Genomic DNA, 72089 nt, shown 5'->3' with positions numbered 1-72089 from the left:
GAGGGGGACGGTTTGTTAGATGATCGATGGTTGTTAGATAACATTTCTAAACAGATGGGGGATGGGATTTCTTCATTGTTCTGGAAGGTTCCTTGGTTGGATGGTGTTGCTTTAGATGTTAGATTTGCTAGGTTGTTTGACCTTGCTGTTAATAAATGTGTCACTTTCGCGGAAATATTCTCTTTGGGTTGGGTAATTAATGGTGAGGCGTGGAAGTGGAGAAGGAGACTGTTTGCGTGGGAGGATGGGTTGGTGAGGGAGTGTGTGGATCAGCTTTCGCTTGTAGTTTTGTAGGTTGGTGTGTCCGATAGGTGGATTTGGAAGCTTCATTTTTCCCACAGGTACACGGTCAAAAGTGCTTATAATCACTTGACTAGTTCGGATGTGGCAATTGATGACCCCTTGTTAGCCTGTATTTTCGGCAGGCTACAATAAATGCAGTCAATTAAGTTTGACTCAAGATTCAAAGGAATCTAAATAAGTTCCACGCTCAAGCTGGATCGAGTTTATGGACTTAGCGAGATTTCACCGTTCGATGGATAAGCTTCGACAAGCAAGCAAGATATCGAAGAGAAGTTGGTGCCAGATAGACAAGCCAAACAGCAGTTACTGTTGAAGAGATGTCATTTGAAATTCAAAAGATATTTAGGGTAGTTATTAGCGGTTTTGATATGACGGTTTCTTCATAGGCAGTTATAGTATAAATAAAAGTTTTTCATAGGAAAAATGGGTCACAATTCACACACAAACAAAACTTACACACTCAAACTATCCGCAATTAGGAGAAACGAGTAAACAAGTTGCAAATGTATGAATCTGTGTACCATTTTACATTCATTTATGCAATTTAAGTTTATCCTTAAAATTCCTTGCAATTTACCCTTTTCTTTTTAGCAATTTACTTCAACGGATTCAACGCGTGTTTGATTCTGACAGTTACATTCGCATTTTACATCAGGAACATTCATACTTTCTGCCAGACATAAATATAATATACCCCGAGATTTACTGGTTGATCTCTCAAGTTAACCGTTTTCGGAAACCAACGTTTGTTTACCAAAAACCAAGGTATACACCGCTGCAATCATATTTTGTGGCTTAAGCAAAGTTCGCTTAAGGTGCGCTTGAGGTGAATATTTTCATTTTACGTTTGTTCCGAATAGATTAGCAACCAAGATGAATCTATTTAGGAGAAATATCTTGGATTATAATGACACTTTTTGTTCGGCCGCATGCGGATTGGTTGAGGACCAAGATCATTTGGTCTTGGAGGATTTTCCAACAAGTCTTGTTTGCCTTTTAATATTATTTGGATTTCAACTCTTTTTACTATTTGGAAGGACCGCAACATGAGACATTTTCACAATAAATCAGAATAGTTGCTATCTTTATTGGAAAAGATTAAAATCCAAGCATTTTGGAGGTTTAAATCTTATTACGCTGTTTTTAATTTTGAGTATTCAGTTTGAAAGTTAAATCCTTTGTTATGTTTTCAAGTTGTAACGTAATTTTATTTTTTTTCGACTACTTTGATGGTAGCATGTGGATCGTCTTTTTGTAATCTTGCAATACTTCAACTTCCTTTGACACACCTTGTGCTAGAGGAGGTGTGTTGGATTTTTAAAAATATCATCTTTAACCATTTAAAAAAATAAAGATACAAGAAAATTTAAAAAAAAAAATATATATATAAATAATTAACAGTAGTGTAGGATCACTTAATAGTAGAAATCATTATCTACTTTTTTTTTTATATCTTTCATTCTTCATATGATTTTCTCAGAGAGGATCCTATACTGCACTTGGGCACTTGAAAAAATGGCACAGTGAGGAGTGAAATAAAGGCATCACATTTTGTGATGAATCACGTTTTAGAAAGAAAAAAAAAAAGACCGCACGCAACACAAGACAAGATACCAAGGAGTAAGGTGACATCACGTTTTGGAGATCAGCGAATTTTCAATAACAATACCTGAGAGAAAACAACAGTAGAAGATAAATTCCTTGAAAAAAAAAAACAGTAGAAGATAAATAAATTGACCAGTATTTTCTTCTCTCTCTGTTTTTTTTTTTTAAAAGGGTCTAAACTCACGAAAAGAGAAAACTAAAGAGAGATGATTTTAGGGGTTACTATCTCCATAACATCGGCTAATACCAGAAAACTTAACTTAGTTGGACACTGCTCATACCCACGCAACCCAAGCGCATGTTCACAACCCATGTTCACAAGAGCGTCTGCACACGAATTCGTCACGTGATAATTATTTTTCTTTTGAAGAATGATGTTTATACAACTAATTTTAAACAATTTGTTGGACAACATTTTTTTCCTCTTCTTATAGGACAAGAACAATAGAGAGAAAGATGGAGAGAGAGTAAATGTACAATGGAGTATGAGAGATTAAAAAGAGTTGTTTAAATATCATTTTTCTTTTCTTTTATTTTGATTGTTTGTTCCTTGATTAGCTAATTTTTCGTTGATTAGATTATTCTAATTTGAGATTAAAACATGTTGAAGATATAAATGGTGAAAAAGTTATATTACCAGCATGGATTGGCAACAATAAATTGATCATTCGGTAAACTATTGGAAACTGGTTGAATAATTTTATAGAGAATATACTAAAATAATGAAAGAGGAACATATATGTTCATTTGCACCACAATCAATAAGCCAAATTTATGGTTTTCCATTCAGTGAGCATGAGATAATAGTATTGATACTTGAGGTGGAGGCTTCATATGAACAACGAGTATGGAATCCAATGAAAAATTATTAGAGTAGGACCAAAAAAAGGAGATGATGAGGGAGCCAAATTTGATTAATGAACATATCTTTATTGAGTCATATCAGTGTGCCAAAATGAACACATCACGTTCATTTTTTATTTTACAATTAAGAATTCCTATGGCAACAACCAGCCAAATGACATGACGTCTCTTTATAAAACTTGACTGAAGGGAACATAATATGAACGTGATGCCCTATTTAAGTCGTGTTGGTTGAGTCCCCGTTGTGCCCACACGACTTACAGCTTTGCTTCATTCACTTCCCTCTAATATGCATAGAAACCCCGTTGTCCCCGTTGTTACCCTTTTGAGCACATGTTTCATTTTACTATGTTCCAGTAGCCATTCATCATTTGGTTGCATAGAACATGAGAGGCAAGCTCTTTTAGCACTCAAAGGAAGCTTTAATGATACATCATTAAGACTTTCCTCTTGGAAAGGAACTGACTGTTGTAAATGGAAAGGTATAAGTTGCAGCAACATCACAGGACATGTTGTCAAAATTGACCTTAGGAATCCATGCTACCCACAAAGAAGAAAACAGTATCAATCAAACTGTTCCTTCCCAAATTATGAGCTTAAAGCTCCAGAAATCCATCCATCTCTTTCAAATTTTAAACATCTTAGTGGAAACAATTTCAATTCAAGTCCAATACCAACTTTTATCCATTTTATGAATCAGTTACAATTCCTTTCGCTCTCTAATTCCCATTTGAGTGGCATGATCCCAAACAACCTTGGAAGCCTCACAAAATTGTCCTTTCTTGATCTCAGTTTCAATTCTTATTTACACTCTGATGATGTCTATTGGGTTTCAAAACTTTCATTGCTACAAAACCTTTACCTGAGTGATGTTTTTCTTGGGAGGGCACAAAATTTACTCAAGGTACTTACCATGCTTCCTTCTTTGCTAGAATTAGAATTGATGAACTGCAGCATTACCAAGATGCACAATCATGATCATCAACTTGTTAGTTACACAAACTTTTCTAGTATTAAGTCACTCAATCTTGCAGATAATGGACTTGATGGTCCAGATCTGAATGCTTTTAGAAACATGACTTCACTTGAAACTATTGACCTTTCTAACAATAATTTTAGTTCAGTTCCAATTTGGTTGAGTAATTGTGCCAAACTTGACTCTCTTTATCTTGGAAGCAATGCTCTTAACGGTTCAGTTCCATCAGCTCTTAGAAATTTGACTTCCTTGACATCTCTTGACCTTTCCCAAAACAAAATTGAATCTGTTCCATTATGGTTAGGTGGGTTAGAGAGTCTTTTGTACCTCAATATTTCATGGAATCATGTGAACCATATTGAGGGTTCTATACTAACAATGCTAGGAAATATGTGTCAGCTTCTGTCACTAGATTTGTCTGGAAACAGACTTCAAGGAGATGCACTCATCGATAATTTACAATCTGCAAGATGCAACGGATCTGCTTTAGAGGAACTTGATTTGACCAACAACAATTTCAATGATCAGCTGCCAACATGGTTGGGGCAACTTGGAAATATGGTAATCCTCACACTCCATTCAAGTTTTTTCCATGGTCCTATTCCAAATTTTTTGGGAAAATTGTCAAACTTGGAATATTTAATCCTTGCTAACAATCACTTGAATGGAACTATTCCAAACTCCCTAGGAAAACTGGGAAATCTAATTCACTTGGACCTATCAAATAACCACTTGTTTGGGGGTCTTCCTTGTAGTATAACAGCACTTGTCAATCTAAAGTATTTGATTCTGAACAATAATAATTTAACTGGATATCTTCCTAATTGTATTGGACAATTCATCAGTCTAAACACCTTGATTATTTCTTCTAATCATTTTTATGGTGTCATTCCTAGGAGTCTTGAGCAATTAGTCAGCCTAGAAAACCTTGATGTGTCAGAAAACTTTCTGAATGGTACAATCCCACAAAATATTGGTCAACTTTCAAATTTGCAAACCCTCTACCTTAGTCAAAATAATTTGCAGGGGAAATTTCCTGATAGTTTCGGTCAACTTTTGAACCTGCGCAATTTAGATTTGTCTCTCAACAATTTTAAATGCATGTTTTCTGAAATAAATTTTCCCAAGTCACTAGCCTATTTGAACCTCACCAATAACCAAATCACTGGGTCCCTTCCTGAAAATATTGCTCATAGATTACCCAATCTTACTCACTTGCTTCTTGGAGACAACCTCATAAATGATTCCATTCCAAATTCAATGTGCAAAATCAACTCTCTGTACAATCTTGACCTTTCAGGGAACAAGTTAGTTGGCAAAATTCCTGATTGCTGGAATTCAACTCAAAGATTGAATGAGATAAACCTTTCATCGAACAAATTATCAGGTGTTATTCCAAGCTCGTTCGGTCAGCTTTCAACTTTGGTATGGTTACATTTGAATAATAACAGTCTTCATGGGGACTTTCCAACATTGTTGAGGAATTTAAAGAAGCTGTTAATCTTAGATATCGGAGATAATCAATTGTCAGGGACTATACCTTCATGGATAGGTGACATTTTCTCCTTAATGCAGATTCTAAAGTTAAGACAAAACAAGTTCCAAGGTAGCATTCCATCACATCTTTGCAAACTTTCAGCTTTGCGAATCTTGGACCTGTCTAACAACATGTTGATGGGGTCAATCCCTCAATGCATTGGAAATCTAACAGCAATGGTTCAAGGAAGTAAACCATCCGTTTACTTAGCTCCTGGTGAGCCGAAGTATATTGAATGGTATGAACAAGATGTTAGCCAGGTCATTAAAGGAAGAGAAGATCACTATACAAGAAATCTGAAATTTGTGGCCAATTTGGATTTATCAAACAACAATTTGAGTGGACCTATTCCTAAAGAAATAACTCTTCTTACTGCTTTACGAGGCCTAAATCTGTCACATAATCATCTGTCGGGGGAAATTCCTACAACCATAGGGGACATGAAGTCACTTGAATCTTTGGACCTCTCTCATGATCAATTTTCAGGCTCAATTCCAAACACCATGTCTAGTTTAACTTTTCTAGCTCGCCTAAACTTGTCCTACAACAATCTTTCAGGACCAGTTCCACAAGGAAACCAATTTTTTACACTTAATATTGATCCATCGATATATGCTGGAAACAAATTTCTTTGTGGTGCACCATTGTCTAATCATTGTGATGCTGATGATAGAGATGAAAGTGGAGATGATGATGATGGTGATGGTAAACAAAATAGGAGTGAGAAATTTTGGTTTTACTTTGTGGTAGCACTTGGATTTGCTACTGGCTTTTGGGTTTTTATTGGAGTTTTGTTGTTGAAGAAGGGTTGGAGGTATGCTTACTTTAAATTCATTGAAGAGGCGGTGCACGGGATAAATGTGACATTCAGAAGAGAAACATGATTGTCTTTATACGAGTAGCTTGAATGCTCCTGTGAATATTTCAATAGTCATAAATGTCAGATATTGGATAGAATCAAGAAATGCATTGGTCCATCATTTTCCTACTCAGCAAATTATATAAAGCTAAGATTGTAATAAACACAAGGAAAAGGTAAAAGGATTACAATCTTCGTGAGTTGTGATCTTTAAGCTTGCCTTTTACCTTGTTTTCTGCATTGTTATAGTATAAACAACCCTATAAATGTTTATAAAAATCAATAATTTATAGTGCAGTTAAACGTAGTTTGTTTTTTGTATTGAAATTCAACTTCATTCATTAAGAAGACAGAACAGAAGCAAACAAGGACCATACCATAGGATTTTAGGTATTCCCCTCCCAAGTACGAGACCCCAATCTTTAGGCAGCCTGAGCAAGCTCATGCGCAGCCTCATTGCAGACACGACTAATGAAAAAAACAGACACATCAGCCATATTGCCATACAATTCGTGACAGTCCCGAATAAAAGGGGCGATACTAGATAAGACAGATAGACCTTTAAAGCAGTTAACCACCACCTGCGCATCCTGTTCGAAGATAACTTTGTTAAGATTTTGATCTGCTGCTACTTGGAGACCCCACCTAAAACCCAAAACTTCAGCAATAACCGACTCAGCCACCATATCAGTTTCCTTGGATGCCGCGAACACAACTTTATTCGGGAAGGAAACATTTTAACGTAAACTAGGTAGGGATCAAATCACACAACACTTAACAAAATAATAAGAATTGTGCAAACAATATTTTACTATTTAATAGAAAATTTACAATGATTTTTTTTATATATAAACAGTTTACAATGTTTATTACAGACAACTTTTTCTATTGACAGAATTCTATATAACATCAGAGTAAGTCTACACATAATTTTGTTCATAATATTACCATCGGACCACAAGGCTGAGCATGTGAGAATTCATTCTAATGAATGTTTGAATCGAAGAGATGAAGATGAGCTCCATAGGAGAAGTAGGCTTGATAGGTTGAAACATAGGAAAAACCCGTAGAATTCATATTGAATTATACTGAGAAAGGTATTAAAATGAGTACATACTAACCAATTGTGTAACTAACTCATAACTAATCCTAATTAACCAACTAATTCTAACTATTTACCATCCATCATTTTGAAACAAAACGTTATGATCCTTTCTCAATCGCGATGGCTGTCAATCGATAAAATTGAAACAAAGAATTCTATTTTAAAAAGAAGTTAACAAATGAAATGAATTCAGATAAATCCCACATTAAAACAGTGTACAGTGCCGCTTTTGGTATGCAGGCAAACAATAAAACAACAATCCGGATTCCTTTGTTATTTTGTGATCAGTTGATCTTGGGACGAAAATAAGAGTTTGGATCCCTCAGAAAACTTGAAACCATCTCTTCCTTGTCAGTGGAAAGATCTGAATTGAGCCTATATATATGGCTATTATGATCTACTACTACTACTACTAAATTGAAGAGTTTCTTTGTAGTAAAGACATTTACCGCATTTGCATCGTGGTTGTCAATGCCTGGGATGGATGTAACAAACTTTAATGTGAAAGTTCATTCCTTGCACCAACTGTGTGAGAACTGAAAGTAATTTTCATTCATTCTACTTCAAAATAAACTTCTGATACAATATATAGAAAAACAGAAAAAAGGGAACAGCAGGACAGCATAGTGACTGTCCCCAACTAAGCATACAAAGTCTTAAACTATTCAACAAGTATGGGATACCATACTTCTGCACAGGCTACTATAATAAAATAAGAGATGTTCCCATACTTCTAAAGAGACAACTTCCACTACCACATTAAAATAAAACATAAAATATCACAGCATGGTACATCTGAAATCTCAATGTCTCAACACTCCTCCTTGAGATTTTGGATGGACACTCCAAGCAATTCTCGAAACTTTTCAAACTTAGCTCTTGGAAGAGATTTAGTCAATATATCAGAAACTTGAGAGTCAGAACAGCAATGAATAAGCTTGATCTCTTGATTTTTGACAGCCTCGCGTATGGCATGGTACTTCACTTGAATATGCTTGGTCTTACCATGTTGAACTGGATTTTCAGCAATAGCAATTGCTGATTTACTATCACAATAAAGCACAGTTGCTTCCGGCTGTTGTATTCCCAAATCAAGGAGTATTTTCCTCAACCAAATAGCTTGGTTTGCTGCTGCAGCTGCGGCTACATACTCTGCTTCAGCCGTGGATTGAGCTACAATTTCTTGTTTCCTTGAGTTCCATGAGAACATGCCAGAGCCTAAAGAAAAAGCATAGCCTGTAGTACTCTTCATGTCATCAATATTTCCAGCCCAATCACTATCAACATAGCCTAACAAACTTCCATTTTCACTTGGCTTGTACCATATTCCGAATTGAGTAGTACCCTTAACATATCTAAGTACCCTCTTTGCTGCAACAAAATGTGTCTTGGTAGGACTCTGCATAAATCTTGAGAGTAAGCTTGCTGCATACATAAGATCAGGTCTGGATGAAGTTAGATAAAGTAGACTTCCAATCAAACTTCTATAATGAGAAGCATCAATTTTTTCAGCTTCATCTTCCTTTGAGAGTTTCAAATTCCATACCAAAGGAGTGGGAGCAGATTTGCAGCTTTCCATTTTAAACTTCTTTAAAACTTCATGAGCATACTTCTCTTGATTCAAAAAAATTCCACTCTCAGATTGATGCACTTCCAAGCCGAGAAAATAGTTCATTTCCCCTAAGCTAGACATCTCAAACTGGTTTTTCATCTCCTCCATAAGCTGTTGAACTTCTTGTTGATTATTGCTTGTTACTAGCAAGTCATCAACATACAAAGAGACAATTAAGGAACCACCATCCAGCAACCTTTTTACATAGAGAGTTGCATCATTTTCACTCCTTTTGAATCCTTGATTAAGAAAGTGACTATCAATTTTACTGTACCAAGCTCTAGGGGCCTGTTTCAGCCCATACAAAGCTTTATGAAGCTTATAGACCTTGTCTTCCTCCCCTTTTACCAAAAAACCAGCAGGTTGAGCCACATAAATTTCTTCATCAAGGTTTCCATTTAAGAATGCTGATTTGACATCTAAATGCCAAATTTTCCACTTCATTTGTGCTGCCAACGCTACGAGAATTCGAATAGTATCCATTCTTGCTACTGGTGCAAATGTTTCTGTGTAGTCAATTCCAGATTGTTGAACATAGCCCTTGACAACAAGCCTGGCCTTGTATTTGTTGATGGATCCGTCTGGGTTCATCTTTACCTTATAAACCCATTTCACTCCTATGACATTCTTGTCTCTAGGCTTGTCAACTAGCTGCCATGTCTTGTTCTTTTCAATGTTGTCCATCTCCTCTTTCATAGCCTGGTACCATTCCTCAACTTTACTAGCATCTTCAAAGTTGGTAGGTTCAAGGACAGCACTATTGCATCTTTGATAAATCTCTGAAAGAGGTCGGGTACCTCTTACAGCAAAGTCATCATCAACTTCTTCATCTTGATCTTCATTTGTATCCTCGAGAGAAGGCAAAGTTGAACCTCGATCAACTTGAGAGGTCTCCCAATTCCAATATGCATCTTCATCCACTTTAACATCTCGATTAATGAAAATTTTATTTGAATCAATTGCATAGACTTTATAGCCCTTAGACTTTGAGCTATAGCCTATTAAAATTCCCTTTTCAGCCTTTTCATCCAATTTGCTTCTTTTCACATCTGGTATGTGAGTGTAGCACAGAGAACCAAACACTCTTAGATGCTTGATAGACGGTTTGATGCCTCCCCAAGCCTCAATAGGTGTCATTCCTTCTACAGCCTTTGTTGGAAGTCGATTTTGGAGATAGACAGCAGTGTTTATTGCCTCTGCCCAGAAGGACTTCGGCAATTTCTTCTCAAAAATCATGCATCTAGCCATTTCAAGGACAGATCTGTTCTTTCTTTCAGAAACTCCGTTCTGTTGAGGCGAGTAGCTGACTGTAAGTTGACGTTCAACACCAAAATCATCACAAAATTTGTTGAATTCTGCAGAAGTATACTCCTTCCCGTTGTCAGTTCTGAGTTTCTTCAATAAGCAACCACTTTGATTTTCAACAAAGACCTTAAACTTCTTAAAAACAGAAAAAACTTCAGACTTCTGTTTCAGAAAATAAACCCAAGTCATCCTTGTAAGATCATCAATAAAAAGAATAAAATACTTGCTTCCATTCAGTGAAGTAGTATTCATAGGTCCACAAACATCTGAGTGAACCAATTCAAGTTTTTCACTTGCTCTCCATGTTGCTGAACTTGGAAAAGGCAACCTATGTTGCTTACAAAGTTGACAACCTTCACACACCTCTGAAAAAGTTTGAATATTGGGCAAGTCTTTGACTAACTCATGCTTTTGAGCAAACTGGATAGATTTCAAATTATAGTGGCCAAATCTTTTGTGCCAAAGCTTAGAATCAAGCTCAGCCTTACTCATTTTACATTCATGTTCAGAATTCCAGTTAACAGGAAAACTTCTTTTTCTCATATTTACTTCAAATAATTCATGACCATTAACATCAGTTACCACACAACTTCCTTCTTTAAATAACAAACAATAGCCTTTTTCAATCATTTGGCCCACACTCAATAGGTTTTGTTCAAGTTCAGGAACTAAAAGTACATTAGAAATGTATTTAGTACCTGTTGCAGTGTGAACTTTCACCGTTCCTCTACCTGTGATGGCAACTTTCTGTCCATTTCCAATCTTTACAGATCCTGCAGCGGGTTTGAGCTCTGAAAACAGTTCTGGTTTGCTAGTCATGTGTTGTGTGCAGCCACTATCAATAAACCATGTGTCTCCATCCTCCGAACTCCTTGTAGTATTGGCCATGAACAAGAGTTCTTCACCATCTTCAGTTTCAGTCACATTTGCCTTTTGAGAAGTATGATTTTGCTGATTTTGTTGCTGCTGTTTCAGCCTACAAAATCTCTCAATATGCCCAGTTTTATTGCAATATCTACATTGAAATGGTGGTGGTGTTTTTCCCTTGTACCAACAATCACTTTCCTTGTGGCTGGTTCTTTTGCAAATTCCACATTTTGGAAATCTTTCCTTCTTCTTTGTATCTTTCCCAGAATGCTCTCCAACAAACTTCTTTTCACCTTTGGCTTCTTTGGTTTTTCCTTTGTGCTTGACTAGTAAAGCTGTTTCTGATGCTTCTTCTTGTCTCAAAAGACTTCTCTGCTCTTGAGCTTGAAGAGCATTTATAAGCTCTGTCAAGGTTATCTTGGACAAATCTTTTGATTCTTCAAGTGCAGAAATCTTTGATTCGAATCTTTCAGGTAAAACCACCAAGACTTTTTCTACAATTCTGCTATCAAGGAATTGTTCTCCCAACAATCTGATTTGATTCACCACTTTCATAACTTTCGTCATGAAATCATTTATGTTTTCAGCCTCATTCATCTTTAAGGCTTCAAACTCTCTTTTGAGATTTAGAACCTGCATCTGCTTGGTTCTTTCATTCCCAAAAAACTCTTCTTCTAGCTTTTCCCAGACTTGTTTTGCTGTCTCCAAGTGTGAGATTCTCATGAATACATCATCATTCACAGCAGAGAGAAGGATGGTAAGAGCCTTAGCTCTCTTGGCAACTTGCTCACTGTGGTATCTCATTTGAGCAACAGTTGGATTTTCTTGCAGAGGTGGTGGTTCAGCAGCTGTTTCCACCACTTCCCAAAGATCATAGGCCATCAAATGAGTCTTCATCTTCACAGACCAGATTTCATATTTCTTTCCTGTAAATACAGGAGGTGCTGGAAGGGTAATATTGTTTGAAGCCATCAAGACAAAAATGGTTGGGTTTCAAGAAAGCAAAGGTTTTTAATCACAGGCCCTTTAAGAACAAAGAAGCTCTGTATACCAATTGTGAGAACTGAAAGTAATTTTCATTCATTCTACTTCAAAATAAACTTCTGATACAATATATAGAAAAACAGAAAAAAGGGAACAGCAGGACAGCATAGTGACTGTCCCCAACTAAGCATACAAAGTCTTAAACTATTCAACAAGTATGGGATACCATACTTCTGCACAGGCTACTATAATAAAATAAGAGATGTTCCCATACTTCTAAAGAGACAACTTCCACTACCACATTAAAATAAAACATAAAATATCACAGCATGGTACATCTGAAATCTCAATGTCTCAACAAACTGCTTCCTCTTCAAAACCATAACAAAGTTCATGTATCAATGTGCTAGTTTCACTTCAGCTAAATAGTATGAAATTTTATTATTAAATCAATGAGCTGACCTCAGCTTTCAATTTTTCTTCATTTCTATGCATACATAACATATCTAACATTAATCAATCAGAACAGAAATAACAAAACTTACTTGAAATATGACCGAGTAAATGAATCAACTTCCTCTTGTTTTGGGAGTATGATAACAACATAAAAGAATGAAAATTGATTCTTCAGTTTCTGAACTCTGCAACAGAAAATTCAAATCAGACATAAATACTACTTAAACATAACCCCTAGAATTAGAAATGATTCCAAAACAACAACCTAGTAACCTGTTGAATATTGGAGCCACATTGTTGTAGTCCCAGTTTGTCACAAAAATGAAGGCCACAGATAAACCGCCACAACTGAAATATAAAAGTTCTACAAAGAAAATCCTATTTTAGTGGTGAACCAGCATTTAAAAGGAACAAAAAATAATAGGGAAGGAAACAGGAAATTACCGGAGCAATTGGAATGAAATTAAGTCGAAAGGAATTAGCAGAGAGGAAAGTGGAGATAAAATGAATGAAGGATGGATGTTGATCTTCTTTCCATGCATTTCTTATCAAACAGACTTCATTTGTACCAACAATGGTCACATTCTCAACGGTTAAGATAAGAATGCATTTTTTCAACCATCAAAAGTTTACACCATCAAGTAGGCGAAACAAAATGTTGTCATTACTCATAAAATTGAGTAGAAAATGAAAATTAAAACAACATATCTAAGAAGCTAATGGATTAAGAGAAAGATAGAAGCATAATTGCAAGTTTCCACAATAAATGATAGCTTTAAGTTATTACAAATCCTTATATCATTCTGATGGGATGCAAGAGAATAGCTTTCTTTATAACAAATATATTATGGATTTGTTTGGATTTTCTTATTTGAGTTTATCTGGTAACATAAGCACTTGAGAGACTATATTTGCTCTACCGTTTGAAAAACAATATATTTGATCTTTGATTAATCAATATTTACAAAATGTATAGATGTATTTGTTTACCTGGTTGTGTGTTATTTTTTTTTTTATCAATAGCAAAATAAGAAAAAGGAAAAAGGAAAAAGGACTAAGCTATTCGCTGCCTAAACACCTTAGATGCAAGATAATATCCAATTGAGGGAGATGAGCAATCCAAATTTTCAAAAGGTTGATATTACTAGAAGTATCAACCTTAATCAACCAATCAACACATTCTACCCTTCTCTCAAGGTATGATTAAAGAAAACTATCCAAAAATGAGAAGTGAACTTCCTAATGAGAGAAAGTAAAGTTGTATGAGATGAAAGTCATTTTAATTAGTGTGATAAAAAATTAAATCCAAAGTTGTCTGAGACTTCTGAAGTTATTTTTGTTTGCCTACTACTCATAAAAATCCATTTATTTTTTTTGAAAAAATGAGTTTTAACTTGTACATGTGTTACCTCCTTGTATTCGAAAAAAAATAGATTTTGAGAAAAGTTAATCCTAATAGCTTTTCATTTTAGGGTCAAAATAAATTTTTTGATAAAATGATTTTTCTAAAAATCCTAAACAAACATATAAAAATGAAAAAAATGATTTTTTAAGGAAAAAAATAGATTTTTTTAAAAAAAACTCTGAAACAAACGGGTTCTTAAATTGCATGATGATAGATCTATAAACAAGATCCAAAGTCAATTGAAGACCTCTCCAAAATACACAAAGTTCAGCCAATAAATTAGAAGCTCCAAAAAATCCCGAAAAACCATAAATCCAATTACATTCATCATCTTTCAAAAGCCCTCCAAAACCTTCATCACCAGGATTGCCAAAAGAGGATCCATCCTCGTTGACTTTAATAAAGCCTTCAGAAAGTGGATGCCAGCAAACATGACGAATTACATGATGTTTATTTGAAAGCAAGGGCATCAAGCATGAAGGAATCATTGATATTCCATTATCTCTCAAATATTATTAATCTATTATAATAAGTTATTTGTGATCCACTAATACTATCATGTATTAGAATCTCAGTTGTCCATACATTGGTATAGGTAGCTCGTCCCTATATATAGACAGACACACCAAAGCTAGAACTACAGTCATATAAGAAGTTAGAAGGGTGTAAAGATGTCTTACTTATCCGTGCTAGCTTTTTTTCTTATAGTGATCAGTCTCAACAATATTACAGGAAATCCAAAGCATCAAATACATACGCAACCCAATAACAGAGTGATCGATTACCAGCCACCCCCTATTGATCCAGAAACACCTGTTGGTGATCTCAATCCCAGTATTGGACTGATCGATTACCAGCCACCCCCTGTTGATCAAGAAACACCTATTGGTCATCTCAATCCCAGTCCACCACACTTGCGTTCCTATAATAATAGACCTAGCATTGACGGCTATGAAAATATACCACACATAATACCTAGAAGGCCAGCTCGACCGCCAGCCTAAGATGTACCCCAATCCTGCTAATTAATGCAGCAGAGCAATCAGCTTATGGTTTTCTCATGTTGCCAAGATTTCATTTGTTGTAGGCTTAATCTTTTTGGTGGTGGCTGGGGTTTGTACCCCGAATCTTGCATATATTATGTCTTGTTTTGTATATTTGGTTCTCTTATGGTTTAGCACTGTATTTGTTTGCGGGTGCTATAGTCTCTTTTTAGTAAATTGACTTTGTTCATAAAATAAATCATCCAGCAGCAAAATAAAAGGTAGTATGAACCTTTGAAATATTTTTCACTGTTTGTTTGTCCTTAATATATGTTTGAATAAATCATCCAGCAGCAAAATAAAAGGTAGTATGAACCTTTGAAATATTTTTCACTGTTTGTTTGTCCTTAATATATGTTTGAAGATGTATATGTACTCTTATATATAAGATCACATGACCAAGAAATTGCAATTTGGTTACCACCAATTAAAACATGACACATCATCATACGCATAAAAGTAAAAAAATAAAGGGTTAATAGGTCTTTACTCCCTGTAATATAGGTCATTTCCGGTTTTCCCCCTGTAAAATTTTTTTAATTTACCCCCTGTAAAAAAAAAATTGTTTTGATTTACCCCCTAATAGGCCAAACAAAAACGAAAATTTCTTGAAAAATAAAATAAAATCGGTTTTTGTTTGGCCTATTAGGGGGTAAATCAAAACAATTTTTTTTACAGGGGGTAAATAAAATAAAAAAATTACAGGGGAAAACCCGAAAATGACCTATATTTCAGGGGTTAAAGACCTATTATCTCAAAAATAAATAGTTATAAGAAAGAAAGAGAAACTCAAAAGTTACTTTCCTCATTTCCCAACTTTCTCCTCCCGCCATTTATCAGTCATGCTTCACCTTTCATCTTCTCACTAATTTCAAGCATAATCAATTTCTAGGTTGTTTTCATGGGTAAGTTCATCTTCTTCATTTATTTTTTTATCAAACTGTGTTTCTATGGTGAGTAGAAAACTTGTTGTAGCTTATATGTGTGGATTGTGCTATGTAGTTTTCCTTATTTCTGTTGTAATATCTTTTTTTTTTTTTTTTTGGTTTTTAGCCCTTGTAACTTCCTGCTTTGGATTCCAGATTTGAAAGTTTATTGACTGTTTGTGATGGTTTTGTTTATGGTGTAGTATCACTTCTTATGTGATGTACTTTTCTTCACTTAGGCGACAATGGTCTTCGCCTTGCCCCCCTCTGATGTATCCTCGGAGCTTCCCTTCTTGTATGAGCTTCTCAATTTCCTTCTTAAGCTGCCAGCAGTTGTCACTTGTATGGCCCTGGATTCGGTGGTATTTACACCACGCCTTCAAGTCGTTACACATGCGATCAACTCGAGGCTCAGGGGGATCAGGGATGAGTCTTGATTGATAGACTTCTTTGTAGATTCTCTATGGTCTTGTGTTCAGTGGTGTGAAGTTGTCCAGATTGTACGTTCTTTCTTGCCTTTTAAAAATGCCTCTGTCTCTTGTCGGCGGTGGATAATAGTTCCTCATGTCTCTTCCGGTGCTTCCTCGCTTCACCCTTGATGTAACACTCGGTTCTCGACATGATTTCATCCATGGAATCTACTGGTTTTTGAGCTAAGGATTCGTTGAACAGCCCTACTCGTAGTCCATTTTGGAAAGCGGCCACAAATAGCTCCCGGTTGGGATGTACTACCTTAATTGTGGTTTTGTTGTAGTGAGTGAGATAGCTTCTCAAAGATTCGTTTGACTCTTGCCGAACATTAAATGGCTTATGGTTGAGACCTTGCGATGGCGACTCACCGAGAATTGGTGGATAAGCTTCCTCGTCATGTCTGGGTAGCTGATCATAGAAAACCTAGGTTGGTTCATATACAAACGAAGGGCGGCGGCGCTCAAAGTTCCTGCTAGTAACTTGCACTTGAGAGAATCAGGGGCCATGAGTACGGCCATACGTGTGTTGAAAGAAGTGATATGCTCCACTGGATCGCCCTTGTTGTCGAAGGAAGATAAAGACGTCGATGGAGTGATATGCTCCACTGGATCGCCCTTATGCAGTAAGTAATAGGGGTATTTAGGTATTTTAGGCGCGTTCTAGAGGTTTCTAGAAGCGAGTAGAGGCGGCGCCCTGAGGAGGGCGCGCCTTTGGCTTCTGGGTCTTTCTAGAGGGCGCTGAGGCCTCTGAGAGGGTCTAAAAGCCCTTCTGGAGGTCTTTTAGGTCTTTAAGAATATATTGACAGTCCAATGCACTTCCAAATAAAAAAAGTCTTAAGAGTCATCTTAAGTTAAGGGGAAGAAGCAAAAGAGAAGAAAATAAGCAGCAAAGGATTATGGGAAAAAAATTAAGAAAAGAAGGAAAAAGGAAATCCCTCAAACGTATCAAATGGTTACTAGAAGCACGATAAGAAACCCCTTTAAATAAGCTCCGAGACTTCCGAATCAACGCTCCAGATGAAGGAAAACTTGAAAGTCGCGATCCAACGGTTGAAAAGAAGCCTCAGACAACAAAACACATTCAAGCAATACGCGCGTAAGAGCCATCACACCCAAAAAATCGAAGTTTGAAAATATTAAATGCCAACTACTCCCACTCACTTATCAAAGAAGCCACCGTCCCCAAGATGGAATGACAAGATAATCCTTCCAAAAGCAAAAAACTCTTGAAGGCACCAACATTCAAGGGCGTCCAATTGAACGCCACTTACAGTTAAGGTTGTTGCGTCATAAAGGCATCAACGGGTTGGGGGCAACTGTTCTGGACCAGTAAGAAGGCCAATCCCATACTGACACTTGGACTAAATGCCCACAGACTAAGGCACGTCGCCTGAAGGAACATGTCGGCTTCAGTGCATCGTACCACGTTAGAACACGCCTCCATGCGTTGATCACCATACACTTGTCCTCTAACTACTCCTTAATCATGCGCCGCATATCCCGGAGGCGGTTATTCTCGTACGTGCCTATTTAAGGGTGACTTAGCTTCACCCCCAAGGTATGATTTACTTTTCCTGCACTTTCTACACACTCTTTCTCAATTTCATTACTGACTTGAGCGTTGGAGTGCTAACGTGCCTGCCTGCAGGCACACTTCGTTCAACCGCGGTGACTCATCGACACCATACCAAAGCACTTTCCACCAGCGTTATCTCTAATCCATCCTTACCGGACAGATCAAATAGGATTCTCAATAAACCTAAGTGGAATGATTATGTAGTAAATGTCATTAAGCAGTGGCTACTCACTTCTAGAAGATTGGTGATTCACTTGTTTGTTATGAAAGGATATTATTGAGCCAATAAAAATCTATAATATTTTTGCCTATTTAAGAACTTATACTTCATCAATTACAATCATTAATGAAATTACAAATTAGTCAGTTTCTTCATTATATCTCAATTCTTAGGAAGCCATTTGTGTCTTTAACTCATAGAATCTTAATCACTAATGGTCACCTTCCTTGACAGAGACTGCAATCCAATTCCCAGATTTTTCTAGCGATGCAGGACAGCTAACACCATTCTAGAATTAAGCCGGGAGGGTCTTATTTGGGACGAGAACTCTGGCGAAAGTCTCGGACGAAGCGATTATGGTATGAATTCAATAAAGATTAATTTGTAGGGGCAATGTCTTGATATGCAAATCATGGAATGGAAATTCAATGATAGATGATACTCTGAATACACTACAAGAAAATGCAGCATTTGCTACCAATATTTTACTCATAATCAGAATCCCTAATCGATTGAATTTTTGTTTCTCATAATCAGATTCGTTCATCACTGAATCCTTAATGCTGTTCTAGTTCATCCCTGAATTCCTAATTGCTCATTCTCACTATGACTCACTGGTTCTCGATCTCAATCTGAATAATCAGAATCGATTTCACTGGTTCATTTCGCTTCTTCGCCGCACTTCGGCATTCGCCGCAGTCCAATGTATTGAATTTTCTCGTATTTTTGTGTTATTATGATATGACATGATGTTAAGTCCATTGTGATTAAGAAACTCAATTTCTTGATTTGAATTTTGCAATTTAATATATGTAGTTTGTTAGGTTTGTGTTTGATTTTGGTGAGAATGATATAAACTATAGATTATTTCTTGTTTTGTGTTTGATTTTGGATTTTCTTGTTAATATAGTATGCTTCTGCAAACTCATTCTTTACATTGCCTAATTACTTATTTCTAGATGAGATATGGAAAGGTTTTCTTAATTTAGAAATAAGATTCATAGGTTGAAATGGATGAACGCAACCTAAGATAGCAGCTACTAATATTAGAAAACCATTAGAAGGGAAATAATCTACTATCTTAGTGGTGTAAATTTAGCAGCTTGTATCTTAGATTGTAAACTACTAATATTTGAACTAGAAAATCAATGATTTAGTACCTGGGATATTGGTTGTAATATGCTTAGATTGAAGGTCGGTTTGTTGATATAGTAGTTGAAAGTGTCTGCAGCAGGAATCAAAATTGATGCAGGATTGGCGAAGAAATTTTTTAAATGAGAGAGAAGGATTTGGCGATTTGAAAAAGTTTTTGCTTGTTTAGATCGAAGGAAAAGCTTTCTCGCCAGAGTCTATTACCAGCTAAGCACAACGATTATCACTCTCTTCTAAGGTAAATATATGTCTATTTCTCTTTCTTTTTCTTTTCTAAGGCAAGTTTACTTGGACTTGGTTTTCTAACTGCATTAATTGCATTTGATGTCAAGGTAAGTATAGTAATGAGAGTTCATCTTCAAATTCTACTTTTAATCCTTCAAAATTTGGTAACTGCCACATTTCAGCTTAATTTATTGATTATGATATATCAATTTTTTTTTTTGCTTTTGTTATCTCATTGTAGTTGGTTGATGATAGATGACTGTGAGAGATTTTTACGTGTAATGTTAGGATTAATATTGTTAGTTGTCACTATAGTTGCGGTATTCCATGTAAAGACAGAATGTTCTCTATATTGCACAATTTTTATATTTATCTATTTACTTGAGGATTTAGTCCTTTTAATAAAATTAGTACTAAAGTAACTTTTAATTCTCTTTGATTTAATTCGATATCTAGGTTAAATTTATACTGTATTTGAATTCATATTGAGTATTTTGTTCTTTCAAATGAGATATAGATTGAAGAGATATTGAGCCAAGAGCTTCTTGAATCTTGACCCTCAAAAGCATTGGTTTGATGGGATTGATTTCTCTGGCTGTTTGCAATGGTGATAGGCATGTAATTGGGTGAGCCAAGAGTTTATTAAATCTTGATGTCCAAAACAATTATGCCAAGAGAGGTAATGTTAAGTTGCTTTGGAAGCATTTCATCACTCTTCAAAACAAATAAAAAAATGAAAAGAAAGAAAATGACCAAACAAAGTTAGCTTGTTTTAAGTAAATTTCAACCATACTTTTGTTATAACAATATCTGAGTTACACACTTATATTGTTGTGCATGATGAACTAGGTATTATGCTTATTTTTGATGAACTAGGTATGTTCTGTTTTGCGTGTCAAATTTATAATCTATGCTACCTGTTGCACTATGTCCTGACTCATACTAAAATTCAAGGTGCATATATTACTTGTTTTGTAGGAAACATTTATCTTGAAATTTTGATGATTTTGTTGGTCAAATTAGTATTTGGGTTAGGTATTTTGAACACTAATTTGACGAGTAAAATCACCTTTTCTTTTTCTCTTTTTCCCTGCCTTGATCTCAATTTTATATATCAGCTATTGAGATTCTCTCTGAGGGGTATGAGATTATAAGTTTCAGAGGTCGAGGTCAATAGGCACTCACTCTTGTCAGAACTGGTATGTTCCTCTAGCATTTTTTTTTTCGTTTTTGTTCACAATCTTCGATTTGCCTAAGCTACATATTAGATAGTTAGGACGTTATATTTTCTGTTATTTGTGTATGGAATTCTGAGATAGAATCATACGAGAGGAAATTATGAAAGAGTTGTATACCCAGAAAAGAATTAAAAAAACCAAGCTGTGTATTTAGATAGTTGGCATTGTTTAGTGTTAAATCTGTAATGTATGCTCAGAAATTAATTTGGAAATCCCAACTGATCAAGTGCAAACTCAACATGTGGCGTCTGAATTAAATTCTGAACTTAACTGTAGATGAGCACATATAAGTAGATTGACCACTTTTGAGAAAATTAGAAATGTATCACATTAACTGGACTTAACTGTGAGTAATGCTTGGTAAGCCTTTCATACCAATCCCGCGGAGCCTGGACAAGGCCATAAATGACTTAATTTGATTTTCATAACAACTGTTTAGAGATCACAACTCAATAAGATTAGAGATCACAACTCAATAAGATTGCAATCCTTTTACCTTATCTTTGTGTTTACAACCATCTGAATTTAATTTCATTTTGCTAGGCCTCTAAGCAAGATTTACATTATTGGTGACTAGTTAAACTTATTTCACACTTTATAAAGTGAGGGACTTCCCTTGCTCATAAGGCGAGGGACGTCCCTTGAAATATTCATGTTTCACTAATCAATACGGTTTCCCATACATCTTTTCTTTATCCTGCGCACTACCCTATCAATGAAATTAAAGTAAGCATCCCTCCGACCCTTCTTCAACAAGAAAACTCCAATAAAAACCCAAAAGCCTGTAGCAAATCCAATTGCTACAACAAAATAAAACCACAGTTTCTCAGCTCTATCATGCTTACCATCATCATCTTTACTTTCATCTCTATTATCAACATGGCAACGATTCAACAATGGTGCACCACAAAGATATTTGTTGCCAACATAAATAGATGGATCATTAAATGTTAAAAACTGGTTTCCTTGTGGAATTGGTCCTGAAAGGTTGTTGTAGGACAAGTTTAGTGCAGATAGAAAAGTTAAACTAGACATGGTGTGTGGAATTGAGCCTGAAAGTTGACCCTGAGAGAGGTCCAACGATTCAAGTGACTTCATGTCCCCTATGGCTGTAGGAATTTCACCTGACAAATGATTGTGTGACAAATTTAGGCCTCGTAAAGCAGTGAGAAGAGTTATTTCTCTAGGAATAGGACCACTCAAATTGTTGTTTGATAAATCCACATTGGCCACAAATTTCAAATTTCTTGTGTAATGATCTTCTCTTCCTTTAATGACCAGGCTGACATCTTGTTCATACCATTCAATATATGTCGACTCACTGGGTGCTAAGGAAACAGATGGTTTCCATCCTTGAATCATTGCTGTAAAATTCCCAACGCAGTGTGGGATTGACCCCATCAACATGTTGTTGGATAGATCCAAGATTTGCAAAGCTGAAAGTTTGCAAAGATGTGATGGAATGTTCCCTTGGAACTTGTTTTGTCTTAACCTTAGTGTCATACCCCAATTTTTGAACTAAGGATCCTACATTCATACACTGACACGTGCCCTTCGTCCCTGATCAATCTCTGATTTTTCAATCAAAAATTCAGCACCTGATCAATCTCTGATTTTTCAATCAAAAATTCAGCAGAGAGGTATTTTAAAATACCTCATATTTTTGTTCTGAGTCGGGCCCACTTCTCTTTCTTTTTTTAATCATTATTTCCATCTTTTATTTTGTTTAATTAATTTTGATTTTGATTTTTTTTGTTAGTCATTTTTATTTTAATTAGTCATTCATTTCTTTTAATTAATTAATTACTTTTTTTCTTCCTTTAAGATAAGTCCAACAAATAATGTAACAAATAATGTCCGTATAGTAATTTTTTTTTTTATTTTCATTTCTTTGTTATTTGTATTATTATATATTTTTTTTTCTTTTTAGTTGATAAGAATAAAAAAACTGTCACGCAAGCAATTCCAGTCCCAACACAGCCTGTCAAAAAGGTCCAGATACAAGGCAATGCGTTTCATCAATCCAAATCCAATCCTATGTTCTTCATCCCAATCCAAATCACAATTTTTTCTGCATCTTTAACAAACCCTAATCCAAGTTCATGACACTATAAATATAACCAGCATCACAACACACAAGGGGGCCGAGTTTTCAAGCACAACCTACAAATGAATCACGCCTAATTCATCTGTAGAACACAACAATTTCAACGCGCATAAACCTGCAAACAACCTCAATCATACTATCACAGAAAAATCCAGCCAACACATAAAATACACAAACAATTCTCAGAGACCGAAAACCTGCAAATTTTTAACACAGACAACACAAAAAAACAATCAACTAATCCAATACCGAAACGACGAACCCACAACCGCGCAAGTCCTCAACAATCAGAAGCTTCGCAAAGCCGAACCAACACGACAACTACCGATTCACAGCCGTACCGCGCACCAGGTCGCAAGCCTCACTCAACTCGACCCAAATCCGTACCGAAGGAACCAAACAGACCAGCAACCGCAGGAACGAAGTCCCTCACGTCCGTAAACAAGCACCACCGGATCCCAAACAAGAGTCAAAAAGGTAGTAACTTTCAATATCTTAGATTTAGGTTGATTTGATTTCGTTTTGATGAATTTGAGTTTAGAATAAAAGAAGAAGAAAAAGAAGGGATTTAAGAAAGAAAATCGTAAAAAAATAAAATAAGAAAAGAATGAAGAGAATGGCGAGAGAGAAGAACCGTGAAAAAGAAGAAGAAAGAGAAATGGGAGAAGGAAATGAGGAAAGAGAGAGAGGAATTAGAATTTATGATGGACCCTTTGATCCAACGCGCGTGGGTGTACGGTCTTACCATGCACCCACGTGCCTTTTCCCTTTGATTGCTGATCAGCAGTTTTTGACCTTCCACTCCATGTTCAAAATCAGGCCGTATGATCAATCAGACGGCCCATTTCGAATCCCTCAAGCCTATGACCCGCTCCAGGTACTAAACCGAACCATCCAGGGTCCTAACCCGACCCGTCCAGCCTGTTCCTAAGATCATTTTCACTTTTTTACTTACTGCATGCCTCTGGATACTGCCGCACCCCCCTTTACATGCATTTTTTTTTTTACTTATCTCGTTTCTAGTTTGTTTATTGTCCATGCATTTTAGTTTCATTGTATTTATTCCACTGCATCTCATTTTAATTCATGTTACATTCTTTTTTTATTTTTTTTTTAGCATCTTTAATTATCATCATTTATTTTATTAGCCGTTTATAATGTAACTAGGCTTTAGTATAATTTATTGCAGACCTTAGAATGTATAATAGGTTTAAATGTAAATAATTTATTTTTCTTATCATTTACTTTCTCGCAGACCATAGCATGTATAATAGGTTTTTTTGTAATAGCTTAGGTGCATGTGTGCGTGTGTGGGTGTATGCTTTATTTTTATGCTCCTAGTCTAGGTTAAAGGTTCTTGTAGTGATCCCACGTCACTACGAGATACCTACGTTTTATTTTCTTGCTCCGTTAGTTTCGATTCTAGTTTAATTATTATTCAAACACAACAAAAAAACATGCAAATATTCAAAAAACACAAAAATATTTTCTAAATAAACCTTGATCCTAAATCAAGTGACGTCTTTTTTTTTATTTTCTTTTCTTAATCAAATTTTAATCCATTTAATTTTACTTTGAGTAATTTTCTTTCAATATTAAAAAACACAAACAAATATCATTTGCCACTTTGGCTTTTCCATTTTAAAACCTTTTTTTCAAACTAATAAAAAACACACAACGAATCAAACGTCGGTTTTTTAACCCCGAACTACGAGGTTTTGATCCCTCACGGGTACGTAGGCAGAGGACACTCGTCCTTCCAAATCAATAAAATGTAGATAATTAGGTCTTTCTATTTAATCATTTAAATTCCATTTTTTCCAAAAAAAGTAAGCAAGTTATAGTACACTAATTAAATAAAACCAAGAGGTTCCCGTAGAGTACTACGGACATAAAGGGTGCTAATACCTTCCCTTTATGTAACTAACCCCCGAACCCTAAATCTTTTCAAATGTGGGGTGTTTGAACTTTTTTCCCTTTTCTTTAAAAATTAAATGTTCAGTCGTGAAATAATTAGTGAGTCAAAAAGCTAATCAAATAGCCTTGATCTCCGAAAAATGACGCGACAGAAATGGCGACTTCACTGGGGACCCCCTAAGAGGGTTGAGCCTAACTTGGTCTTATTTAAATTTTGTGCTATAACTTGCTTAAAAATCAAAAAAATAAAAGATGGAAATACCTGTATATATGTGTTCTCCCTTCTTCTTCTTTCTCCCTTCTTTTAACGTGAGTGGTGAGATAAGTCCTAACCCGGACTTGAGTGAAATATAAGATAGGAGTGGTAGACTCATAGTGGCATACCGAGAGTATTCTCGTGTCTTGTCACACGTGAGATAACCACACTTAGCGGAGGAGCTTGAAGTGATATATGTCGGCGGGTGTTGTCACGCTTAGACTTTATTACTCTTAAGTTTCCGTTGAACGCTAAGGACCTTTAGTAACCCTTAACCCATCTTGGCCTTTTTAGGACGTAGTGCGGTGGCTAACCGGGTGTTGTCTCGGTATTAGTCGACTGCGATACTACACTCGAACTAGACTTTCCTACGAACGATGTTGGACCGGGTGTTGTCTCGGTATCCGATAAAGTTCAAAGGCGGTCGGAATTCGGTAACTTGGTAGAACCTTTGTTACAAGTGCAAATGAAACCATAGTCCTTACCAAATGGCGTTGTTACCCTTGACTCCATCATCATGGACCTTAAACCTCACCATGTTTTCACCGTTTGTGTTGCATAAACATGCATACATGCATTCATTCATAAAAACTTTTCTCTTTAAACATTGAAGGACTTAGATAAATCTTTGTAAACATCAGAGGTATAGACCTTGTAAAGAGGGACACCAAGGAATACAATTTCAAAAGTCTCAAACTAGACCTTAGCTTTGTCAGGGACTTTGTCTTTGGCATTTCTTTTGAGGGAACTGTTTTCAACATTTCAAATTATCAAATGAAAAATATTTCTTATGATGTTTACAATTACTTTGACAAATCCTTCGAAAATGTGTGTCTATTTTTGCATAACATCATGCATCATCGTGCATTTCATGGTCTCAATTCTGAGTCTCACAAATTTTCCTTCTCCATAAAAGGTCAACCAATCTCAAAAGTGTCATGGCGTCCTCGTCCGAAACCAACTCGCATGTACAACACTCGAGCAATCATAAAGAGAAGATGGATTTTCTCGAGCAAGAAAATCAATTGCTCCGGGAGGAAATTGCAGCCATGCAGACCAAGATGGACGAAATGACTGAATTGATGAAGACACTGACAATTGCTCAAGCACGTCCCCCTGCTCCTCCTATCAGGACTCAAGCCGAAACTGTTTCTATTGGCCCTGAATGGATGTTTTGTGCCGATACTCCGGAGTACTCTGCTCCACAACGTTCCGTGCCCTGGTTCCCGCCTCTTACTGCTGGCGAAATACTCCGTCCCATTGCTTGTGAAGCTCAGATGCCTACCCATCAATATGTAGCTCATGTTCCTCCACCTCCTATGAGAGCTCCTCCAGTCACTATGACCTATTCAGCACTTGTGATGCATACCATTCCACAAGAAGAAGAGCCCATCTACCATTTAGGGGATATGGAAGCCTATGATAGAGTGAATGACTTGCAGCAAAAATATGATGAAATTCAGCGAGATGTGAGAGCCCTCCACAGGAAGAAAGTATTTGGGAAGACTGCTTATGATCTTTGTTTGGTGCCAAATGTTCAAATACCCCACAAGTTCAAGGTACCAGACTTCGAGAAGTATAAGGGAAAATCCTGTCCTGAGGAACATCTAACAATGTATGTGAGAAGAATGTCTGCCTATTCCAAGGATGATTCAGTCCTTATCTATTTCTTCCATGAAAGTTTGGCTAGTCCTGCCTCAAAATGGTACACGAATCTAGATAAAACAAATATCCAAACTTTTCAAGATCTTTGTGATGCTTTTGTGGAGCAATACAGTTACAATGTGGATATGGCCCCAGATCGAAGTGATCTACAAGCTATGACTCAGGGAGACAAAGAAACGTTCAAAGAGTATGCCCAGCGGTGGAGGGATACTGCTGCCCAAGTCAGCCCGCGCATAGAAGAGAAGGAGATGACCAAGCTCTTTTTTAAAACTCTCAGTCAGTTCTATTACGTGAATATGGTCGGAAGTACCCCCAGGGACTTTGCTGAGATGGTTGCTACGGGTGTACGACTAGAAGAAGGAGTCCGAGAAGGACGATTGATCAATGAAAGTGTCCCCGCTGGCAGTTCAAAGGAGAAAGACCAGGGAGTGAATATGGTGAAAGGTCAGCAAGTCGATCCACATCGCCAGGCTCAAAAAACGCCGCAGTATGACCCGATTCCTATAAAATATGCGGTTTTGCATCCACAGTTGCTCGAAAGGAATCTAGTCCAGACCAAGGCGCCTCCTCCGGTACCAACAAGATTGCCAGCAGGGTATAGACCTGACCTTTTCTGTACCTTCCATCAAGGGGCACCTGGCCATGATATTGAACATTGTAATGCAATGAAGAAGGCAGTTCAAAATTTGATCCGGACCAACCGCCTGACCTTCTAAGACTTAACACGAGGAGTGGTTAACTGTAATTGGGTCGCTGTTGACGTTCCTTCCGCTGTTCTTTTGTTCAAATAATGTTTGGTTGTTGCTTTTCGCTTTTCAAAAAAATATCCTTTCGTCCCGCCCGAGACGAAAGTGAACTTGTGTAGGGCTTTTGCTTCATATATTTTCCATCATTAATAAAAAGGTCGTTTTGATCCCGACTTTCATTTTATCTTGTGCTTTTTCTGGAAAAATGGCAATACAAAAAACCAAAAAATATAATCATTCTCAAATATCTGCACAATCATAACTTACACTTGTCAAAATCAATAATCAAATCATGCATTAATAAACCCGTTGAACACATTAACCATGTACTCTCTTCCAACTTTGAGTTCCCTGTGTCCGAAGCTGAAGAAGGGAATGAAGAGATTCCCGACGAGATCTCTCACATACTGGGGCATCTTAGCCATCGAAGCTGCAAACAAAATATCAAGGAAATTATCCAGAAGATGACATTCAATTACAAAGACTGGCTCGGGGTGCTACCATTCGCTTTGCTCAAATATCGTACTTCAGTACACATTTCAACAGGGGCAACCCCCCCTCCTTCCCCAATATGCAACATGGAGGTCGTGCTTTCCGTGAAGGTCGAAGTCCCGTTAATAGGAGTTCTGCTAAAGTCCAAGCCTAATCGAATTTAAATACATGACGACCTTTGTACAAATATATCAAAAGAGGTTTGAAACAAGCTTCTAACAAGAAGGCTCGTCCCCTTGAATTCAAGAAAGAGACTTTGTGCCCAACTTTGTACTACTTTCCAACCAGACTCCAGGGGCAAGTGGACGCCTAATTATGAAGACTTGTGAGCAATGACTCGTACAATCATGGATGGTGACAAACTCACATGTCCTATGAATGCCGGTGCAGTCAAGAAATACTTTGTCAAAATAAAAGCTCGATAAATCGCAAACCTGAAAAAGCGACTTAGGCAAAAATGAGCGTCTCGGTGGACTGAAAACCCGAAAGGGCAGTCCAGGCAAAAATTAGAGACAAAAAAGAAAATTAAAAAAATGATGGTTATCCTGATAGATTGAAAACCCGAAAAGGGCGATCTATGCAAAAGTTAAGGATCATGACAAGTAACTGCATCAGTCAGCACAGTCCACTTGGGGCATCCAGTCGTCAAAAGAACCTCCGATTCAAAGCATCTGCAAACCAAAGACTCAGAACTGGGGCATTCAAAGTTGTCAGGAAGTATAACAGTTATATGTGTTCAATGTACCTTCCCATATATTTACCATTTTCCAAATTTTTCAAAGATCCGTGGAGCCATGCCATTGGTAGGCCACCACTCAATTCATCAAATTCGAGCCTGTGCCCATTTATTTGGAACTCTCATTTATTCTATTTGCAAAATTTCTTCTATTTTTGATGGCAATACTTGAAGCAAAAAATTTTCAGAATACAAAAACTTTTTTTTACATCTTTTGAAAAGTATGAACAACAAACACACTCTCTTTGAACTTGTGAGTAGTCGAAGCGTACATCAGCATCCGCCTCGAGAACGGTTACATTCCGGAAAAGAAACATGTCTAAACACAATGGAGGGGACCTCTGCTTCAAGCAAGATGCTTTCACAGTCAAAAAAATATATACAAAAAATGATACAAAAAATCAATGCTCGCTAAGTCGAAAAACCTGAAAAGGCGGCTTAGGCAATAGAGAGCGTCCCGGTGGACTGAAAACCCGAAAGGGCGGTCCAGGCAAAAATTAGGGGCACAAAAAAGGAATATACTCCCGGTGGACTGAAAACCCGAAAGGGCGGTCCAGGCAAAAGTTAGGGATTTTCAAAAAAAATACAAAAAATGACTGTCGAAGCATGACAAGGAAAAAACATTCCGCACTGATTTACAAATGGCGACTTCTTCCAGGCTGTTGCTTAAACAATGGGCTTTCTCCCCAAGATTCATCAGTTGCTATTCATCAGTTGCAACCTTGTGTCGGGTTTTACACCGTCAACGGCTTGATTTGTTCACAATAACATCATCTCCAAGGAAGTTCGCTGAGTGTTTGTACTGCGATGTCAGTCCGACTCCCATCTTACCTGTCTTGTCTTGTTTCATCAAGTCATCTGTCATATACAGTCGTACAAGTTACATCCATACATTCATACATCCATTTATACAATCGCACATTCATACAGTAATACTTTCACACATTCATACACTCATGCCTACACAACATCAATTCATACATGATTGCATTAGTCACCAAAATCTTGTGTCGATCGTGTCTCTTCAGTTCGGTCTTTACTTATCATTGCGTCAAGCAGCAAGTTTCTACACATGAACATCTGACATTTACCTTCTTATCATCAGAAGTGTCATCCCCAGTGTGTCTGGTCCAGAGATGTCACTCATTATAAGCCCGGTGGATTCCGGCGAACTCTTACAAAGCCCAGTGGATTCTGGCAAACTTTTATCAAAAGCCGAGTGGATTCTCGCAAAAGCCCAGTGGATTCTGGCAAACTTTTATCAAAAGCCGAGTGGATTCTCGCAAAAGCCGAGTGGATTCTCGCAAAAGCCGAGTGGATTCTCGCAAAAGCCGAGTGGATTCTCGCAAAAAGCCGAGTGGATTCTCGCAAAAAGCCGAGTGGATTCTCGCAAATGTTTATCTTGTTTCAAGCTGCCAGTCCCAAACAACGGACCGCTTGAGTTTATCTTGTTTCAAGCTGCCAGTCCTAAACAACGGACCGCTTGAGTCTCTTTTATCTTGCTTCAAGCTGCCAGTCCTAAACAACGGACCGCTTGAGTCTCTTTTATCTTGTTTCAAGCTGCCAGTCCTAAACAACGGACCACTTGAGTTTACCTTTCGTCATGTTTCAGTTTGGAACATGTTATTTTCTTCAGTGTCATCCCCAGTTTAGCTGTTCAAGTGATATCGCTAAAGAGTGTTGTCTTCATTAAGCTATCGTCCCGAACCGATACGGTAGTAGACAATCTTTTCCCCAGTGAAACTACATTCCCCTAGCGGAGTCGGATCCATTTCTTCAACGAATTTGGGTATCCCGTTGTTGTTTCACGACTCACTCAAATCATCTTTGTCTTCCTGCATTCATACAAGCATTTCACGAGCATTCATAGCATCTTAGGTCCAAAATTGGTGTACTTTGTATTTAAGTCTCTTCGCTCCGATCGAATTAAAGATTCCATCTTCAAATCTCCGGGCGAAGAAACTTAAATAGGGGCATCTGTCATACCCCAATTTTTGACCTAAGGATCCTACATTCATACACTGACACGTGCCCTTCGTCCCTGATCAATCTCTGATTTTTCAATCAAAAATTCAGCACCTGATCAATCTCTGATTTTTCAATCAAAAATTCAGCAGAGAGGTATTTTAAAATACCTCATATTTTTGTTCTGAGTCGGGCCCACTTCTCTTTCTTTTTTTAATCATTATTTCCATCTTTTATTTTGTTTAATTAATTTTGATTTTGATTTTTTTTGTTAGTCATTTTTATTTTAATTAGTCATTCATTTCTTTTAATTAATTAATTACTTTTTTTTTCCTTTAAGATAAGTCCAACAAATAATGTAACAAATAATGTCCGTATAGTAATTTTTTTTTTATTTTCATTTCTTTGTTATTTGTATTATTATATATTTTTTTTTCTTTTTAGTTGATAAGAATAAAAAAACTGTCACGCAAGCAATTCCAGTCCCAACACAGCCTGTCAAAAAGGTCCAGATACAAGGCAATGCGTTTCATCAATCCAAATCCAATCCTATGTTCTTCATCCCAATCCAAATCACAATTTTTTCTGCATCTTTAACAAACCCTAATCCAAGTTCATGACACTATAAATATAACCAGCATCACAACACACAAGGGGGCCGAGTTTTCAAGCACAACCTACAAATGAATCACGCCTAATTCATCTGTAGAACACAACAATTTCAACGCGCATAAACCTGCAAACAACCTCAATCATACTATCACAGAAAAATCCAGCCAACACATAAAATACACAAACAATTCTCAGAGACCGAAAACCTGCAAATTTTTAACACAGACAACACAAAAAAACAATCAACTAATCCAATACCGAAACGACGAACCCACAACCGCGCAAGTCCTCAACAATCAGAAGCTTCGCAAAGCCGAACCAACACGACAACTACCGATTCACAGCCGTACCGCGCACCAGGTCGCAAGCCTCACTCAACTCGACCCAAATCCGTACCGAAGGAACCAAACAGACCAGCAACCGCAGGAACGAAGTCCCTCACGTCCGTAAACAAGCACCACCGGATCCCAAACAAGAGTCAAAAAGGTAGTAACTTTCAATATCTTAGATTTAGGTTGATTTGATTTCGTTTTGATGAATTTGAGTTTAGAATAAAAGAAGAAGAAAAAGAAGGGATTTAAGAAAGAAAATCGTAAAAAAATAAAATAAGAAAAGAATGAAGAGAATGGCGAGAGAGAAGAACCGTGAAAAAGAAGAAGAAAGAGAAATGGGAGAAGGAAATGAGGAAAGAGAGAGAGGAATTAGAATTTATGATGGACCCTTTGATCCAACGCGCGTGGGTGTACGGTCTTACCATGCACCCACGTGCCTTTTCCCTTTGATTGCTGATCAGCAGTTTTTGACCTTCCACTCCATGTTCAAAATCAGGCCGTATGATCAATCAGACGGCCCATTTCGAATCCCTCAAGCCTATGACCCGCTCCAGGTACTAAACCGAACCATCCAGGGTCCTAACCCGACCCGTCCAGCCTGTTCCTAAGATCATTTTCACTTTTTTACTTACTGCATGCCTCTGGATACTGCCGCACCCCCCTTTACATGCATTTTTTTTTTTACTTATCTCGTTTCTAGTTTGTTTATTGTCCATGCATTTTAGTTTCATTGTATTTATTCCACTGCATCTCATTTTAATTCATGTTACATTCTTTTTTTATTTTTTTTTAGCATCTTTAATTATCATCATTTATTTTATTAGCCGTTTATAATGTAACTAGGCTTTAGTATAATTTATTGCAGACCTTAGAATGTATAATAGGTTTAAATGTAAATAATTTATTTTTCTTATCATTTACTTTCTCGCAGACCATAGCATGTATAATAGGTTTTTTTGTAATAGCTTAGGTGCATGTGTGCGTGTGTGGGTGTATGCTTTATTTTTATGCTCCTAGTCTAGGTTAAAGGTTCTTGTAGTGATCCCACGTCACTACGAGATACCTACGTTTTATTTTCTTGCTCCGTTAGTTTCGATTCTAGTTTAATTATTATTCAAACACAACAAAAAAACATGCAAATATTCAAAAAACACAAAAATATTTTCTAAATAAACCTTGATCCTAAATCAAGTGACGTCTTTTTTTTATTTTCTTTTCTTAATCAAATTTTAATCCATTTAATTTTACTTTGAGTAATTTTCTTTCAATATTAAAAAACACAAACAAATATCATTTGCCACTTTGGCTTTTCCATTTTAAAACCTTTTTTTCAAACTAATAAAAAACACACAACGAATCAAACGTCGGTTTTTTAACCCCGAACTACGAGGTTTTGATCCCTCACGGGTACGTAGGCAGAGGACACTCGTCCTTCCAAATCAATAAAATGTAGATAATTAGGTCTTTCTATTTAATCATTTAAATTCCATTTTTTCCAAAAAAGGTAAGCAAGTTATAGCACACTAATTAAATAAAACCAAGAGGTTCCCGTAGAGTACTACGGACATAAAGGGTGCTAATACCTTCCCTTTATGTAACTAACCCCCGAACCCTAAATCTTTTCAAATGTGGGGTGTTTGAACTTTTTTCCCTTTTCTTTAAAAATTAAATGTTCAGTCGTGAAATAATTAGTGAGTCAAAAAGCTAATCAAATAGCCTTGATCTCCGAAAAATGACGCGACACTTAGAATCTGCATTAGGGAGAAAATGTCACCTATCCATGAAGGTATAGTTCCCGACATTTGATTATCTCCAATGTCTAAGATTAACAGTTGTTTTAAATTTCTCAAGAATGATGGAAACTCCCCATGAAGATTGTTATTATTCAAATGCAGCCATAGTAAAGTTGAAAGCTGACCGAACGAGCTTGGAATAACACCTGATAATTTGTTCGAAGAAAGATTTATCTCGTTCAATCTTTGAGTTGAATTCCAACAATCAGGAATGTTGCCAATTAATTTGTTCACTGAAAGGTCAAGATTGTACAAAGAGTTGATTTTGCAGATTGAATTTGGAATGGAGTCATTTATGGAGTTGTTTCCAAGAAGCAAGTGAGTAAGATTGGGCAATCTATGAGCAATATTTTCGGGAAGTGACCCAGTGATATGGTTATTGGTGAGATTCACATAGGCTAGTGAATTGGGAAATTTTATTTCAGAAAATATGCCTTCCAAATTGTTGAGAGACAAGTCTAAATTGCGCAGGTTCAAAAGTTGACCAAAACTATCAGGAAATTTCCCTTGCAATTTATTTTGACTAAGATAGAGGGTTTGCAAATTTGAAAGTCGACCAATATTTTGTGGGATTGTGCCATTCAGAGAGTTTTCTGACACATCAAGGTTTTCTAGGCTGACTAATTGCACAAGATTCCTAGGAATGACACCATAAAAATGATTTGAAGAAATAATCAAGGTGTTTAGATTGTTGAATTGTCCAATACAATTAGGAAGATATCCAGTTAAATTATTATTGTTCAGAATCAAATACTTTAGATTGACAAGTGTTGTTATACTACAAGGAAGACCCCCAAACAAGTGGTTATTAGATAGGTCCAACTGGATTAGATTTCCCAGTTTTCCTACTGAGTTTGGAATAGTTCCATTCAAGTAATTGTTACCAAGGGTTAAATATTTCAAATTTGACAATTTTCCCAAAAAATTTGGAATAGGACCATGGAAAAAACTTGAATGAAGTGTGAGGGTTACCATATTTTCAAGTTGCCCCAACCATGTCGGAAGCTGATCTTTGAAGTTGTTGTTGGTCATATCAAAGTCCACTAAACCAGATCCATTGCATCTTGCAGGTTGTAAATTACCGATAAGTGCATCTCCTTGAAGTCTGTTTCCAGACAAATCTAGTGACAGAAGCTGACACATATTTCCTAGCATTGTTGGTATCGAACCCTCAATATGGTTCACATGATTCCATGAAATATTGAGGTACAAAAGACTCTCTAACCCACCTAACCATAATGGAACAGATTCAATTTTGTTTTGGGAAAGGTCAAGCGATGTCAAGGAAGTCAAATTTCGAAGAGCTGATGGAACTGAACCGTTAAGAGCATTGCTTCCAAGATAAAGAGAGTCAAGTTTGGCACAATTACTCAACCAAATTGGAACTGAACTAAAACTATTGTTAGAAAGGTCAATAGTTTCAAGTGAAGTCATGTTTCTAAAAACATTCAGATCTGGACCATCAAGTCCATTATCTGCAAGATTGAGTGACTCAATACTAGAAAAATTTGTGAAACTATCAAGTTGTTGATCATGACTGTGCATCTTGGATATGCTGCAGTTTATCAATTCTAATTCTAGCAAAGAGGGAAGCATGGTAATTACCTTGAATAAATTTTGTGCTCTCCCAAGAAAAACATCACTCAGGTAAAGGTTTTGGAGCAATGAAAGTTTTGAAACCCAATTGACATCATCAGAGTGTAAATAAGAATTGAAACTGACATCAAGAAAGTACAATTTTGTGAGGTTTCCAAGGTTATTTGGGATGATACCACTCAAATGGGAATCAGAGATAGAAAGGAATTCTAACTGATTCATAAAATGGATAAAAGTTGGTATTGGACTTGAATTGAAATTGTTTCCACTAAGGTCTAAATAACTAAGATATATAAAAGTTGAAAGAGAAGGATGGATTTCTGGAGCTTCAAGCTTATTTTTTGAGAAGGAACAGTTTGGTTGATAATCTACTCCTCTTTGTGGGTAGCATGGATTCCTAAGGTCAATTTTGACAACATGTCCTGTAATGTTGCTGCAACTTATACCTTTCCATTTACAACAGTCATTTCCTTTCCAAGAGGAAAGTCTTAATGATGTATCATTAAAGCTTCCTTTGAGTGCTACAAGAGCTTGCCTCTCTTGTTCTATGCAACCAAATGATGAATGGCTACTAGAACATAGTAACATGAAACATGTGCTCAAAAGGGTAACAACAACAAAAGCAGAACAACTTTGGTTTCTATGCATATTTGAGGGAAGTGAATGAAGCAAAGCTGCAAGAAGGGTGGGGCGGTTGTGTTATTTTGCCAAGTTAGTTGTTTTTTTTATATATTTTTATTTTTGTTGCAATGAGCCATGTTCGTGTTCTATTTCTTCTTTAGTCAAGTTTGATAAAGACATGTCATGTCCTTTGGCTACTTGTTGCCTACCAAGTAGGACTTTTTAATTCCTTTTAAAAAAAAGGCTTAAGTGCAATTTTGCCCCCCCTATTTTGACTGAATCAGAATTTTACCCCTCCTATTTTAAAACTCGGAATAAACAAAAAAAATTCCATTAAAAATACATGGAAAAACAATATAAACGGAAAAAAATCCCATTAAAAATACATGAAAAAAAAACATAATACACCTGTAAATATTTGGATGATCATTAGCCAAATATACGAGTGCAATAATACACCTAATAATTGATCATCCAAATATTAGCCATGTATTTTAAATGGAATTTTCCATGTATTTTTTTTGGATTTTTTCGTTTATTCTGGTTTATTTCCTACATTTTATCTTTATTTTCTAGTATTTTTCTGCATTTTAAGGTATTTTTTAAAGTTTTTTTGATTTTTTAAAAAATTTATTTATTTTTTGTAATTCCTACATTTTATCTTTATTTTCTAGTATTTTTTAGAATTTTTTTCTGCATTTTAAGGTATTTTTTAAAGTGTTTTTCGATTTTTTTAGAAGTTGTTTATTTTTTGTAATTAAAAATTATTTAATTTAAATAATTAATTAGGTGGATAATAAGATAATGTGGTAGAGGGGGTAAAATTCCGAAAAACATTAAATTGGGGGGGGGGGGGGGGGGTAAAATTCTGAGTTTTAAAATAGGGGGGATAAAATTCCGAAAAACATTAAATTGGGGGGGGGGGGGGGGGGGGGGGGGGTAAAATTCTGATTCAGTCAAAAGGGGGGGGGGGGGGGGGGGGGGGGGGCAAAATTGCACTTAAGCCTAAAAAAATTAGGATTTCTAATTGTAAATTAAAAAAAATCGGGTGGGCACAATGGGGACTCAACTAACACTACTTAGGGCATCTTATTCTGCCAAGTTAGTGTTTTTTTTCCTTCCCTCTTTTGTGTGCCAATGAGCCATGTTCGTGTTCCCTTTGGTCAAGTTGTATAAAGACATGTCACGTCATTTTGCTGGTTGTTGCCTACCAAGTAAGACTTCTAAATTAATTTTTTTTAAAGTAAAAGAATTCAAATTCAAATGTAATAAATACACAATTTTTTTTGCTTTCAATAAGCACAACTTAGTTGATACTTTCAAGAAAAATATTATGCAGAAGTCGGGGTTTGATATTCTAGCTTAGAATTAAAAAATAATAATATAACGTATAATGTTAAATGTAATAAAATATTATGCAGGAATCTGAGTTCGATATTATAACTAAGGTCATATCCTCAAGATATAAGAGTTCGATATTCTAGCTTAGACCTAGTAAGACGTCGGTAAAGATTTGTAATAAACGAAGTAGTACGCTAAGACAATCCTCAATGGAGGTCCTAAACTTTTAAGACTTGGTATCAATTAGGTACCCTTACTTGGGAGAAATTTTTTTAGGGTCTTATAAGACTCAAGGTCTTACTTAAGACCTCAATCTTAAAGAGATCCAAACTTTTTTTCATATTGAAAAATTGAAATGCATGATATAATGTTATTGATAATTGATTAGTGAGCTTCATTTAAGAACTAGTACTTTTACCCGTGCTAACGCCCGGGACATTAACAATGGAGAAGTTGATATATTGCAATATGATCTATTACATCGAAAACAAAATGATTCAATATTTTATGTCCTTAGATCACACACCCGTGCGTCGTACGGGCGAGATATATGTAAAATATATTACTGTCATGAATTGATATAGATAAAATTATCGTTAAGAATTCAATTCAAAGACAATGTATGGCAAATAACACATAAAAACACTATTAAGATAACTAACATGATCCATAATTGGATAGAAGTTCAGATTGTGAAATCTCACTCTAAATTTGTATCTAATTGAGTATGAAGAGTTGGTAGGTTTAGATAGAAGCTAGCGTTAAGCCTTTTTGTTTTATAAAAAAATTGACTTTTTATCATCAAGTTATAGATCCAACTTTTAGAGTTATCTTGGTAGAGTGGATGTTGGATTCAAGAATATCAAATCCCAAAAATCATACACTTTAGAGATTTCTTATGAAGCTTTATGTTTACCTCATCCTTGCAACTATATCAGCTTGTTTGATTGTAAAAAATAATCAAGTTTGCATTCAAACGTGGCTATTTAATGAAAAATTAACATTACTAATGAAAGAAGCATGGAGACAGCATAATTGTGCCAACACTACCAATTACAATACTCATTACAACTTTTCACAAATTGCCATACTACAAACCTTTGTCATAGTAAATATCAACATAAGTCCCCTAAGCTGTTTTAACGATCATCAAATCTCTACCACTTCCATCAACATATGCCATAAAGTGTACTTTATTGTCTGTTGAAGTGTTTAGCGCTTCCAATTCCTTTATGCACATTCTTGGTTGAGATACCTGTAATTTTGAAGGCATGTTGGCACCACACCAGTCCGGGACGGATATAAATACACGCCACGTCTACCAAATCATGTGCAACAAAAGAATAGCTCTATCAACGATTCGATATACAAAATCAATCTAAATTAGCTACACAAAGTAATGCTCCTTGAAAAATCATAAAACCAAGCAAAGAAAGAACTTTCAAACAGTGGTTGATACCTTACAAATTGATCAAAATGGCCAAAATAGACTCAAAATCCCAATATTTACTTTTTACTTACAACTCAAAACAAACTGATATAGTTGCAACTTGCAATCAACATACATTTATAGCGCACTGCAGAATATGTGATCCTTGATTTTACAAAGACTTTAGTGTAGACTTTTAAAAACATAACACAATGATCTATATAATATATGTAAATCTGGTATCAGATAAAACAGAAATAAAAAACATCGTCTTTTATCATCTTATGTGGTTTGTTAATTGATCTTTCTCCAAGGTTATTACATAAGAAACAATTAAACAAAAGTCACCATGTTGTTCACAATTCAATTTCTACTATCTACCTTAGAACACAAAGAGGACTGTTGAAAACACAAATTATAGATTATTATTAACATTGACACAAAAACAGACCTCCTCCAGGAAATAACGCACCAAACCAAAATAATAAACAAAGACCACAACACTACCAAGAGCCTGCAGAATTCAGCAGGAAAAAAAAAAGCACAACTCTACAACAGAAGCTACACGAAAAAAGCATGCTACAAACAATATAAGGAACCCGCTTGATTCAGGGCTTTGAGTTTGCTTTACATATGCAAGGATAACATAAATGTCTTAACACAATTATTCTAGAATTGTATAACTAAGGAGAGAAGTTTTCCAACCAATTTTATCAATAATCAAACATAATAGTCAAAGAAACTTGTCATTAGGCGAAATTGAGCAAGACATAGAAACTAAGGAGAGAATCAAGTTTGTCAATGCAAAAATGATATCAAAGCCCATACATGTCAAGAAGACTATTAAGAATCCCCATTGAACTCAATAATTCACCAACCATGTCCATGCTCTAGATGATTTACAACTAATGAAAACGTGTGATTGCCTACATACATAACTTTTGTTATTTGATTTGGTTAGTAAATCTTCCAATATTATAGTAGAGTTTAAATCCTTCCTTTTAGGAATTGACGCAGTCTGTTGTAGTTCATATATGTGAATGAATGCTATGAACCTTCAACGGTAACTCAATTTTCATCTGGTAATTTCAAAAACTGTAGTAATCTTCAAAGCATGTCCTACAAAAAATTTAGGAAGTTGCTAAATATTAGCAAAATAATATGATTCAAATAACATCGTAAAAAATAACACACATCTACATTAATGATCATAGAATTGCAAGCAAATAAAAAGAAGTCAAAATAGATTAAAAAAATATATGAACTTTATCATAGAACACTTCTTGGATTGATAAAAAAAAAGGAGCACAAACCTGTTGTCATTGCGCCAACTCATGAGATCTTTGTAGTTTGTCACCTTTTATTTCATGAAAAATCAATTACTTTTCAAAATAGAACCAAAACTAAAAATGGACAGAAAAAATAGGAGAATTAGTGAAGAAAAACCTGTTGAAAGTAAAATCTAGCATCATGTAGAATCTGACAGAACCTTGGAGCGTTGAATTAAAAAGGAACAGAGAGTAAAAGAATAGCAAGCTATGTAAATTCTTGGTAACATGAGTTATCTTGGAAAGAGGGAATGAGCCTAGATAAGACCTTGGAGGCATGCGTACCATTCAAATTGATCAATTCCAATGTGCTGAATTAATTAATATACAATGGTGTTGATAGAATTTTGATAATGCATCAGATAAGTATTGAGCCGCACAAAGGGAGTCAATTTGGGAATTGGAGGATAATAATGAGTCAAAACCATAGGAAAATGAAGAGGAAGCGCGTTTCACAAAGCTTGATATAAAAGGATGGATCAATCCAAGGGCCATAATTAGTTGGCGCCTAAAACTTTAGGATTAGGGTTTTGGAGTGTAATTAGCAATGTTAACTAGGATTAGGAATAAAATAGATTTTCTGTGAAAAGCTGGGTTGGAGGACTTAATTGGTACTACAATTAAAAACTTATAAATGTGTGATGTGTACACATGTGACTCATTTACGTACTTAAAAATTAAAAATGGATGTCTACATTGTGGATGCTCTAAGAGTACATTAAAACCCTTTATTCAACTGATGGTCAATAAATAGGGTGCTCTACACACCAAAGTAAGATACACACTCTCGTTGAAACCTTACTAACTTGAGCGTTATAGTGTCTTTGTAAGTACACATTGGTGAAAGACAATTGTGGAACACCGCAACAACTGCTTTGCACCTGTTCTGACTAGTACTTTCGTTCCTTAACAAGACCATGATTTGATTTGATTTTTCTAAATATATGTCTTACCATGATTGTTTCTTTTCTACTTTTTAATAATACCAAATTAAAGGGGAGAGTTATGTTATTTGCATGTTTCAGGAAGAGTGATTTTTAAATTTTTGCATGTTTGTGGAGAGTGGATTTTAAAATTTTGCATACAGTGAGGGGGAGTGAAGTTTAAATTCATTTTAATCATCATATCTTTCAAATACCTCCAGTCAACCGAATCATAAGATTTCTCAAAATCGACCTTAAAAAGAATTAATTTTTTTTTATCTTTCGACCATCATCCACTAATTGATTAGCTATAAGAATATCTTTTAGGATTTGTCTACCTTAAACTAAAGCGGACCGAGGCTCTAGCACAACTTTACCATCCACTTTTCTAAATCTATTTGCAGCCACCTTTGAAAATATTTTATAAAGACTTTCAACCAAATATATAAAGCGAAAACTGACCAACCTCGGAGGTCTATCAATTCTAAGAATGAAAACAATAAATGTAATATTGATACCTTTAATTAACCTACAATTATGGCGATATTCAACATAAAATTTCAACACTTCCACCTTCAATAAGTCCCAAAAATATTTAGAGAGACGTATATTAATCCTTAAATATATACACTATTGATTGTTTTTTGAGGGAATACACTATTGATTGTAGTAGTGCTAGTATAGAAGAATTTAGCTTTGACTAGTACTCCCTCCGTCTCTAAATAATTATCGTTTAAGGTTTATGCACGATTATTAAGTAAATGATTGATTGTGTTGATTTTGATGGTAAAATTTGTTTCATTTACTAAAACACCCTTACTAATTATAGTTAGTGCAGTAGTTAAGTTAGATGAAATTCATTAAATAAGGGTATAATAATGGAAAAAAATAAAAAATGTTACATTGATATTCTAAAGTGACAATTATTTTAAAAAAAAAAATGATAAAGAGACAATTATTATGAGACGGAGGGAGTACTACTATAGTGATGAAAAAATGGGGATTCATAACAAAGTTTTCCAAGCTGATTTTCCAAGCATTTGCCATAAAAAAGCTTAATCCATGCGGCCAAAGACTTTGGGTCAACTTCTTTGAATAAAAAAAGAAACTAGATCTTCTACCCATGCTGCCGCACGGGTCATAAACATCTTTGCAAAATATTGTACTCTAATACAATCCATCACTTATACAACTAATTAATTGAAATAAAAAAAAACTATAAATCTCAAGATTATTTTATCACTTCAACGCTGGATGTCTAAACATTTTGAAAAAGCTCTTTATATACCACATTTGTTGTGGTAATGATGCAATCACCATTTTTATCAGTCAACAACATCTTAAGGTCCAATGGGGAACTGCAAGTTATATACACTCCATCTTGAGCACTGCACACATTAATATTATGGATGAATGTGCTCTCAAATGAGGGTGCCAAACACAATGTGTCAGTCAACCATGGACATTGGAAAACAGGTAAGTGTTTGGCTCAAGACACCTTTAGAGCACACTTATCTTGAGCGTCGCGAAGGGGACAACAATTACTTGCATTGTGCACGGTAAACATTCAATGACCCAAATGATTGTATATTTAGTTAACAATTTCCTAATATTCACCTTAAAGGCATGTAGGTCTTTGATATAAATCAAATAGCTTACATGCTAACATCTTTTTTATATAGTCGACATTGTAAAATTGCAAATTGCGACACACACACACACACACACACACACACACACACACACATATATATATATATTAGAATAGAGGAAGTAAATAGTTGACATTGTGAAATTGCAAAATTGCGACAAATCAATTAGAAAGGACGTGTAAATAGTTGACATTGTAAAATTGCGACATATATATATTTTTGAATTGAGGAAGTATAAAACTATTTAAGTAAGCCCACTCAAAGAACAAATAGAAGCGACTTAATCCATTCAAGAAAAAGAAGAGGAGAAAATGTTTAAGTGGAGTTTAGAAATGAATGGTAAAAACAGTATCCACATGACACTTTTCTTCATAGCTCTCCTACTCCTTGACTTTTCTTTACAGGTGACTAATTCATTGAGCTCCTTTTTAACAAAAATTACAACTTCACTGAGCAACCCAAACAAAACAAACTATATTGAACGATGAAATGGGAAATACAAATGATATGAAAAATAAACAAAACAAATAATGCCATATTTTTTGTCCCATGTTCAATTAATATATTGACCAACGTTTCTTGTGTAACTACTGTTTAATAGTGAAAGAACTCATTCAACATTCAAGCCTCGAATAACTTTTCAACTGGAAAGCAAAAGTAAAAAAAAAAAATCTTATCTATGATAAAGAGGATTAAATGATTCAAATGGATAATTGAATATGATAATGTATATTCAAAGGACAACAAAATCTTATCTCCAATTTCTCACAACTTATTAATTACAAACTAAAGAGTTGTCCACGTTTGTTGAGAATTGAGACCATCTTGGTCATCCAGATGAGACTTTGTTAACAGTGCAACCATGGAGAAGCAACATATCCCAACTTAATCCACACAAAAGTCACCACCTGTTAGCATAGTAGCCTGTCTAAAAATAAAAATTAGAGCTTTTCATGATGTATGCATATGTCAATTAAATGGACATCATAACTTACTAACTTAGCTGAGTATATGAATCAATAATGACTTGAAGCAAAAATACACATCTTACATAACTTCTTCCTCTCTATAGTGACCATTAATATATGAGATATTTTTCAATGTCCATGCAACATTATAGTTTCAGAATCAGTTTATGAGTATGAAGGAGCATAACTTCTTTAGCATCAATGAACGTTGTAGTTACAATTAGGAATCTCATGTTAGCAAATATAATGAAAATATATCTATTACTTTTGGCGCTCATGCTTTTTGTGTCCTGTTACTTAAATTATCAAGAGGTTTCTGATAATTCTTGGAATATATTTCAGCCCAACATTTAACTAAATCAGCATGACATGTAGTCCACTCTTTATGTTTTTGTTTCAACGTGAAAAAATGACCATGACATCTAGCCAAAAAGTTTTGATTACATTAAAAAAAACTCAGTGCTTCTCTATAATTAGTGCTTTAAAAATCAATACTTCTATGTAAATTCTTGTCAAAAGAATCAGAAGCAAATTTTAAAGGATACTAAATAAACTTATAACTAAAAAAAGGAACAATCAGTTTTAGAAAAGCATACTTTAGCTTGAAAAGAGAGCTACCTGAAGTTGTTGTTAAAGATCCATTGATTTCTAGCATTATTCTCGTGGAAAAAGTAAAAGTAATCATAAAAGGACCCTATAATTAGTAAAAGTAAAGTAATCATATATGCAGTTCTTAAAGAAATTGCACATGAATGTGAATGGAGACCGACAATTACCTTAGCGGCTAGATATTTAAGGACGGTTGAAAGGTAAGTAGGAGCACCATCCTTGATTGGCTCAACTTATTTATCGCCCTTAAGCCAACGATGATACCAGCAGGCAATATAGTTCTTGAACTTGATGCCACTATGCTTCTGATATTTCAATCTTCTCACGCATCTTGAGAGGAACAATGCAAGCATTGAGTTCAATAACTTTGTATCACCTAACACAAACAAAACATGTTCAACTTGAAACCTTGTAATAATATAACAACTTTTGTATTTAATTTAATTGAAAGAGGGGAGATTTAATCATGAACATGGAAGAAATGGAAGACTTATAACTGCCATCTCAAGAAGTTTTGGGAAAGAGGAGTAGAACGATGGAGTTTTGGGGAAGGAAGGCAAATTTGGAGGGGGTTGAGAAAGAGAGTTGATGTTGAGTAAAGGTGGATTTGGAAAATTGAGAAGGGGGAATTCGGCTATGGAAGGCAAAGTAGCGGTATAGGGGATTAGCCACCCATGACTGTCATTGACATTGCAGACGGGGATACCTTGAGCCACGCACAACAACAATTTTTTTGGTTTACTCATTAATTTATTATTACCGAGATAACATTGATTGGTTTATTCATGTATAGCACCTTGGTATTGCACCATTAGTTGTTTGACAGAGCATTTACATATGGGTGTGTTTTCATAGGCAGTGTAATAAATGATATTGCATTGGTAAACCACTACAATTAACGTGAGCAAGGGAGAGAAAAAATTAGGATGGGATTGGGGTCAAGGACAGCTTGACCATATAAACTTTAGTGTGCAATCAATTTGATTTGAAATCAACGGTTGAAATGCATTCCCGCCCAATTTAAGTAGATTTAGGGTTTGCAATTAGGGTAGCAATGTTAGCTAGGATTAGATATAAAGAAGACTTTGGGTCAACTTCTTTGAATATAAAAAGTAACGTTAGTCGTAAACGTTGAAAATGTTATGGCACCGCGCGTTTTTCTTTTTTGTGGGAAAAAAGTATGGAAAAGAAAAGTACATACTACGTGGTGGTGATTATATATATATATATATATATATATATATATATATATAGGTTTGCTAGAACACACCCACTAATTTTTATGTGGGAGTGTTTTAGCAAAGCTACACCTTAGGGTGTAATTAACCACTTTTTAGTTATTTACTTGCTAAAACACTTCCACATAAAAACCAGTGGGTGTGTTCTAGCAAATGCCTATAGGATTTGCTAGAACACACCCACTTGTTATTGTTAGAAGGTGTGTTATAGCAACATACACCTTAGGGTGTATTTAACCACTTTTTAGTTATTTACTTGCTAAAACACTCCCACATAAAAACTAGTGGGTGTGTTCTAGCAAACCCCATATATATATATATATATATATATATATATAGAGACACACACACATTACATAAACTCTAAAGAACAGTGGAAAGATGTCTTATTATTATCATGTATCGGTGCTAGTTTTGTTTCTTGCAATTATCTCTCTTACTAACATTGCAGGAAATCCAAAGTATCAAATGCATGCCATAACCGAGGGGCCAATCATTTACCAGCAACCAACAACTGACACATAGCGACCTATACACAGAAAACTAAGATTTAAGCTCTCAACACATAGGCCCCCAGAAATTGGCGTCCCAGTAGTAAAACACTTTTCGCCTAGAAGGCCAATTCACCCGCCTCCAAAGCATACTCCGGCTGTTTAAGCCTTATGATTTTCTCATGTTGCCAAGATTTCTTTGATGTATGCTTAGTTTCCTGTTTTGGGTGGAAATTCGTTCTTCATTTTCAGCAATAGAAAAAAAGGAATATAGACCCTTGAAATATTTCGAAATCGTTATTTTATCGTATATGTTTAAGTATGTTTATCTGAATTACATTTATTTTTATTTATTTTCTTTTGTAAACGAACTACTTTTTTTTTCTTTTTCAGAAAGTGTATCCATGAACTTCAAATTTATATTTGAGCAATCAAACCAATATAACCTAAATAAACGACTAAACAGCGAAAAAAAACTGAATAAAGATTTTAAATTAAATAATTATCCAACAAATAAAATAGAGGTTTACATTAGAACTCTAGCCCAAAAGATTTCGTTACTCATTGTAACTAAAAATAAATTACAAAAAGAAATAAATCATATGCTAGAAAAAGTTGGAGTGAGGAGAGAGAAAATCCTCCTTGGAAGCTCCTAGGGCTTGCTTTCATCTTAAACCGCTTCGTTCTAAATAAGAAATAATGAATGAGGAGGGTGGTATTTGTAGAAGAGTTTCCACCTCATCTTGTACTAAAATATCGGGCTTTCTTTACCACAAAAGTCATAAAACAACGCCTTGACCCGCAAAAAACAGGCGCCAGGTGCCTAGGACCATGCGTCAGGTGCATGTAAGTGATGATTCAAGCACTACGCGCCTCATTTCATGCGCCAGGTGCCCCAGTGTAGTGTTTCTTGGCGCCTGGCACCCCATTGTGTGCGTTGGGCGCATGTGAGTGTCGTCTGGTGTTGAAAACGCATGTTTCTTCGCTTCTTTAGGTGTTTGCTGTAACACCCTATTTCTAATAAGCGGTAAAACGCGCGAATACATCAGACATATTCTAGAAATAGATGTTACGTCTTCGAATAAACCACAAAACATACATGCATAAAGATCATGTTTACACAACATAGCAGCGGAACATATAATTCATAAACATCTCCAAACATCAACGTAATACAAAAGTATCCTCCAAATCTCAAATAACAAAATATCTCAACAGCTCCAAATACATAGTCAAATAAACAACATGCAAGGACTCTCCTAGATCAGAGCCCTAATCTAGACACTTGCATGAAAAAGAGGAACTCCACTCCTCGGCATCATCAAGCAACAAACTAAGCATCCTGCACTCCATCTACCCGTCCATACAGAAAGGTAGGTGGTAAACCACTGAGGGTTAGCATTACATCATCATAATTCAAAAAGGTTTAAATAAGAACATTGGAGATGAAAGAATATATTCAAGAATAACAATTCATACATGTATTCACAAGCATTCACAACATTCATATCGTTCATTATCATCACTCCAAGTTCACATCAACAAGTGTATCATACACATATCACAACCTCACCTTATCAATCAACAATTAACAATTCAATCCACAACTACAATTAGCAAAATCAACCACCAAACACATTTCAATGCAATTCAATTCACCAACAGTTTATGCAATGGCTCTAGACTCATCTAGGTGCATGTGGTACCAAAACACCTTAAGGTCGTCACCTTCGATGCAACAAAAACATCGTAATCACCTCAATTGGATATAAAATCCGCCACCATCAGTATGAATGCATGAACATATGACTCAACTACAATGCATATGTTCATACAAACAATAATCACCTCACCATCACCAATATTTGTATATATGCAATCAACAACAATTCACCACCAATTTAACATATATACGATCACCAACAACATCCAATAATCACACAACATGTAGTTGTCACATAAATACACCACCAATCATCTTCACATAACATATAACAATTCTCCATAAAGGATTCACAATCAATTGGTTCTCAAAAGTCATCTTTGGTCAAGTTCGTCTCTCAAAATCACAACATTAAATTAATTGAACATTTAAGTCAAAACCAAGTAAACAAGATCAATTGCCTATGCCATGTATTCTCACAAGTCACATATATGTGTAGTAGAGGTTACATAAGCATTTCATCGGCCAAATGCGACGAATTCATAAAAATCACAAAGTTCGTCTCATTTTCTCACTTTTCACAAAAATTCTCATTCTCAAAGCAAAACAAGTTCAAACTTGGTAAAACCAATCACAACCATTTTTAGAAATCATATAAACAATATACAACTCTAATCCCACTTCAATTTCCGGAGAAAACGTGTTTTTGGAAAAATTGACGTTTGGACCGTTTCGGTAAAAGTTAGACGATTTTCGTAAATTCGAGTCCAAACCAATTCAAATCATGTTCCAGTAGGATTAAAGGTGTAAACAGATATTAATTAAGTCCAAAGAAACATTTTAGAAGTATTGGATTGGTCCCCCAAAGCTCAAAACAATCAAAACAGAAAACTGATTCTGGGCAGTTTCGCTATTAGCGAAATCTGAGCTATTAGCGAAATTCTCAGACAATTTCGCTATTAGCGAAATTTTCGCCAAGCGAAATTTGTCCAGACAGTTTCGCTATTAGCGCCGTTCTTGCGAAATTATGCAGTAGTTACGGGTTTTCACACCATTTTCACCCAAAATCCCTTTTTTGAATCCCCAACTCCCAAACCAAGTTCTAGAAAGTGTTTATGGGTCAAAATAGGTTCAATACACTTAAACAAACATGATTCATGCATTAGAAACAACAATTTGGCTCATTTCATCAAAATCATGAAATTTTCTCAAAACACCAACATAACCACAAATCTCCTCATAAATCCATAAATAACGATTTCAGTTACACCAATTCAATTCTAACAGTTCAACAATCATCAACAACAACTAATGAACACAAATTCATGCACAATTCAACATCACAACTTCATTTTTCATCAATTTTGCTCAAGAACACAAAGCACCAACAACTATGCATTTAAACATGTTAATTCACATACTAACATGCAATTATCATATAAATCATGCTCTTAAACATAACAGCAACAAGTATGCACGAATTTTACAACAATTAGGTTCAATTCATCAATTTCACAAAAATGGGTAAAGAGAAAAAGATGTGAATTATGGTTGAAATCTAACCCTCTTACCTCTAGCACCAAGAATTACTAACCCAAGCTTCAATTTAGCTCCTAGATGATGAATCTCCTCTTTGCCTTCTAACCCTTGTTATTGTTCTTCTCTCTAGCCTCTATCTTTTCTCTTCTCAAATGAAATGAAATGTGAAAATGTTGTAAAACCTAACTTCACCAACAACTAGAGTTTATATACATGCTCTACTCAATTGGGCTTATCTCACAAACCTTAATGGGCCTAACCCATTTCTATTCTAACACCCAAAATGTCACTACTCCTTAATGGTAAATTATAACACTAACGGTCACTTAATGGTAATTAAAATAATTACTACACCCTCTCTAGTAACTTGGTAAAATAATACTCTTACTAAGCACTAAAAATAATCCTCATCCAAAATTACAAAATTACCCCTGCTCTCAAAATGACCAAAATGCCCCTAAGTCCAAAATGACTAAAATACCCTTCTACACCGAATTCTACAATTCCCAACCAAAAATACACACAGAGGCAAATAATCACATAAGAGCACATATAACACATATAAATAAATAATAAAATAAAACTAGCGAAAATCGGGCTGTTACAACTCTCCCCCACTAAAAAGAATTTTCGCCCTCGAAAATTACCTGAAGGAAACAACTCCGGGTACGCAACCCTCATCCTACTCTCTGATTCCCAAGTGGCACTCTCTCCAGTTGGTCCAACCCAAATCACTTTAACCAAAACAACCTCCTTGCCACGCAAACGCTTCACTTCAGCATCTTCAATCCTAACTGGCCAAGTCTCAACGGTCAAATTATCTCTTACTTCCAAATCATCCACTTGAATCACATGAGACACATCATACACATATTTCCTCAACTGAGACACATGAAACACATCATGTAGATACGACAAAGATGGCGGTAACGCAATCCGATACGCTACGACCCCAACCTTCTCAACAATCTCAAAAGGTCCAACAAAACGAGGAGTCAACTTCCGACACTTCAAGGCACGTCCAACACCAGTTACAGGATTCACTCTCAAAAACACATGATCACCAACCTGAAACTCAAGGTCTTTCCTCCTCTTATCGTGATAACTCTTCTGCCTACTCTGAGATGCTCTCATCTTCTCTTGAATCATCTTAACCTTTTACGTAGTTTCTTGCACAACTTCCGGTCCTAATAAAGCACTTTCACCTGACTCATACCAACACAAAGGAGTTCTACACCTCCGACCATACAAAGCTTCAAACGGTGCCATCCCGATACTAGAATGAAAACTGTTGTTGTAAGTAAACTCAATCAATGGTAGACATTCAATCCAACTGACACCTTGCTCCAACACACAAGCTCTCAACAAATCTTCCAAACTCTGAATAGTCCTCTCCGTCTGACCATCAGTCTGGGGATGATAAGCAGAGCTCAACCTCAACTTAGTTCCCAAAGCAGCTTGCAAACTCTCCCAAAACTTAGAAGTAAACCTCGGATCCCGATCTGACACAATACTAGAAGGAACACCATGCAAACAAACAATCTGTTCAATGTAGATCTCAGCCAACTTAGCCACAGACATACTGGTCTTAATAGGAACAAAATGTGCCGACTTCGTCAACCGATCCACAATCGCCCAAATAGAATCAAAGCCCTTAGCAGTCTTCGGCAACGCTCCAACAAAGTCCATAGAAATACTTTCCCACTTCCACTCTGGCACAAACAACGGTTGCATCAAACCTGACGGTCTCTGATGTTCAATCTTAGACTTCTGACAAACCAAACAAGCATACACAAACTCTGCGATCTCTTTCTTCATTCCAGGCCACCAAAACAACTTCTTCAAATCCTGATACATCTTAGTCGCTCCTAGATGAATACTCAAACTACTTCTGTGACCTTCTTCCAAAATCCTTCTCTTAAGCTCAAGAACACTTGGTACACAAACACGATCACGAAACATCAAAACACTGTTCTCACCCAATCTGAAGTCTCCACCCTTACCTTGATTAACCGACACCATACGATCAACAAATTCCAAATCTTCCTTCTGACCATTCTTGATCTCTTCCAAAATATTACTTGTTAGTTTCAACATTCCCAATCTTACACCATCTGGCGTCAACTCACTAACCAAACTCAAATCTCTAAACTGTTCAATCAACTCCAACTCCTTAACCATCAAAGCAGACATATGCAACGACTTCCTACTCAAAGCATCAGCAACAACATTAGCCTTCCCAGGGTGATAGCTCAACTGAAAGTCAAAATCCTTAAGATACTCCAACCATCTCCTCTGCCTCACATTCAACTCTTTCTGGTCAAACAAATACTTCAAACTCTTGTGATCACTGAACACCTCAAACATAGAACCATACAGATAATGCCTCCAAATCTTCAACACATACACAACGACTGCCAATTCCAAATCACGAGTCGGATAATTCTTCTCATGCATTTTCAACTGCCTCGAAGCATAAGCCACAACCTGACGATTCTGCATAAGCACACCACCAAGACCCATCTTAGAAGCATCACAATACACAACAAAAGATTCCTTCGAATTCGGCAAGATCAACACTGGAGCTGAAGTCAACCTCTTCTTCAACTCTTGGAAACTCTTCTCACACTTAGCATCCCAAACATAAGCTTGTCCTTTCCGAGTCAACTGCGTCAATGGCAACGCCAACTTAGAGAATCCCTCAATGAACCTCCGATAATAACCCGCCAATCCAAGAAAGCTTCTAACTTCAAAAACAGACTTAGGTGATTCCCACTGCAACACCGCATCCACCTTCGACGGATCCACAACAATACCACCTTTAGAAATCACATGACCAAGGAAACTCACTTCCCGCAACCAAAACTCACACTTCGACAACTTAGCAAACAACTTCTTCTCTTTCAAAACTCCCAGCACAATAAACAACTTCTTCTCTTTCAAAACTCCCAGCACAATCCTCAGATGCTCGACATGCTCTTCTTCAGACTTCAAATACACCAAAATATCATCTATAAACACCACTACAAAACGATCCAGAAAAGGATGAAATATTCTATTCATGTACTCCATGAAGACATCTGGCGCATTAGATACTCCAAATGGCATCACAGAATACTCATAGTGTCCATACCTCGTTCTAAACGCTGTTTTGGATATATCTTCCGCCTTTACTCTAATCTGATGATATCCTGATCTTAAATCAATCTTGCTGAACACTTTTGCACCAATCAACTGATCCATCAAATCATCAATCCTCGGAAGCGGATACCGATTCTTGATTGTCACCTTGTTCAACTGCCGATAATCCACACAACCTCATGCTTCCGTCTTTCTTCTTAACCAATAACACAGGAGCTCCCGACGGCGAAACACTTGGCCTGATAAACTGTTTTTCAAGCAACTCTTCCAACTGCTTCTTCAACTCACCCAACTCTAGTGCAGACATCCAATAAGGCGCAATTGAAATAGAACTCGTTCCTGGTACCAAATCAATTGCAAACTCAACTTCCCTCTCCGGCGGTAACTCGGTAATGTCGTTCGGAAAAACTTCTGGAAACTCTTGCACTACCGGCAAATCACCAACTCCCTTCTCACTACTTTCCTTCAAGGAAGCAAACATCATGAACACACTAGCTTCACCATCCAATGACTTCTTCACTTGCTCCGCGGTCAAGAACCTTCTACCTTCCTCAACTACTAGCTTAGAAAACGTTATACTCTTGGTCAAACAATTAATGTTAACACCAAAAGTCAACATCCAATCCATACCGAAAATCACGTCCATATGTTTCAACGGAAGACACCAAGATCCAAGTCAAAATCAACATTGCCAAGACTAACAGGACACTTAGCACACACTAAAGAAGTAGTCACGGAACCACTAGTTGGGGTATCGATAACCATCCCACGAGACAACGGAGTCACAACCAAACTCAAATGCTCAACACAACTAGTCGCGATAAAAGAATGAGTAACACCAGTATCAATAATTGCAATCAAAGGAGTACTATTGATAAAACACATACCTCAGATGAGATTATCCGGATGCTCCACCTCTTCCGCATTCAATGCAAACACCTTCCCCGCTGCCTTCTTTGGCTTGGTAAACTTAGTACTGATATGCCCCTTCTCACCACAATTGTAGCAAGTGATCTCCTTCTTGCACTCAAAAGCCTTGTGACCTGCTTCTCCACACTTGTAGCATTTCTCACTACCCTTGCAATCATTAGCAAAATGACCCAATGTGCCACACTTGTAGCACCTCACCTCAGCAACATTCACCTTAGAGCCTCCACCAGATTCTCTCTTCTTTCCTTTGTCCTTGCTATACGGCTTTCCAAATCCATGACCTTTTCCTTTCTTCTCATTCTGAGCCTTGTAGTGATTAACCTTAGCTCTTCCAGCATCATCAAACATACGACACTTATGCACCAAAGTATCAAAATCACGGATCTCCTAAATACACATGTACTGATAGATGTCGGGCCTCAAATCACTCTCGAATTTCACACACTTGGAAACCATAGCATCCTTCGCATTGATGTACGGACAAAACCTCGAAAGCTCTTCAAACTTCACCGCATATTCAGCCACTGAACGGTTCTCTTGCTTCAAGTTCAAGAATTTCACTTCCTTCTTAGTCCTCAAATCCTCAGGAAAGTACTTCCTCAAAAACTCGGTCTTGAACCTAGCCCAAGTCACAGCTCCACCAGCCTCTAGTCTTCCCTTAGCATTGGTCCACCAATACTCAGCCTCCTCCGCAAGCATGTGAGTAGCCAACCTGACCTTCTGATCCTCACTAGTCACTGTAACAGCCCGATTTTCGCTAGTTTTATTTTATTATTTATTTATGTGTGTTATATGTGCTCTTATGTGATTGTTTGCCTATGTGTGTATTTTTGATTGGGAATTGTATAATTCGGTGTAGAAGGGTATTTTAGTCATTTTGGACTTGGGGGCATTTTGGTCATTTTGAGAGTTGGGGTAATTTTGTAATTTTGGTTGAGGAGTATTTCTAGTACTTGGTGAGAGTTATTATTTTACTAAGTGTTAGGAAGTTGTAGTAATTATTTTTATTTACCAGTAATTGACTGTTAGTGATATAATTTACCATTAAGTGAGTAGCGACATTTTGGGTGTTAGAATAGAAATGGGTTAGGCCCATTAAGGTTGGTGAGATAAGCCCAATTGAGTAGAGGATATATAAACTCTAGTTGTTGATGAAAATTAGGTTTTACAAACATTTCACATTTCATTTCATTGGAGAAGAGAAGAGTTAGAGGCTAGAGAGAAGAACAACAACAAGGGTTAGAAGGCAAAGAGGGGATTCATCATCTAGGAGCTAAATTGAAGCTTGGGTTAGTAATTCTTGGTGCTAGAGGTAAGAGGGTTAGATTTCAACCATAATTCACATCTTTTTCTCTTTACCCATTTTTGTGAAATTGATGAATTGAACCTAATTGTTGTAAAATTCGTGCATACTTGTTGCTGTTATGTTTAAGAGCATGATTTATATGATAATTGCATGTTAGTATCTGAATTAACATGTTTAAATGCATAGTTGTTGGTGCTTTGTGTTCTTGAGCAAAATTGATGAAAAATGAAGTTGTGATGTTGAATTGTGCATGAATTTGTGTTCATTAGTTGTTGTTGATGATTGTTGAACTGTTAGAATTGAATTGGTGTAACTGGAATCGTTATTTATGGATTCATGAAGCGATTTGTGGTTATGTTCGTGTTTTGAGAAAATTTCATGATTTTGATGAAATGAGCCAAATTCTTGTTTCTAATGCATGAATCATGTTTGTTTAAGTGTATTGAACCTATTTTGACCCATAAACACTTTCTGGAACTTGGTTTGGGAGTTGGGGATTCGAAAATGGGATTTTTGGTGAAAATGGTGTCAAAACCCGTAACTACTGCATAATTTCGCAAGAACGGCGCTAATAGCGAAACTGTCTGGACAAATTTCTCTAATGGCAAAAATTTTGCTAATAGCGAAATTGTCTGAGAATTTCGCTAATAGCTCAGATTTCGCTAATAGCAAAATTGCCCAGAAACAGTTTTTCTGTTTTGTTTGTTTTGAGCTTTTGGGGACCAATCCAATACTTTTAAAATGTTTCTTTGAACTTAATTAACATCTGTTTATACTGCTAATCCTACTGGAACAAGATTTGATTTGGTTTGGACTTGAATTTGTGAAAATCCTCTAACTTTTACCGAAACGGTCCAAACGTCAATTTTTCCAAAAACTCGTTTTCTCCGGAAATTGAAGTGGGATTAGAGTTGTATATTGTTTATATGATTTCTAAAAATGGTTGTGATTGGTTTCGTCAAGTTTGAACTTGTTTTGTTTTGAAAATGAGAATTTTTGTGAAAAGTGAGAAAATGAGACGAACTTTGAGTTTTTCATGAATCAGTCGCATTTGGCCGATGAAATGCTTATGTAACCTCTACTGCACATATATGTGACTTGTGAGAATACATGGCATAGGCAATTGAGCTTGTTTACTTGGTTTTGACTTAAATGTTCAATTAATTTATGTTGTGATTTTGAGAGACGAACTTGATTAAAGATGACTTTTGTGAACCAATTGATTGTGAATCCTCTATGGAGAGTTGTTATATGTCATGTGAAGATGATTGGTGGTGTATTTATGTGACAACTACATGTTGTGTGATTTTTGGATGTTGTTGGTGATCGTATATATGTTAAATTGGTGGTGAATTGTTGATGATTGCATATATACAAGTATTGGTGATGGTGAGGTGATTATTGTTTGTGTGAACATATGCATTTGTAGTTGAGTCATATGTTCATGCATTCATGACTGATGGTGGTGGATTTTATATCCAAGACTGATGGTGACGGATTTTATATCCAATTGAGGTGAGTACAATGTTTTTGTTGCATTGAAGGTGACGACCTTGATGTGATTTGGTACCACATGCATCTAGATGAGTCTAGATTCATTTCATAAACTGTTGGTGAATTGATTTGCATTGAAATGTGTTTGGTGGTTGATTTTGCTAATTGTAATTGTGGATTGAATTGTTAATTGTTGATTGATAAGGTGAGATTGTGATATGTGTATGATACACTTGTTGATGTGAACTTGGAGTGATGATAATGAACGATATGAATGTTGTGAATGCTTGTGATTACATGTATGAATTGTTATTCTTGAATATATTCTTTCATCTCCAATGTTCTTATTTAAACCTTTTTGGATTATGATGATGTAATGCTAACCCTCGGTGGTTTACCACCTACCTTTCTGTATGGACGGGTAGATGGAGTGCAGGATGCTTAGTTTGTTTGCTTGATGATGTCGAGGAGTGGAGTTCCTCTTTTTCATGCAAGTGTCTAGATTAGGGCTCTGATCTAGGATAGTCCTTGCATGTTGTTTATTTGACTATGTATTTGGAGCTGTTGAGATATTTTGTTATTTGAGATTTGGAGGATACTTTTGTACTACGTTGATATTTGGAGATGTTTATGAATTGTATGTCTGTTCCGCTGCTATGTTGTGTAAACATGATCTTTATGCATGTATGTTTTGTGGTTTATTCGAAGACGTAGCATCTATTTCTAGAATATGTCTGATGTATTCGCGCGTTTTACCGCTTATTAGAAATAGGGTGTTACAAGTTGGTATCAGAGTCGTGGTCAGTCTTGTCTAGACTAATAGACTAGTAGACTAGTGTTTGTTGATTTACCCTGTTAGTATGCGAATGGTAATTAGTTACCTTCGATACTTGTTTTGTTGTGCTGTTGTTCTTATCTGTTGGTTGTTTTCCCGTTGTATGCGACATGTACGGAAGTACTGTCGGTACTCATTCTGGTGTTCCGTTCTTTTAGGCGGGTCTGAGTTGAGTGAGGAGAAGCCACATACTTCAGGTGTTGCAGAGTTGGTGGTGGTTGTGCTTTCGGCGAAGTTTGAAGAGCTTTCGAGGTTTTGTCCGTACATCAATGCAGAGGATGCTATGGTTTCCAAGTGTGTGAAATTCGAGAGCGGTTTAAGGGCCGACATCTATCAGTACATGTGTATTCAGGAGATCCGTGATTTTGATACTTTGGTGCATAAGTGTCGTATGTTTGATGATGCGGGAAGTGGAGAGGGAAGTGGAGTTTGCAATTGATTTGGTACCTGGAACGAGTCATATTTCGATTGCGCCTTATCGGATGTCTGCATTAGAGTTGGGTGAGTTGAAGAAGCAGTTGGAAGAGTTGCTTGAGAAACAGTTTATCAGGCCAAGTGTTTCGCCGTGGGGAGCTCCTGTGTTGTTGGTTAAGAAGAAAGACGGAAGCATGAGGTTGTGTGTGGATTATCAGCAGTTGAACAAGGTGACAATCAAGAATCGGTATCCGCTTCCGAGGATTGATGATTTGATGGATCAGTTGGTTGGTGCAGAAGTGTTCAGCAAGATTGATTTGAGATCAGGATATCATCAGATTAGAGTAAAGGCGGAAGATATATCCAAAACTGCGTTCAGAACGAGGTATGGACACTATGAGTATTCTGTGATGCCATTTGGAGTATCTAATGCGCCAGGTGTCTTCATCGAGTACATGAATAGAATATTTCATCCTTTTCTGGATCGTTTTGTGGTGGTGTTTATAGATGATATTTTGGTGTATTCGAAGTCTGAAGAAGAGCATGTCGAGCATCTGAGGATTGTGCTGGGAGTTTTGAAAGAGAAGAAGCTGTTTGCTAAGTTGTCGAAGTGTGAATTTTGGTTGTGGGAAGTGAGTTTCCTTGGTCATGTGATTTTTAAAGGTGGTATTGCTGTGGATCCGTCGAAGGTGGATGCGATGTTGCAGTGGGAATCACCTAAGTCTGTTTTTGAAGTTAGAAGCTTTCTTGGATTGGCGGGTTATTATCGGAGGTTTATTGAGGGATTCTCTAAGTCGGCGTTGCCATTGACGCAGTTGACTCGGAAAGGACAAACTTATGTTTGAGATGCTAAGTGTGAGAAGAGTTTCCAAGAGTTGAAGAAGAGGTTGACGTCAGCTCCAGTGTTGATTTTGCCGAATCCGAAGGAATCTTTTGTTGTGTATTGTGACGCTTCTAAGATGGGTCTTGGTGGTGTGCTTATGGAGAATCGTCAGGTGGTGGCTTATGCTTCGAGGCAGTTGAAAGTGCATGAGAAGAATTATCCGACTCATGACTTGGAATTGGCGGCCGTTCTGTATGTATTGAAGATTTGAAGGCATTATCTGTATGGTTCTAAGTTTGAAGTGTTCAGTGACCACAAGAGTTTGAAGTACTTGTTTGACCAGAAGGAGTTGAATATGAGGCAGAGGAGATGGTTGGAGTATCTTAAGGATTTCGATTTCCAGTTGAGTTACCATCATGGAAAGGTGAATGTTGTTGCTGATGCTTTGAGTAGTAAGTCGTTGCATATGTCTGCTTTGATGGTTAAAGAGTTGGAGTTGATTGAGCAGTTTCGAGATTTGAGTTTGGTTAGTGAGTTGACACCGGAGGGTGTGAGGTTAGGGAATGTTGAAGCTGACGAGTAATATTTTGGAAGAGATTCAGATTTAGAACTTGCTGATCGTGTGGTGTTGGTTAATCAAGGTAAGGGTGGAGACTTCAGATTGGGTGCGAACGGTGTTTTGATGTTTCGTGATCGTGTTTGTTTACCGAGTGTTCTTGAGCTTAAGAGAAAGATTTTGGAAGAAGGTCACAGAAGTAGTTTGAGTATTCATCCAGGAGCGACTAAGATGTATCAGGATTTGAAGAAGTTGTTTTGGTGGCCTGGAATAAAGAAAGAGATCTCAGAGTTTGTGTATGCTTGTTTGGTTTGTCAGAAGTCTAAGATTGAACATCAGAGACTGTCAGGTTTGATGCAACCGTTGTTTGTGCCAGAGTGGAAGTGGGATAGTATTTCTATGGACTTTGTTGGAGCTTTGCCGAAGACTGTTAAGGGTTTTGATTCTATTTGGGTGATTGTTGATCGGTTGACGAAGTTGGCACATTTTGTTCCTATTAAGACCGGTATGTCTGTGGCGAAGTTGGCTGAGATCTACATTGAGCAGATTGTTAGATTGCATGGTGTTCCTTCTAGTATTGTGTCGGATCAGGATCCGAGGTTTACTTCTAAGTTTTGGGAGAGTTTGCAAGTTGCTTTAGGGACTAAGTTGAGGTTGAGTTCTGTTTATCATCCCCAGACTGATGGTCAGACGGAGAGGACTATTCAGAGTTCGGAAGATTTGTTGAGAGCTTGTGTGTTGGAGCAAGGTGTCAGTTGGGTCGAATGTTTACCGCTGATTGAGTTTACTTACAACAACAGTTTTCATTCTAGTGTTGGAATGACACCGTTTGAAGCTTTGTATGGTCGGAGGTGTAGAACTCCTTTGTGTTGGTATGCGTCAGGTGAAAGTGATTTATTAGGACCGGAAGTTGTGCAAGAAACTACGGAAAAGGTTAAGATGATTCAAGAGAAGATGAGAGCAACACAGAGAAGGCAGAAGAGTTATCACGATAAGAGGAGGAAAGACCTTGAGTTTCAGGTTGGTGATATCAACGTAATACAAAAGTTTCCTCCAAATCTTAAATAACAAAATATCTCAACAGCTCCAAATACATAGTCAAATAAACAACATGCAAGGACTATCCTAGATCAGAGCCCTAATCTAGACACTTGCATGAAAAAGAGGAACTCCACTCCTCGGCATCATCAAGCAGCAAACTAAGCATCCTGCATTCCATCTACCCGTCCATACAGAAAGGTAGGTGGTAAACCACTGAGGGTTAGCATTACATCATCATAATTCAAAAAGGTTTAAATAAGAACATTGGAGATGAAAGAATATATTCAAGAATAACAATTCATACATGTATTCACAAGCATTCACAACATTCATATCGTTCCTTATCATCACTCCAAGTTCACATCAACAAGTGTATCATACACATATCACAACCTCACCTTATCAATCAACAATTAACAATTCAATCCACAATTACAATTAGCAAAATCAACCACCAAACACATTTCAATGCAATTCAATTCACCAACAGTTTATGCAATGGCTCTAGACTCATCTAGATGCATGTGGTACCAAAACACCTCAAGGTCGTCACCTTCGATGCAACAAAAACATCGTAATCACCTCAATTGGATATAAAATCCTCCACCATCAGTCATGAATGCATGAACATATGACTCAACTACAATGCATATGTTCATACAAACAATAATCACCTCACCATCACCAATATTTGTATATATGCAATCAACAACAATTCACCACCAATTTAACATATATACGATCACCAACAATATCCAAAAATCACACAACATGTAGTTGTCACATAAATACACCACCAATCATCTTCACATAACATATAACAATTCTCCATAAAGGATTCACAATCAATTGGTTCTCAAAAGTCATCTTTGGTCAAGTTCATCTCTCAAAATCACAACATTAAATTAATTGAACATTTAAGTCAAAACCAAGTAAACAAGATCAATTGCCTATGCCATGTATTCTCACAAGTCACATATATGTGCAGTAGAGGTTACATAAGCATTTCATCGGCCAAATGCGACGAATTCATAAAAATCACAAAGTTCGTCTCATTTTCTCACTTTTCACAAAAATTCTCATTCTCAAAGCAAAACAAGTTCAAACTTGGTAAAACCAATCACAACCATTTTTATAAATCATATAAACAATATACAACTCTAATCCCACTTCAATTTCCGGAGAAAACGAGTTTTTGGAAAAATTGACGTTTGGACCGTTTCGGTAAAAGTTAGACGATTTTCGTAAATTCCAGGTCAAACCAATTCAAATCATGTTCCAGTTGGATTAAAGGTGTAAACAGATATTAATTAAGTCCAAAGAAACATTTTAGAAGTATTGGATTGGTCCCCCAAAGCTCAAAACAATCAAAACAGAAAACTGATTCTGAGCAGTTTCGCTATTAGCGAAATCTGAGCTATTAGGGAAATTCTCAGACAATTTCGCTATTAGCGAAATTTTCGCCATTAGCGAAATTTTTCCAGACAATTTCGCTATTAGCGCCGTTCTTGCGAAATTATGCAGTAGTTACGGGTTTTCACACCATTTTCACCCAAAATCCCATTTTCGAATCCCCAACTCCCAAACCAAGTTCCAGAAAGTGTTTATGGGTCAAAATAGGTTCAATACACTTAAACAAACATGATTCATGCATTAGAAACAACAATTTGGCTCATTCATCAAAATCATGAAATTTTCTCAAAACACAAACATAACCACAAATCTCCTCATGAATCCATAAATAACGATTCCAGTTACACCAATACAATTCTAACAGTTCAACAATCATCAACAACAACTAATGAACACAAATTCATGCACAATTCAACACCACAACTTCATTTTTCATCAATTTTGCTCAAGAACACAAAGCACCAACAACTATGCATTTAAACATGTTAATTCACATATTAACATGCAATTATCATATAAATCATGCTCTTAAACATAACAGCAACAAGTATGCACGAATTTTACAACAATTAGGTTCAATTCATCAATTTCACAAAAATGCGTAAAGAGAAAAAAGATGTGAATTATGGTTGAAATCTAACCCTCTTACCTCTGGCACCAAGAATTACTAACCCAAGCTTCAATTTAGCTCCTAGATGATGAATCCCCTCTTTGCCTTCTAACCCTTGTTGTTGTTCTTCTCTCTAGCCTTTATCTCTTCTCTTCTCAAATGAAATGAAATGTGAAAATGTTGTAAAACCTAACTTCACCAACAACTAGAGTTTATATACATGCTCTACTCAATTGGGCTTATCTCACAAACCTTAATGGGCCTAACTCATTTCTATTCTAACACCCAAAATGTCACTACTCACTTAATGGTAAATTATAACACTAACGGTCACTTAATGGTAATTAAAATAATTACTACACCCTCTCTAGTAACTTGGTAAAATAATACTCTTACTAAGCACTAAAAATAATCCTCATCCAAAATTACAAAATTACCCCTGCTCTCAAAATGACCAAAATGCCCCTAAGTCCAAAATGACTAAAATACCCTTCTGCACCGAATTCTACAATTCCCAACCAAAAATACACACAGAGGCAAATAATCACATAAGAGCACATATAACACACATAAATAAATAATAAAATAAAACTAGCGAAAATCGGGCTGTTACATTTGCTTCTATGTAAGATGTTCTGTAACATCTTATAAGGTCTATTGAATCTTCATTCTTCATCTTCCCAAAGACTTCACAAATCTTCAGATGTATTTCTTTGCCAATATGCATGATTTCTTCATGAATTACAACAAAACATCCTAAAATTGCTATGTTTTATGAAGAATAGAATTATAGACTCAAATAAAGAAAACATTACAAATGTCCCGAAATCATAGACAATTTCTCTAATACTCCTATATTTTGCTTGTAAAACCTACTGAAAATGACTGAAAAACATGCTAAAAATAACATAAAATGACATGTTATCAATGACATAATATCTATGTTGCATAATGTTGGATAATGATGACGTAAATGATGTTTATGATTATAACACCGTAAATCCTTTAACGCAATAAATCATGCAAATAATACAATTATTCAAAAGAGTTTAGATGCTATCGCTTCAATTAATTCAAACATGCATAATTATGCTTTCAGAAGTTCACAGCGGAAGATCATCATACAATTTATCTCAACAACATACACAATTTCCCATAACCATGCCGTAGGCCTCATAAATCATCACAAAATAAAATCTCAAATCTCAAAATATAAATGACCAACGAGTCTCAAAAGACATAAGTAAATAATAACATAAATCCGACACTTTAATTAGAGCCCTAAACTAGACCCCGAACATAAGAAAGAGAGGTAGCTTCACAGCTAGTCCTCAAACAACTCACAAGCAAAGGCAAATCAAACCTGCAAGCTGTCTACCCATTCATACAAATAGACAGACAGTCAACCAAACGACCACTGGGGTTAGATTATATTCCACAAATAATATATAATCTAATAAAAGTAAAGCAACATGTTCATTTTCCAATGATCAATAAACACTTAATTAAATCATGCGATAGTGAATTGGGCCTAAATGCTTTGGCCGATCCAGAACAATATCCATTACAATTAATATGGGTACTAGCACGAGAATACGACAATTTTTGTTATAAAAAAAAAACATAAGTGTGCTTATAAAAAAAAAACATAAGTTAGTTTTGTTATATAATATAACACGATAGAACTAGATTCTTCAATTTAAAACAAATATATCTTGTTAGAAATTAAAATTATTGAATAATAAACAATTGAACTAGATTCTACAATTTAAAACAAAAATATCAAGTTAGAAATTAAAATTATTGAATAATAAACTTGACAACAACAACAACAAAAAAAAAACTCAAATGCACATATATAATACTATATATGATATTAATATATAAAAGAAAACCACAATTTTCACTCACAATAGAATAATGAACAAAAATTGAGTATTACATATGCGATAATACTCAATAGGGGTACTTCACATTTTTACAAATCCAATACTTTATAGAAAGTCATCAATATTTCAATAGTCATTCATATACCCTACACGCATTCACTTATTAACAATATATTCTACACCACATTCATAGTATTTGTAAAGTCATCAAGATATCACTACCAAAAAAAAAAAGTCATCAAGATATCAAGTATTACATGTGAAAGCAAACAAACTAATAAAAAAATTAGTCATAAAACTTTAGAGGGACCACATCAAAGAAAAACGAAAAAGGAAACAGTATGAAAACATATTTTCAAGATATTCTAACCTGTAGTGTGAACCGTGAATGGAAGAGATGATGATTTCAATTTCAAGCTAGGTAAAGGCAAGTAATAAAAGGTAGCAATTAAATTGATGAATATATTATATGTAACAAAGAGAAAAAGAGTGCCAACTTGGCACTTATCGGTCAAAGATAACATACTGATGAAATCAAAAGATAAAAAAATAGTTTAAGGACTATTTAGTATACAGTTTAAGGACTATTTAGTATTTTAGCATACTTTATAAACTAAATTGGAGAGGGAACAATAGTCACTAAATTGACCCTTTACTCAATTAATTTTTGACTATTGAGAAATTTAATTTGACATCAAATCATAACCGTTAATTTCATTTAAACTTAACTAGTCACATGATGATTTTAATATCTAAAATTTCTTTAAATAAAATAAGAATCATGTTAACTTGTGTACTAAGGACATATGTTAAGCAACACAAAAATAGAAATATTCTCTTAAATTTTATGCATTAAATTAATAAAAAGTAAAAAAATTAACTTCAAATCCATTTATCGCTACAAATGATTTTCATTTTTTACTTGTGTACTCGTGCCTTAAGGCACAAGTTAACCTTTCGTATAAAGTAAATGATGGTAATATTTATCAAGAAGGTAATTACCGGTTCCTCTTTTAATTTTCTTATTTCCTTTGCTTTGTTCCATACATGTCCGAAGCAGAAGATTTAGAGCATGAACATCACTGGTATATGGCTGCAATAAGTCCAACGAAAAAAAACATATGAACTATCATGATGGCTGCAATAAGTCCAACGAAGCTTAGCATCCATATTTTCTTTTGACTTTTTAGAATTTTAATAACTAAGTCTGAAAATATTTTTTTTCTTAAGTAATTTCTTCGAAGTATCATCAAGGTCCAATAATCCACGGTACTAGCACCTTTATCTTCTTTTTTGGGTCAATAGTACTCTTATTCTACCTCCACTCCACCAACTAAATTTATGGAATATAGCACTAAATAATACAAAGTAATTAATATGAAGTCACAAGTTAAGAAATTTGAAGGATAAAAATATTTTCGTAAAAATTGTGTATTCAATTTTCAAAAGTTTAAATAATTATATTTTAATATGAACTTTTCTTAAAAAAAAGAAAATTGACAAAAAATAAACGACATTCATTCAGTCAAGTTAAGTTAATAGAGTACATCGGTCAATATAAATTCGTTAAAGACAAAAATGATGAATCAAACTCACATCATCATGTTAATAGCATAAGCCGGCAAAGTATATAAGCCTACAAATATGACTATATTAAAGTGTCCGGAATAGCCATGCCTCCGGATCTGCAACGTTGATGACACCAAAGTCATTGGTTCAATCTACACTGGATCAAAACTGATTGACAGTCTGAATCGAACAAACATCTGAACAAGACGGGAAAGACAAACAACGCCAAACAAAGACGATAAACAAAACAACATCGCACTAGGACGATGAAATCACGGAAGAAAAACCTAATTAGATGTGAAAATCATTTATTTAAATAAAAGGGGAAGATAAAAACAATTTAGACAAGTGATTGGGGGTAAACAAAATTGATCCTAAACCACCTCTCTTTGGTGGATGAAGGAGAAGAAACTAAAGTTTTAGATGAAGGCTCACAAAAGAGGGGAAGAGAGAGTGTTGCTACGTATTATTTTTTAATTTCTTAACTGCTAGTACTATTGAGACAAAGTTAACATAACCCGAAAAAGAAAATGCAAAGTAAAAGTTTAAAGTGATGAACGTATGAGCAAACATCGGGATAAATATTAAATATTGCCAACCTTTCACAATGTGTGGAAATATGCAAAAGCGCTAGCTATACTGCACTTGGTAACTTGGTCAAGATAGTGTGTGCAAATTACATTTCTCTATATATAGACACACCCAACTCAAAAAAAAATTACTACCTCAAATCCTCAACTCTAAAGCTGTTTGTTATACATACATAGATTATTTGTGTCATGTCTTGTTACTTATCCGTGCTAATTTTGTTTCTGGCAGTTATCCCTCTTACCATTACCAATGGTCGCAATTACAGTCCACCAAGTGGAACACCACATATACACTCACCAAGTCCCCCTTTGTTTATCTTTAAAAAAAGAGTCCTCCTCTTTTCATTCCAAACCAAACCACATATAGACCCTCAAATACGGGTCCCAAGCGTACCACATATACACCCTCCAAGGCGAACTCGACCACCTCTCTAAGATGTAAGAATTATGAACCCACAGCAACAAAGAAGTGTAATGTTATACTCCAATCTTAATTAATTAGTATCATGTTTTTATGTTTGGATGGTCATTTTTTTTTCCTTTATTGTGGCTTAGCCTTGTTTCTTGTGGTTTAACATTTGTTTAAAATAAATCATCCAACAACAAATTAAAGGCAATATATTATGGATTGTTGAAATATTTTACACTTGTTTATTGTATCATTTAGTATACGTTTAATTCTGCTTTTTTTAAGAAGCAAAACTAATCTATCTAAATTTATACTGGAAAGAATCGTACGTGATACTTTAAGAGGAGCACACTTCAATGTCGCATGCCAACATCATCAAACCAACTCAATTAACATTTAATTTTGTATATGTGAATTCAAATTTAATGTTGAGAAATTGAGAATTTGGAAATTTGGAGCCAAAAGAGCTTCAAGGCTTTGATTATGAAAAAGATTCATATAGAAAGAAACATTTTAATAAAACATGCGTAATGAGTATATGGATGATCTTATTTATAGATCTCAATTACACTAACTACTTGACTAACCAAATCTTACTACCTACGTAAGATTTAACCAACTCTAATTACCAGGTAAACAAATACATCTATACTACTTTGGTTCGTGTGAACTGGTTCGCCGGTTCTTTTACGTATTGGTTCGCCCAAATTTGTGAACAAATTCGTAGAAAGAAGCGCACCACACGAACCTGCAGAAAAATCTGGAAAAAATCATATTGGTAAATCGGGATTTTATTTTATGAAGATGAATGGAAGAAATAGATCTAAGTAGTTTTATTTCTTATAGAAAATCAATAGCATCCAATGCATGTGCAATCCGACCAACCGGTCATATCCAAAGCATCAACATTCAACCGGTTATCCTTTCAAAGTGGCGTTGCATAATTGCATTACATCATAATTGCTGTATTGCTAGTATAGAGGTATTTAGCTTTGACTAAATATGGAATCGTGATTCGTAACAAATTTCTATGCTTGTTTTCCAAGAATTGTCATATACGTTGAAAGTGTTAAAGCACTACGCGTTTTTCTTTTTTGTGGAAAAGAAAAGTACGTACTCCGTGGTTGTGAATTGTGAGGATATATATATGTACTAGTAATTATTTGTGTCATTTATCTGGTATACCCTTAAGCTGGTATACACGAGTAATTGAGATGTCTTATTATTATCATTTATCGGTGCTTGTTTTGTTTCTTACAATTACCACTCTTACCAATATTGCAGGGAATCCAAAGTATCAAATACATGCCCAAACCGATGGACCGATCATTTACCAGCCTCCAACAACTGATCCACAAAAATTTGTTGCTCTCAATCAACAGCGACATAGACACAGAAAACTAGAATACCACGATTACCACAGGAGCAATGTGAATCCTGAGATTAGAACTTCAAGCATACCACACTTACCGCCTAGAAAGCCCTAATTTAGTTTGATAATTTGGATCCCAAATTAGACACTTTGCCCTAATTTTTCAATCCATTTTATAATGAAATCATATATATGTAATTTAGTTTGATAATTTGGATCATGGTGGTTAAAATCGGAATCCAACTAAAGATCGTTAAGTCATAGAAAAAACGTAGATCGTAGGATCGTAACACGGATCGTAAGATCCAATCATCATTGTCATTGTCTAAGATGAGAAGTGTTAAATAATGATAGAATTTTACTCAATCGGTATTACTTTCACATATTTATAACGTGAATTGACCCCGATCTCGCCATCATCTTAAGATGTTTTTTTTATGATTTACATTTGACTTTTTTTGGGTTATGTTTGACTTTATTTTTGTTTATCCCAAATTAGACACTTTGCCCTAATTTTTCTATCCATTTTATAATGAAATCATATATATGTAATTTAGTTTGATAATTTGGATCATGGTGGTTGAAATCGGGATCCAACTAAAGATCGTTAAGTCATAGAAAAAACGTAGATCGTAGGATCGTGTTACGGATCGTAAGATCCAATCATCACTGTCATTGTCTAAGATGAGAAGTGTTAAATAATGATAGAATTTTAATGAAAAAATGAAAGAGAGAAAATTGATTCATTGAATGATTCCTATAATTAAGGATGAAAATTCCTATTTTATGAGAAATACAATTTCACAACGTTAATACAATTAAACACCACCAAGTGCCAAAAATGATATCAATATATTATATTTCACCAAAAAAAATACTATTTTGACCCCCCACCCCCCCCCCCCCCCCCCCCAAAAAAAAAAACTATTTTTACTATTATTTATGGTGTTATTTTGTTGTTGTTATAATAATAATAATAATAATAATAATTAAATATGCACTACACTTTAATCTATTTTAACATAAATAAATATTTTTATGATATATATTAATTTTGAACCACCATTTAAGAAAAATTAATCCATTTCTTTATAATTTAAATATTTTGCTATTGATTTTATAATTTAAATTATAAAATTGATTTTTAAATAACCATGCTTTATTTTCTTTAGTAACTTTTCACATATTTTAATTTTATTTTGGGTTGTTTCATATTTTATAATAGAGTTTAAAACTACAAGTTAATGAAATTGTGAATAAAAAATAGCGAACAATATGTATTCCATTTGTTATTATATTAAAATAGATCTGCAGTACTATTTTTTTTGAAGTGTGTTAGATTATTATTTTTTTGCAAGAATATTAGAAATAAAAAAATATTGAGGGAGTAAAGTGTAGATTTTAACGTAAGAGGGGAGGGGAATGTAATTCAAGCTTCTCTTAAGGGAGTGGAGTGATAATTTTTATAATATGTTTTGAATAAGAGAAGGGAGGAGAGTATATATTTTAAAATAAGAGGGGAGTGCGTGTAATTGAAACATCTTTGAGGGGAGGGGAGTGTAATTTACTCTTATTATTATTTATGATCAATATTATTTTATCATCTTAAGTTAAGAGTCCAATTCAACAACAAAAAAAGTCTAAAGAGTCCCCTTTTTCAAACAAAAAATATATGCACTTCCGAATTAAAAAAAGTCTATAAAGTCATCTTAAGTTAAAGGGAAGAAGCAAAAGAGAGAAAAATAAGCAGCAAAGGATTCTGGGAAAAATTTAAGAAAAGAAGGAAAAGGGAAATCCCTCAAACGTATCAAAGGGTTACGAAAAGCGCGATAAGAAGCCCCTTTAAATAAGCTCTGAGACTTCCGAATCAACGGTCCGGATGAAGGGAAACTTGAAAGTCGCGATCCAACGATTGAAAAGAAGCCTCAAACAACGAAACACATTCAAGCAATGCGCGCGTCACCGTCTCCGAGACGGAATGGAAGGATAATCCTTCCAAAAGCAAAGAACTCTTGAAGGCACCAACATTCAAGGGCGTCCAATCAAACGCCACTTACAGTTAAAGTTGTTGCGTCATAAAGGCATCAACGACTTAGGGGCAATCCCGTACTGACACGTGGACTAAACGCCCACCAGACTAAGGCACATTGTAACAGCCTAATTTTTCGCTAGATTTATTTTATTATTTATTTATGTGTGTTATAAGCGCTCTTATGTGATTATTTGCCTCTGTGTGTATTTTTGGTCGGGAATTGTAGAATTCGGATTTAGAAGGGTATTTTAGTCATTTTGGACTTAGGTGTATTTTGGTCATTTTGAGAGTAGGGTTAATTTAGTAATTTTGCTGAGGATTATTTTTAATGCTTAGTGAGAGTTGTTATTTTACTAAGTGCTAGGGAGTTGTAGTAATTTATTTTATTACCGGTAGGTGACCGTTAGTATTACATTTTACCGTTAAGTGAGTAGTAACATTTTGGGTTAGAATAGAAATGGGTTAGGCCCATTAAGGCGTTGTGAGTTGAGCCCAATTAGGTGGAACCTATATAAACTCTAGTTTGTAGAGAAAATAGGGTTTTAGCAACATTTTCACAATTGAGAAGAGATAGAGATAGAGAGAAGATAAGGGTTTGAAGAAGAAGATTTAGAGAGGGCTAGAGGAGTCTAGAGATTCAAGCTTTGGGAGCTAAAGTGAAGCCTTAGTTGGTGATTGTGAAGAATTAAGGTAAGGGGGTTAGTCTTTAATCATAATCTAGTAGTTTAATTTCTACCCTAATACTTTGCATAATTGTGGTTAAGTGGTTAATTGGATTTTAGATGTAGAAATTCGTACTTAATTTTGATGATATGGTTATATGCATGAATTGAATGATAATTGTGTTGTTGTTGAATTTGTATGTCAAAATGGGTATATGTGAACATGATGAGTTTTTGTATGAAATTGATGATGAATAATGTTGTGGTTGTTAGATTGATGATGAATTCATGTTCAAATATTGTTGTTGTTGTTTTAACATGTGTTGTTGATGATTGAAACATTGGGTAATCATAATTATAGAGTTATGGTATGAATTTGAGTTGTTTTTGGAAGTTTTATGAAAAATGGGTTGGTTGATGATTTATGATAGAATGATGTTTTGATTCAAGTTTCATATGGTTTTGAGTGCCTTTTTATGTTTATAAATGTATAGACAAACTTTTGGGACAAATTTGGGGTCAAGGGGATCAAAATTGGGGATTTGGGGTGGAAAATAGTGGATTCCCGTAAGGGGAAGACACAAGAACAGGGTTGCTGTTCTGTGCATTTCCCGCCACGGCGACAGATGGCGTGCCGGGTAGGATTGCCAGAAACAGCAAACCACGTTTTTGTTGTTTTGGGTATTTGGGGGTCGATCCGAACTTTCTAATATGCTTCTTTCAACATGTTTAACTACTGTTTTCACTCTTTAACCTACTGGAACATCTTATAGATGGGATTGGACTTGATTTTGTGATTTTGAACTTAACTTTTGAAAATTGTCCAAGAACGTCGATTTTTCCGAAAACCGTTTTTCTCATGGAATTGAAGTAGGGTTAAGGTTGTACACTGATTATATGATTTCTAAAAATGGTTGTGATTGGTTTCATCAAGTCTTAACTTGTTTTGCTTTGAAAATGGGATTCTTTTGTAAAAATGATAAAGTGAGACGAACTTTGTGATTTTCATGATTTCGTCGTGTTTAGCCGGTGAAACGCCAAGATATACTCTACTGCACTTAAATGTAGCCTAGAGGTATACTTACACTACAAGAAAATATCTTATTACCCAGGGACAAAATCCGTCTGTAAGAGCAAAAAGCCGTGGGTAATCTTAATTACCCACGGCTTACCGAGGGTTCCGAGGCCGTGGGTAAATGCCTCGTCGGTAACGTTACCCACGGCTCTGTAAGCCCTCTGTAAGTACCGTCGGCCACACCATGGATAATTTGTGGGTAATCATGGTTTCAACAACAAATTTTTGGTCATATATTACCCACGGCTTAGCCGTCGGTAGCATTACATAGGCCGTCAATAATTCTTTTGTATGCTTTGAGCTTCAATCATTAATACCCACGGCTAAGCCTTCAGTAATGTAATATTTTTTTTCCCTATTCAATTGATGGTTCTTTTGTTTCATATATAGCCTTCTAGATTGCTATATTTTTAGAACCACACACACACACACACACATATATTACATTGACCTTTATGTAATCAACAAAAGCTAAAATAAAATCAAAATTCAATAACTTTCATAACTGCAATGGATTTTAACATAAACAAGTTTCAATCATTATCAATCCACAATTCTCAGAATGAAATAAACATTAATATAGCAATCAGTTTGACATGAAGTTAAACAAAAGATAAAACAAGTCTTCAATAAAACATAGTGTGGATGTCAAAGTAATACCAAAGCATAATTCAATCCTCTACGCTGTCAACAGAGTCGGCATCAGTGTCAGAGTCATCATCATAGTCTGGATGGCGACGTTGTCGGCCACCCTTGATTGAAGCAACACTTTCAGCTAATTCCTTTAGTTGTCTTTCCAAATCCAGTGTACGCTTATTAGCCTTGAGACATTCCTCACGTGCAACTCGAGCATCATCCTCTGCTGCATTTGCTCTCTCTTCAATTGCTGCCATCTGCGCAGCAATCCTGACAGAAACTTAGCTACTATATGGAGAAACATGTGACTGCTGGGTCAGGGAGGATACACCTGGCTTATAGCGCTTTGCCATATTACCAGTACCATAAAGACGTCCCCGAGTCTTCCCCCAGCTGATTCAGCCCATAAGTTCAATTGAGTTGCAGGATCAACCTCCTTGGTGCCATTATCAGATGCCTTATTCATCTTCTCCTTATATGTTTCCTGCTCAACAGAACAATATAACATACATCTTACATTTAAGTTGTCACACGCTATATGAAAT

At 35.7% G+C, this 72089-nt stretch overlaps 4 protein-coding genes and 3 long non-coding RNA genes across 8 annotated transcripts in view; 2 read left to right on the top strand and 5 right to left on the bottom strand.

The window, feature by feature from the left end:
• The first annotated feature begins 2967 nt into the window (after nt 1-2967).
• Nucleotides 2968-6437, top strand: LOC146946599 (uncharacterized). Its single transcript, XM_085744600.1, has one exon. It carries the CDS (start codon nt 3062-3064, stop codon nt 6167-6169), a length of 3108 nt encoding a protein of 1035 aa, XP_085600726.1. The 5' UTR covers nt 2968-3061; the 3' UTR covers nt 6170-6437.
• Nucleotides 6438-21143: 14706 nt separating this feature from the next.
• LOC146946598 (receptor-like protein EIX2) lies at nt 21144-22481 on the bottom strand. Its single transcript, XM_085744599.1, has one exon. The coding sequence runs from the start codon at nt 22229-22231 to the stop codon at nt 21389-21391; it is 843 nt and encodes a 280-aa protein (XP_085600725.1). The 5' UTR covers nt 22232-22481; the 3' UTR covers nt 21144-21388.
• Nucleotides 22482-26006: 3525 nt separating this feature from the next.
• On the top strand, nt 26007-27389 carry LOC146946597 (uncharacterized). The gene has a single exon (XM_085748264.1). It carries the CDS (start codon nt 26007-26009, stop codon nt 27387-27389), a length of 1383 nt encoding a protein of 460 aa, XP_085604390.1.
• Nucleotides 27390-31311: 3922 nt separating this feature from the next.
• On the bottom strand, nt 31312-35593 carry LOC146946596 (uncharacterized). Its single transcript, XM_085748263.1, has 2 exons — nt 33331-35593; nt 31312-31430 (listed from the first exon to the last, which is right to left on the bottom strand). The coding sequence occupies exons 1-2, from the start codon at nt 35591-35593 to the stop codon at nt 31312-31314; spliced, it is 2382 nt and encodes a 793-aa protein (XP_085604389.1).
• A 2293-nt stretch (nt 35594-37886) lies between these two features.
• LOC146946595 (uncharacterized) lies at nt 37887-40101 on the bottom strand. Its single transcript, XR_015026774.1, has 3 exons — nt 39783-40101; nt 39650-39693; nt 37887-39455 (listed from the first exon to the last, which is right to left on the bottom strand). It is a non-coding gene; the product is annotated as an uncharacterized LOC146946595 (long non-coding RNA).
• A 2818-nt stretch (nt 40102-42919) lies between these two features.
• On the bottom strand, nt 42920-44606 carry LOC146946594 (uncharacterized). Of its 2 annotated transcripts, XR_015026772.1 has the most exons (3): nt 43984-44606; nt 43826-43901; nt 42920-43167 (listed from the first exon to the last, which is right to left on the bottom strand). It is a non-coding gene; the product is annotated as an uncharacterized LOC146946594 (long non-coding RNA). The 2 variants fall into 2 exon arrangements; XR_015026773.1 differs by having other exon boundaries at nt 42920-43163; nt 43826-44606.
• Nucleotides 44607-72009: 27403 nt separating this feature from the next.
• The window catches only part of LOC146946593 (uncharacterized), a 999-nt gene continuing 919 nt past the window's right edge, over nt 72010-72089 (bottom strand). The window contains exon 3 of the long non-coding RNA XR_015026771.1: nt 72010-72028. This is a non-coding gene — a long non-coding RNA (uncharacterized LOC146946593). The remainder of the gene's footprint in view (nt 72029-72089) is intronic.

This window comes from Medicago sativa, chromosome 2 (genome assembly GCF_051527215.1).
Source record: "Medicago sativa cultivar Bolivia chromosome 2, Bolivia_mono, whole genome shotgun sequence".
In the NCBI taxonomy this organism is placed as follows: domain Eukaryota; kingdom Viridiplantae; phylum Streptophyta; class Magnoliopsida; order Fabales; family Fabaceae; genus Medicago; species Medicago sativa.
The sequence above is the reverse complement of the archived record's forward strand: the minus strand, read 5'-3'. Positions and strand labels throughout refer to the sequence as shown.

What these genes read in the sequence shown, in the direction of transcription:
- LOC146946599 (XM_085744600.1), top strand. Translation starts at nt 3,062, where the DNA reads ATGCATAGAAACCCCGTTGTCCCCGTTGTTACCCTTTTGAGCACATGT.
- LOC146946598 (XM_085744599.1), bottom strand. Translation starts at nt 22,231, where the DNA reads ATGACACTAAGGTTAAGACAAAACAAGTTCCAAGGGAACATTCCATCA.
- LOC146946597 (XM_085748264.1), top strand. Translation starts at nt 26,007, where the DNA reads ATGGATTTTCTCGAGCAAGAAAATCAATTGCTCCGGGAGGAAATTGCA.
- LOC146946596 (XM_085748263.1), bottom strand. Translation starts at nt 35,593, where the DNA reads ATGCATAGAAACCAAAGTTGTTCTGCTTTTGTTGTTGTTACCCTTTTG. An exon ending in AACTATACCTTCATGGATAG is followed by an intron (nt 31,431 to 33,330) that starts GTGACATTTTCT and finishes AAAAATTTGCAG; the next exon opens with GTTTTCGGTCTCTGAGAATT.